Raw genomic sequence first — 69,883 nt, 5'->3', positions numbered from 1 at the left:
TTGTTCAGAGAGCACAGGGGCCCCTACCTCCCCTCTCCAGGCCCCCTTCCCCATTTCCCCTCCCTGGGGATGCTCAGGGTACAAAGACATGTCCTTGGCCCCTTCCCCGCCCGACGCACCCCTTCACTCCCCTGCTCTATGGAGGGGAGGGGTGCAGGGAGGTGGAGTCTGGAAGAGTTGGATAAGAGCGGGACATGCGCTGTCGGTAGCGGCCACTGCTCCCTGCCTGGAGCTGAGACCTGGGAGAGGCGCGCAGTGGAGCGGGGTGGATTCATTGTGGGGTGGCAGGCTTTTGCCGTAGAAGGCTCCCCACCTCAGCCCTGGAGACCCCCTGGCCTCCTGCATACCCGTCCTTCTGAGGGTACAACTCTGAGGTAGATTTCACAGAGGAAATGTAGGTGGGTGGGTGGAGTGTGGGAAGGGGTTAGCTCTTTTGAAGTTGATCTCCACAGCACCCTGGGCCCGTTCTCAGGTTCTGGCCTGGGAGGCAGGGGCTGGTGACACCCACCCAGCTAACAGAGGCTGAGTCACACAAGGGCTCCAGGGCACCTGTGGTGTCAGGGGCTCCAGTGGAGGGTTGAAGGGGCATCTGCCTTCACAATCTGTGCCTCAGTACTAGGGGTGTCAGGAGGGCATGGGCCTGGGAGGCTGGCAGACAGTCCCCTGACCATAGGGGTGTCTGGCCCTGGCCCTCAGAGAAGACTCCTTATGCTAGATCTTCCCAGTCCTCCAGGATCCTCCCTCTCCTCTCCACCCCTCCCTATTCCTCAGAGTGGGCAGAACAGGGAAAGGAGGACAGGGCTGGCCTGTAGGGAACGTCAAGAAACAAGATATCTCCCTCCCACAATGGGGGCCCATGCCATGAGCCCTAGGCTGGCCACAGGATGGAGGAACTGGGGTCAGTGCTCAGAGCAGGCTCTGAGACCCCAAAGACAGCCTGTGGGTGCTCCCCAGACAGAGCCCCATCTGAAAAAGACGGACATTTGGGGAGGGGTGCAGGAGCTCCTGGAGTCCTCTAACACCTTCCCCCCACCCCAGGCCCAAGCACTGGACACCTTCCTGGATCCAACCCTGTTTAAGAACAGAAAGGCAGAAGGAGAGGCCTGGGAGGGGTATGCCATCCCCATCCCAGCCCAAGTCCCCACCTCCCAAGCAGAAACCAGGAGCATGGGGGGAGCCTCGACTGACCTCCCAGGAAGAGCCAGAGCTGAGTGGTGCCTGGACCAGGGAAGACGGCACGCACGTTGACTCGGTAGCAAGTGGAGGTATCTGGGGGTCGCAAGGGGCAGGGACCCCCCACGAAATTCATGCAGCATTCAAAGTGAGTGTTTGGGGGTGATAGGAGAGGACAGAGAAACAGCCAGTGGGTGGGGGTGGTGCCCTAGATCTTGCTGTTCTCCAGGTGGGAGTCAATGTGTTTGATGAGGGCATCATCCGGGTACCCGACAGGGAAACCCAGCTGGCAGAGGGGGCAGCTGCGGATGTCGGAGCCCACCGTCTCCATCAGCAACTGTGGGGAGAGAAGGAAGTCACTTATGTTCCCCAGCCCCCACCCATGATCCCCACATCCCAGCCTGCCCTGTCCCAGGACCCAGGGCAGGGAAGGCTGTGGCATGCAGGAGGGGTTCCGCCACCCTTTCTTCAGCACTGTCCTCCCCCACACCAGCTCAGTGTCCACCCACTTGCCCAGGGACAGGGTCCCCAGGAGGCAGGTATGAGAGAGTCACTGCTCAGCTTGCCAGGGCATCTGTGGTAATGAGGGAAACCAAGACCCAGACATGCCCCCAGCGTGACTAAGACACAGCTCCCAGATAACTCAAAGCAATGGACGATCCTAAACAAGGTACAACCCCAAAATAATTTTCTGTCTGGCTTTGGAGTATATTTTGGTCTTTCCAGGTTACAATGGGTGGCTTTGACATTCAGGGAACTCATTATTTCAGTGAAACGATTGAGCCCTGAGAATAGGCTTCTGTCTTTCAGGACTAACAGAAAAAGGCAAGCGCTCTGAGGCCTGAAGGAGGGAGCTGGATAAACAGGCCTGTTCCTGTGTTGGCTGGTGGCCTGCTATGGTCAGTAGCCACCATCACCATAGCCAATATAATAGCAAATGCTTGAGCCAGGCACTGTGCTGACTGCTTTAGGCTCACCTCCTGCTTCTTAAGAACCCTATAAGGTAATCAGACACTATAATCATTATCCCCGTTTTGGAGATGAGAATATTGAGGATCAGAGAGGATAAGTAACTTGCACAAGGTCCCACAGCTATTAAGTGCTGGTGTTTGGAATCAAAGGCAGAACTGTCACTCACTCCAAAGACCATATCCTTATCCAAGGAAATGAACGAAATCTTAATGGGGCAGGCCCCAATTTCTGCTGACAGATGACCTCGGGAAAGGGAGGTGAAGAGACCTAGACTGTGGCCCGGGCTTCAAGGAGGGTGAATAGTTTGTGCACTGACACCCAAAAGGGGCAGGGCCCCCAACGGAGGGTGAAGCTCTGGGGTCTCAATCTCAAGGCCCGGTCCAAGGTGGGCGGAACGCGGGCGCCCCACTCACGTTGATGGACGGCCAGGACTGCGCGTGCTCGGCGTGGACGTAGGCGGTGGCGGCTGGCGACTCCGGGATGGGGAAGCCCGCGCAGAAGGAGGCGCAGCGGATAGTGCCCACCTCCGGGCTGGGCGGGCTGGTGGGCACAGCCCACTCGTCCTCCTCCGACGGCTGCTTCTCGAAGCGCAGCCGGATGCCCTCGAAGGCGCGCCGAGGGCTGAGGGGCCTGCCGGGGCCGTAGAGCTCGCTGCCGTAGGCCCGGGGCTTGGGGAGCGTGGCCGCCTCGGCCTGCAGCCAGGGCGCGGAGGCGCCCATGTAGGCCGCGCCCTCCGCCAGCTCTGAGTAGCTGCGGCGGCCCTGGAAGCCGGCCTTCACGTGGTGGCTGGGCGGCTTGGCGTAGGGGCGCTCGGCCAGCGTCCTCTCGCCCGGCGGGGGCGGCGGCGGCGGCCGGGGCTGCGGGGCCGGGCAGCTGGGGGGCACCGGGGAACGGCGCTGCGGGCTGGGGGACTGGCACGGCGGCGGCACCGGCGAGCGGCGCTGCGGGACGGGCGACGGGCAGGAGGGCGAGGCCGGAGAGCGGCGCTGCTGCGGCGAGGGGCACGGGGGTACGGGAGAGCGGCGCTGGGGGACGGGGGATTGGCACGGGGGACAAGGGGGAGCCGCTCGGGCAGGCGGGGAGGGGGAGGGGCACTGGGGGGCCGGCGAGTGGCGCTGTGACAGCGGCGAATGCCTCTGGCCTGGAAAAGAAACGGGGACGGGGTCGGGGGACAAAGGTGCAGAGAGAAGACCTCAGAACTGGAGTGCCAGGGGCTTGCCCGGACCCATGCCCACCAACTCCAGGCCACAGGAAAGGAAATAAAGGGTGGTTCCCAGGACCAAGATGGTTGCCATGGCTACCGGCTCCTTCCCGGGTCCCGCCGCGGCCTCCCCTGCCCTGCCCCATCTCACCGCCACTCCGGGCCTGCTCCTGTAACAGAGTCCTCAAGATTCTCCCCTGTAGGGAACTCAACTCCCGAAGCCGGCCCAGCTCCTCTGTCAGCTCGGTGTAGGCCAGCGCCAAATTCACCCTGAAGTCAGAGGGCAGTGGGGAAGACAAGAAGGGCAGTGAGTCTACCGTCCCACCTGTGGAGGAGGAAGAACTGGCTCTGCCCCAGCATCTGGCCCCACCATGCTCCCTCCCACCCGCAGGGTGCTCCTACCCCAACTGCAGAAATCCTCCCCACCTTTAAGGTCCAGCTCAAAAGCCACCTCTTCCAGGGAGCCTCCCTCTGCATGCTGAGACCCATTCCCTGGGCTAGGGCAGTGGTTCCCAGCCTAAGTGCAGGGACAGGGAGCAGAGAGATTCCAAATCCCTGAATCCCTGCATGCATCAGGCACTGTCCGTGGCCTGAACACAGCTCATACAGGTATGTGTGAATGTTTTTCTAATCTGTGCAAAAGCTGTGATGATGAATTAAAGCATGGATTCATTAAAAAGCTGTACTGAATTTATAGTAGCTTTTGTCACTGTGAATTTTCTCAAACAGTGCATACTGAAAGTGTTGTAAGTATAATCAGTGTACTGGGAGTGGGATCCATGAAGAGTCCTCACCTTTGAAAAGGTTGGGGACCCTGCTGCATAGAATAGCTCGTTCCATAAGTGAAGATGGTTTCCTGGCTGGTGGAGGTGCTAATTGATAAACTTAACCCCAAGCCAACCCAATTCCATGTCCACTGCACCTGGCTCGACCTCAAAGCTGCCTCTGGGCTCTTTTCAGCCTTGCCCCTCCCAGGACCTCCTTGCTGTACAACTCCACCAGGGCCTTAACACTGAGATCTTTGTGAACAGTTGCTGTACACTGCACACTTGCAGGGAGTGCCAGTCACACCGGGCACTTCTCAAAGGCTGCCTTGTTCTAGAACTTTATGGGGAGTTCCTTGATGGTGAGGATTATGTCATTGTATTTATATTCCCAGCACCTTGTCCAGGGCGTGGAAACCAGCAGATGTTCAGTAAGTGGATAAGGCATTTGAGCCTCTCCCTCTATTTTTCTCTCTCTCCCTTTCTTCCTCCCTGCTTCCTGTTCAGGCATCTTGGGCGCCCACCCTCATGGAGCTGGAACAGACTTGGCAAGGAACCTCACCCACTTCCTTTTCCCCTCCTTTCTAGGTCATTTGCAACCCAGAAGCATGGAAGGTCATCACTCCACTGCTCTCTGCCTTCTCCCCCTGTGGCCTGCGCGGCCCCAGGAGCCCTCCCTGACCTTATGGGAGGCTCTGCCATGCCCTTGGGCCCTGCCTTCATCACTGTTCTGAGTGTGGACAGAGCTTTGAATCTCCCTGAAGGCAGAGATTTGGGTTTCTTTGGCTCTCCCCACCTCCAACTCCAGAAGGGACTCAGGAACTTAGTGGAAGCTAGAGCTGGGAGAAAATACCAGGTGTCACTCCACACAGATCTCCTCCCAGGGGAGGTCTTGTCCCAGGACAGAGAGGTCAAGGGGGCCCAAGTTCTAAAGCCTGGAGGGCCCTATCCCCATCCCATAGTGATGGACATGTGGATGAGAGAGTGTGAAGACATGTGTGAGGCCAGGCTGATGAATGAGGAAAGGGGTGAATGAGCGTAGGGGTGTGTGTGTGTGTGTGTGTGTGTGTGTGTCTAACCCTAAAGGAGAGGAGGGGAAGTCGTGAGGTTAGGGCTTCAGAGGGCAGGAAAAGAGAAGTGGAGAGGGCAGATGACTAGGCTCCCTGCTCCGCTCACTGGCTCTCTCTTACTAATCCTGGGGCCGAAACTGCCCCTCCCACAAGACTATTTTTAACCCATTTGGGCCAAAGCCAAATTACTGCAAATGGGCCAGGTCTCTGGGAGACAGCCCTCTTCTTAGGGAGGGAGAGTCCTCGCCACCCATCTGATGGTGAGCAGGGCTGGACAGGCAGAGAGTCCTAGAAGCTGCTGCTGAGACCCTGCGGCCTCCATCTCATCACATCTCAGCCCTTGTTTTTGTTAAATGTGTCCTGTGCCCCCTCACCCTCAGCTCATGGGTCTGTGGGAAGAAATGGCGTCTCCCCCATCAGACTGGGAGGTCCAGGTGTGTCCCACATCAAATTGGGGACTCTCCAAGGGAAGGCTCCCCCTCCAGACCGAGGACATCTGTGGGCAGGAGCTCTGTGTCCCCCATCAGACTAGGGGCTTTCGGAGGGCAGGATCATGCTATCTCCTTGACAGCAGGGGCAGGAGAGGGCTCTGGGCAGGGCACAGACAGTGTGTGGTCCTCTATCCACACAGCCAAAGCTTCTCTCTCCATCCACTTTCACTGCTGTATCTCAGGCGACAGATACAGGTCGTTGTCTTCACACCCCTTCTCAGAGATCTCACCTGCCACACTCATTTCCCAGGCCCCTGTCACTCCCCTGCTTGCCTCCCTCCCCTTGTCAGGAGCTACTCCAGTTTCTACCACCCAGCCCCTGGCATCCTTCTCACAGTGAAACAGACAGGGTGGCCAAAAATGGAAGGAAGAAGCCCCTGGCCCAGAATGCCCAGCCCCTCTCCCAGCTCTGCCCCCTGGGGCCTGAGGCAGGGAGGTTCTGTCCACTCAGAACTTCAGGCAACCCTCACAAAGACTGCTAAGTCCCATGCAAGGTGATTGACCTGACCTCCTCCTGATGCCCCATGGCCTTTTGGGACCTCCCCCTTCATTGAGTGTCTCCATCTCAAGATGCACAGGCCTGGGCCGCTGAAGATGCTAACGACCTGAATGACTCACTGAAAACACTGCCAATTCAGTGGAAAAAAAAATCTCAACTTCACAACACAACCAAGAGTCGCACACGTGCACCAAAATACACATCCATTTCCTGGCTTCCTGGCCCACACCTGAGCGCTTTTTCACCATCATGACTCTTTGGGAAGAATGGGTCAGGTAAATGGCAGCAGATGGCTGCATTTGGATGCTGCTTTATTGTTTACATGATAGGAGAAAGTTCTGAGTCTTTCAGAACCTAGGAGGCACCCAGAGAGAAAAGAATCAGATGATCTGTATGAGTGCTCACCCCAGGCCAGGCACTCTGCTGAAAACTTTATTCATCTCCACAACAACCCTACGACATTGCCACTGTTACCTTCATTTTAGGGATGAGAAAACTGAGGCTTACAGAGGTTAAGTTACTTGACCAAAATCACAAAGCCTACTAGTAATGGAGTTGCTGGGATGGGAGCTCTGCCCCCTAGACTCCAAAGTCCAGGCTACTGACCATTATGCTATACTGTCCCCCAAAGAATCGGGAAGGAGTGGAGAGGAAAGGCAAGGCAGCAGCAGAAGGGAAAGACAAAGAGGAGGCGGGGACTGGGGACGTTGGCAGTGGCCCGGAAGCCCTGAGAATCACCACCCATTCCCTGGGGGTGATAGGCACATGTGGAAATGGAAGATCAGAGCAATTAAGAGGCTGGCTCAAGGTCACAGAGTGGCAGTGGCACACAGCAGATTCAAACGCAGGTTCTTGGCACCTCAACCTGCCAAGCTGGCAACTTCAGAGGTGCCAGAGAGCAAATGGCAGAGCTGGCATGAAGGAGGGCCCCCTGGGCTGCGAATATTCCATCCTTCACATCCTTTCATTCAGTCTTTCCATGAACAATTCACGGATCTCACAAACTTTTCCGGAAACGATAATCATCATTGTACTGTTAAAGCAACTGAGATCAGTAAGGTCTGGGACCTAACCGACCTCCTCTGTGAAAGGCCTCTTTCTGCCCAAACCAGCTGCAAGACACTTGAGATCTCGCATGCTCTGTGCTGCCCTGGAGCCAGGTGAGGATGCCTCAGGGTCAGAATTCAGGTTAGTGCAGTGTCACGGTGTCACGGCATGAGAGCTGGGGACGGCCTTGAGGACAGGATTAAAGGAGCCAGCGTCAGACTACGAGTGGGGATGATGTAGCACATGGCCAAAATTATGGGCAGAGTTGAGGATCAGGATCAGGGATAGGGTTAGAGTCAGGGATGGGAGCAGTAAAAGGGTTAGTATTAGGGTTAGGTTTAGAGCTGTTCATCTGGTCAGCATCATCGTCTGATACAGAATTGGCAGGAAAACAGAAATCCAACCTTCCTGGACCCTTCCATCCTTGCTTGAAGCTGCCCCCAGCTGCCCCAGCCACCTCACCCCTGTGGGTGAATTTAGGGACCAAACTTTCCACCACCCACAGGCACACCCAGCATTAGTCTTCCCGCCCGACCCTCGGGGAGGGGACCACAGGCACCGGGCCGTGGAGCGGACTTGAGGTTGCGGGCCAGTGGGGAGGAGGAAGTTGCTTTGCAAAAACCCAGTGCTCCACCACTTCCTTTCGGGCGCCTTGAGTCCCTTCACTCTCCTCGACCAGCTATGACTGGTGGGGTCCCCAGAGCCTGGCTCTTCGTGGCAGCCCCTGCCACCAATCCACCAGAGCTGACATCCCGGGTCTAGAAAGCTTCCCAGACGCAGCTGATTGGAGCAGCTCAGGGGTAGGCCTGGAAACCAGAGTCCCCACATAGGTGGGGTGCCCAGAGATCCCAGTTGGCCTAGGACTGTCCCGGTTCACACTAGTTGCCCCAGCATAATTATTAATAGTGCCCCCTTTCACTTTCAAAAGTGATCCAGTCTGGTCAACAAATCACACAGTCATCCCTCATATAAGGGCCTTCTACCTGAAGAAGAACCTGAGCCAGAAACACACCACAGAGGCGCCATCAGCCCATCTGCTCAGGACCCACTTGGCATCTGCACTGAACTTCTTACTGAACTTCTCAGAGTACTTCACTTCTCTGCACCTCAGTTTGCTCATCTGTAAACGGGGGATGATACCTACATCGCGTTTGTGAGAATGAAATGAGATTTTGTAGGTAAATTGCTCACATAGTGTCTGGCATGGACAAAAAAAGTTCAAGGGAGTGCCTAGGAGACAGGTGGAGAAAGGGGGATACTTGTTTTGAGACTTTTCTTGGAGACACCAGCCTAGTGGCTTCAGTTTAAGGAGGGAAGATAGGCGTTTCCCATCGAGGGAGAGGGCGCGGGCACGAGCTGCCCCCCACCCTGCTGGCAGGCAAAGCACCAAGGACTAGGGCTGAAAGCCCACGCATCCCTCAGACCCACCTAGAGCCCTTCACCAGCCTCTGGGAGCCCCCGAGGCTGCAAGTGCTCAGGGGTTAACTCCGGTGAGTGCAGCGCGGGTGCCCTGGCCAAAGGAGACTTGAAAGAAAGGAAGTAGGGAGGGTGAGAAGCGTGAAGGGGGAGGCCCTGGGCCTGCTGGTTCTGGGGCATGAGGCTACGCTCAGGGTATGCGGGGGTCTCCGACTTCCGTCCTGACCCACCCCATGCTGCCCTTGACCTCCGTGCAGAGTTTCCATCCTCTCTCTCGAGTTCACACTTCTTCCCACCACTAACCGCAGCCCACGCAGAGGCTTGTGGGTGGAGAGAGGGGTTGGGGGGAGGTGGTGCGGAAAAGGGCCCGGGGTGCAGCGCTGAGCCCCCAACGTTGGGAAGAAAGAAAGGCCTATAGTTTTTTCCTCATTGCCCATACTGAGTCCCCATCTTCTCCCAGATGGACCCTGCACAGATGAGCCCACCCTTACTGGGCCCCCATTCCCCTCACAGACCCCCTGTCCCCTCAGAGCCCTTATCCCCCTCAAGGAGTCCCCTCCTAATTTCCCCTCCCCCTCAGCATGGCCACAGCCTCCAAAAGGTCCCACTCTGGAACCCCAGGCTGGGGAGCTGGGCCCAGAGAGAAAGGGGGTGTGGGTGCTGCACCTCCCACCTGGGCTGGGACCCCCCCAAGGGGTCTTTACCTCCCTGTGTATCCTCAGGAGCAGGGTGGGCTCTGCTCCCACTGCCTCCCTCATCACTGCCTTTGGCCTCTGCGTGACCCCCAGTGGCTCTTCCTCTGGGGCAATTTGCCTCCCTGGGCTCTGTCCCCAGGAGCTGGGCTCACCAAACCATGGGTTTCCCAGGGGGTCAGACCTGGAGGGGAGTAGTCTGGCTCAGTCTGGTCTGGGTGTCTGTTTGCATGGGAACGTTAATGGCCAGAACTTGTGGGCCAAGGGCTGGGAAGGAAGGGACTGGGAAACCCTGGGGCTGGGGCTAGGACCCAGGGAAGGGAATCAATAGAGAGGGGGATGGGGGTGGTTAACCTTGAGGACTCCCGCAATAAAACTGGCTGCCCTGGAGGTGTCTAGACCAAGACAGGGGGGCATACATACATACATACAGAATTCACCATACAGAAGACTCCGCCTGAGAGTGGGCTGAACTCAGGAATTGTATGTCCCCCTCCTCAGCCTTCACATCCTGGTCCTCCTCACCCCAATCACACCACCAACCTGGGTCACCCAGCCTTGACACTCACTCCACTCCCGGAAAAGCCTACTTGTAAAATTCCGACCAGCCTGGAAAGTCAGGCGGAAACAGAAGGAAGAGGGGCGCTAGTGGGGAAAGAGGAGCTGAAAGCAAGTGACTGAGGCTTCCTTGGGTGGGAGGACAGGGGAGGGAGCACTTGGGAAGCAGCCTATTACCAAAAGGAGCTGAGTTTATAAGAAAATAAAACTACCGGGGGAGTGAGGACTTCCTCTGAGAATTAACGCTTGCCAAACTAGGGCTGTCCAGAGATGCTCGCTCGGCCTGAAAGGAAGCGTGTGGCTGGGCAGCAGGGCCTGGCTGGCTCCAGATGCAGAGATCTGGGAGGCTGGAGGCAGAGCTGAATCAGAGGGAAGGAGGGGAGGAGCCATGAGGTGGCCTCTGGTAAGCCTGTGGGGCCAGTCCCCAAGCAGAGCCCAGCTCTCTCCAGCCAAAGGGCCTGAGAAGGGCAGGCGCCTTGGGAGAGAGAGAGGGAAGGGGATACTCTTGTCCGAATGGGCAGCGTGGATGGTACGGCCTCCTAGCCCCTTATGGGGTGGGCTTCCTTTCACTCATAAAATACAACCCTGGCCCCTGGGAGCCACTGCCCCTTCTCTGCCTCTACCCACCGCCTCTCCTATCTCCCAGCATTGACTGGCCCCTGAGCCTGTGGAATCCAGAGAGGTAGAGTCCAAGCCAGTAAAGAAACCCTGGGATTCAAAGCCTGGGATTCAAAGCGTGAAGTGCCAGACTCCAGCCCCACCAAAATGTCCTCCCTTGGAGTTCTACCAATTCAGGGAGATTCACTGCTGGTTTGATAAGAAGGGACTGGGTTCAGTGACCCACGAAGGGCCCTACAGCATGACTTCTGGGGCAAGCTAGGATTGGAGTGTGTGTATGTGTGTGTGTGTGTGTGTGTGTGTGTGTGTGTGTGTGTGTGTGTTCCAGGTCTGGGCACATGGGCTACGATGGGCCCCAAGCCCCAGCCACAAGCTAGGGTGGACCCTCTCCACAAAGGCCTAGCTGAGGGGTCCCACCCACCAGTCCCACAAACTGCGTTCTCACCACCTCCCCAGCTATCACAGCTCCACCCAAGCCCTCACCCTAAGGTGGAGAGGTAGGCAAGGGGTATCCCCAGTTGGCCAGAGGCTGGGAGGAAGATGAGGAAGAAGCCTGCTGGGCAGGAGACCTCTGGAGCCCCGGAGCTGGGTATGCTGTGCATTGGGGGGTTGGTTCCTGCCCCTCTCTGGGCCTCAGTCTTCTCCTCCAATTAGAGTAGGGAGTCTGTGCCACACAGCTCATCTTAGGGGAGAGGACTTAGGCGGAAAGAGGTTTGAGCTCTGTTTCTCAGAAAGTGGGAGACGGTGAGTTCAGTGCGGATGTGGAAGGCACCAGGTTCCACTGTTGCCGGGTGGCTGCTCACTCCTCCCTTGCTGCCCAGTGCCCCCCGGAGGCCCCAACACTGGGTCCCCCACCAACACAGCTCCCTTGCCACTCTCTGCTACCCCCTTCTTGGCAGGATTCCAAGGGAGCACCTCAGCAGAGCAGATTCACCCACCCCATGGCTGTGTGAGCCCAAGGAAGCCTCTCCTGTCTGTAAGCCTCAGGCTTCTCTCTCCTGAGATCAGCAGACAAGGCCTAACAAATCCCGAGAAACACCACCTTCCTCTTCCTCACTACGGAGGGGAGGGCGAACCCAACCGACTGGGCCTTGTCACTGCAATAGAAAAGGGGGCCCTACGGAGGCCCAAAAGCTCAGCAGGGGACGTTACACTGGACACAGCGACAAAGCAGCCGAGTGTCACTTAGCCCCAGCATCTCCAGAAGATACAGGCTTGGGCCCCAGAGGAAAGCAAAGGGAATGTCCCAGATCCCACTCAAGAACCACACCTCCCGGGAGTCGAGACTAGCCTGACCAACATGGAGAAACCCCATTCTCTACTAAAAATAAAATTTAAAAAATTAGTTAGGCGTGGTGGTGTATGCCTGTAATCCCAGCTACTCGGGAGGCTGAGGCAGGAGAGTTGCTTGAACCCGGGAGGCAGAGGTTGTGGCGAGCCAAGATCATACCATTGCACTCCAGCTTGGGCAACAAGAGCAAAATCTCCGTTTCAAAAAAAAAAAAAAAGAACCCCACCTCCTTCCTATGAAGGATGCACACAGAGCAACAGCAGCCCAGACACCACACCCCTGAGGGCTGGGTGGGGAGGTCTCCCAAATATCACGGAGGAACGAAAGGCAAACCTAGGGGGCCCAGGGTTACCAATGTGACTTACTGATCGTCCCCAACTCTTTTCACCCATGCCATGTCCCTCTCCGACTGGTTGGAGGCCAGATCCTAAGGAAGAAGATGGAGAGGTCAGAGCCCAAGCTCACCCCTGCCAGGGCCCTTCTCTACTGTTCCCTGGGCCAGTCTGCACACAGTGGGGAAGGTCCAGCCCTGGACCTCCAGAAGCTATTCCAGGCCCCTGCATTTACCTGGGCCCGGGTCTCCTGCAGCTGCTTCAGCTCCCCCTGCAGCCGCTCGCACTCTGCCTGGAGCTGCTCCTCCCGGAGCTGAGCCCCCCGGGCCTCTCCCTGCGCAGCCTCCAAAGCCTCTTCTAGCCGCCGCCGCTCCAGGTCACTCACACTGGGTGTGGGGCCCGGCCAGCCTGCTGTCGGTGGACAGGACAACGTCAGGTGGGCTCAGCTGCCTCCTCCAGCTCCCAGAGCCACACAGAATGAAACAGGGGAGGATGCAGCATGGGGGATTCAAGAGAGAAGCCAGGACAACTAGCCAAGGAGGGATGACCGCGACAAGGGCAGCAAGGAAAGATGGGCTGAGCCTCATTTCTAATCTTCCTGGAGGCCAGGAAAAAAATAAGATGGGCTCTTGAAGGCTTTACTGGCCAGACTCAAGTCTAGAGCTTCTGCAGGGGCCTCTCCTAGTCACAGCCAGAGACGGGGCAGGGGGGACTCTGGGTGGGGGCGCCCTCTGCTGGCAGGCACAGGAATTGCAATGAGGTGATCAGGAATACCCGAGTTAGAAGGGGAGAAATTAGGGTAACAGTGCGGTGAGGTGAGGGGACAGCAGGTAAGGGAGGATGGGGTGATTATGGAGAAATAGATTATATTACAAATGGGATGGTAAGTAAGCGGGAGGTGTCTAGGAATGTTGAAATGGGGGTTGGGGACTAGGAGGTGAGTAAGTCGGGGTCACTGAGATCTCACCATGACTCAAGCCAGATCCCCCTCTCAGTGCCAAGTAGTGCAGGTCTAAATCAGCGCAGGGCGGCGCGGGGGCTGGCGGCGGGCTCAGGTTGGAGAAGGCTGCATCCCGGAGGCCTTGCTGTTGCCGCAGCTGCTGCTCCAAACCACAGATCTGGCGCAGGTGTGTCTCCACCAGGGCCCTCTGGAGAGAGAGACAGAGGTGAGGGTTTGCACAGGCCCAGGACTTCCCCATGTCTGGAGAGTCATCACCCCAAACTACAGCAGAGGCCCCAGATCACATGTCCCAAGCCCACTCTCCAAGTGGCTGTGAGTGCGAAGTCTCGTCTCAGCCACCTCTATGCAGCTGTTGAGGGCTGTTGCCCCTGGCTAGGTCAAGTTAATGCCCCTGCTCTGTCATTAACACACAGGAACACTTAAAAGAACACTCAGCCCCCCCGTTTGGAGGCCAACCCCCCTCAGGAGCATCAGAACTTGCATTTGCATAAGTGACAAGAGCTTCTGGGCTTCACACACCTGTTCCATAAAATGTGGATAACAGTCCCACACTCATCTCTTAGGGTTGAGATTTAAAATGAGCTAGTGTATGCCAGGTGAAAAGAACAGTGCCTGGCACACCCTGAGTGCCACATAAATATCTGTGATTATGAAGGCAAAGCATCTATATATAAATGCCCCACTACCCTCACTACAGCCTGGTGAGGGTGTTAATATTTGCCCCACTTTTCAGAGGAGGGATGGAGGCTACATGACTTAACTGAGGTCATGGCTTGGGGTTGGCTGAGACCATGTCTCCTGATTTTTTTGTTTTGTTTTGTTTTGTTTTTGGAGACAGGGCCTGGCTCTGTCACCCCGGCTGGAGTGCAGTGGCTCGATCTTGGCTCACCAAAGCTTCCACCTCCTGGGCTAAAGCGATCCTTCCGCCTCAGCTCCCTGAGTAGCTGGGACCACAGGCGTGCACCACCACGCCTGGCTAACTTCTTTTTTGTATTTTTTGTAGAGATAGGGTTTTGCTATGTTGCCCAGGCTGGTCTCAAACTCCCTGACCTCTCAAAGTGCTGGGATTACAGCCACGAGCCACCATGCCTGGCCTGTCTCTTGATTTTGACCTGCTCATCGGCACAGCCACACCCTGACTCAGAAGCACACCCAAGCGCAGGCCCATTCTAGCAGTCACACGCTCCTGGTCACCTCTGCCCTCACCCTCACAGCCTCCCAGGGGCAGTGCTCATGGGCACAGGGTCACCCCAGCGTGACAGCCAGGCATACACACAGAGACAGAGGTTCCCACAGGGCCACTGCATGGCCAGGATGCACACAGTCACTGCAAAATGGATAGCACACGCAGTCTCCCTCACAAGGGCAAACGGGCGGGCACTCACAGATATACATGAACACAAGCAGGGCACATACAAGTGGTGTGTGACACATGGGATTGCACACTGTCACAGGCTGGAATCCTCACACACAGAACTAAATGCACACATGCACACACACAACCAGCACAATCCAACGCAACATCCTCAAGCACCCCTGGCTCCCCAGGCCTCACCATCTCCCCCAGCTCCGTCTCCAAGTCGCTCTTCTCCACGCAGAGTTTCTCATAGGCCTGGATCATCTCTCCAAGCTGTTCTTCCTGCTCCTTGTTCTTCTGTAACTGGATGAGGCCCAGAGGGCCCCACCACAGGGTCAGTCCCACACTGGACTTGGGGCTGGGAAGCTCACTGTACCTCCCCACTCCCACTCCCAGCACCCTAGGGAGGTGCAGGAGGAGCTGCAGCTGGTCTTAGGGAGGACCTGGCCATCTCTAATCAAAGGGGCAGAGGCTAGATCCTGGGGGGTATGGAGGGAAGGGTATCAGAAACAGACTGGAGCAAGATGCTCAGGGGGTGTGCCCAGCCTGGGAGGCTCACCTCGTGCTGGAACTGGTTGAGCCGTTGCTGCAGGCTGACCTTCTCCACCTCCAGCAGGGAGCCATCCTTGATTTCATACAGAGAAAAGCCATGCTCCTCTCCAAAGTCACTGATCAGTGGGTACTGCGGGTGGGGTAGGGCTTCAGGAGAGCGGGTTCCTGGGTGCCCAGCCCAGACCTCAGCCTGGCTGTGCCCCCAACCCCACAACCTGCCTCAGACCCTTGACCCTCCTTCTCCTTGGCTAGTGGGATCCCAGTTCCCATGGGCCTGCAGCCATCTCCCACCCACCAGATCTGTTTTAGATCCCAGATCCAGCCCTTCCGAAGCCGACAGGGGACAGTCCGCATCCAGAGCAGCCACGTCTCTCATGGGAGACCCTCAAGTTCCCAAGAGTCTGCACAGTTACCCCTCTTTTGAATCCCTGGTATCTGCCAGATTCCCAGTACCGCTCCCCACCCCACACACACTGTCAGGCGCGCCCTCCTCTCCAAGTTCTGACCTTGATCTCATAGACTTTGAGGCGGCGTCGGAGGGTGGCGTTCTCCCTCTCCAGGCCCCCCAGCCGTTCCTTGATGTCTCCGTAAGCCGTGATGAGCGCAAAGTGGGAGGCAGAGCACATGTCGTCCCCAAGCGAGGGGTCTCCGGGACCGTCTAGCCACACTTCACTGGGCCCCAGGGCCTCCTGCGTCAGTATGCTGATGTCGTCCTCGAACATGGACTCCATGGTGAGGGCCGGGCCACGGCCCACACGGGGCCTCCTGGGAGAGCAGGAGCAACCGTGGACAGGGCCGTCTGTCTAGGGTTTGTCCCTGGTACCCCTCTCCCTGGCTCTGCACGCCCTGGGGCCGGCTGAAATGCAACTCAAAAGCTTCCTGCCCCGAGCTCAGCGGGGACTCCCATGGCCTCTTCCCAGACTCCTCAGCCCCATCCTCTCTGCCGCCTTGGGGAAAACGGACTGGAACCAGGTGAAGACCCCGCTGCCAGGGTGTTGACAAGTAGGGACAAGTAAACCAGGCCGGCAGCAGGGACAGGCTCCTGCCAGAACCCAGGGAGACCTGTGGATGGGAGAGGGCTGCCTTCCCAGCCGGGCCCGGCCCAGTCCTCAGCGCTTCTCCACCCCAGGCCTTACTTCCCCAAATACCTCGCCGCCAAGCTCCTTAGCCTGGGCTTCTGGCACCCCAGCTCCTCCCCAAGGAAGGCCCAGAGCTGCGCGAGGGTCGGCCCCTCCACAGTCGGCACGCCCTCGGCTGCACCCCCGCCCAACTTCCCCACTTCCTCCCGCAGGATCCCAGAGTTCAGGAAAAGGAAGCGCCTCCCCCGGGCGCACCGGGGTTGTGGCAGCCGTCCAGGACCTCCTGGCCCCTGACCTGGGACCCACAGGAAGTCCTTGGCTGAGTGTCACGGGGCGCAAACTGGGGAAGGGGGCCCAGGTGGAGGGGGACGCGAACGAATTCCCAAGGCCGGCTCAGGGTGCCCGCGCGCCGGGAAATAGGGAACCCTACAAGGGGGGCAGGAATGACTCAGGCAGGAGTAGGCAGTGAGGGGGTGCGTGTGTACTTCTCGCAGGCCTGGTTATGAATGTGTGTCTGGGGTTGGCGTGTGGGGGGAGTGTGCGTCTGTGAATGAGTGTAGGTGTGTCAGTCAATGAGTGCCTTCAGGGTCGCAGGGGCGTCGGGACGGAGTGGGGCAGCGGTCGGGAGGCTGGTGTGTGTGCACGCGTGCGTGAGCGCGTGGGCAGGGTGGCACGTTGGGGCCGCGTGTCACGTGAGACGCGAGGGGACTGTCCGAGGTGTGTGCGCGCGCTGAAGCGTGTGTGCACCCCGGAGAGGGGGCTCGGCGGGGAGCTGTGAGTTCAGACAGCGGGGTCCCCAGATCCGACTGCAGGAGCTTGGGATGCAAAGGGCTCCGGCGCAAGCTCCAATTCAATCCCCCGCCATCCCCCGCCACCCACAGGCCCATCTAAGTGCCAGGGAAACGCGAGTGACTGGGTCTGAGTAAGGAGTGTGTGCGCGCGTTTGTAAGGCCGGCCCCATCTTTAACCCTCTCCTTCCCACCCCATCCCCTCCCCCCAGCTCCGCGCGCCAGCGCTCACACCCCCAGACCCCCGCCCGCCCCGCTGCGCCCACCCCCCTGGCGGGGCTCTGTCCCCGAGGCCGCCCCACAAATGCCTCTTTCCTCCGCATTCCTCTCTGGGCCCAGCGCCCGGATGAGCGCAATGGAAGGGGGCTGGCGAAGGGGTGCGTGCCTCGGTCGGCCCGGGCCCCTCCTGCGGCCCCTTTAAGAGCCGCCCTTTAAACCCCTTTCGCTCGGCCGACAGAAATTGTCGCCCCTCCCTCTCGGGCATCGAGACCACTTAGCCCCCTTCCCCACAGCCGGCCGAGCCCGGGGCCCCCCGGACACCCTCTCGGGGCCGGGGAAGGGGCTCCGGGGGTGGAGCGGCCTGAGAAGCGGCGGCGGAGGGGGACGCGAGGGGATGCGGAAGGCCGACGCCGGACCCCTTCCTTCCCAGCCATCCCGTGCGGCTGCCAGCCGCCCTCCCGCTGCCTCCTCCTGCCCACCCCGCGACCCCCGAGGCCCGACCCGAGCGCCGCTCCCCTCCCCCCGCCCTAGCCCCAGCCAGGGACTCACAGCTGCTGCCGGTTCCTGCTTGTAATCGCAGCTTACCCCCTCCGCCTGCTCCCTCCCCAAACGGGCACCAGTGCCCCCACCCCCCTGGCACCGCGCTCTGCTCCTCGCCCTGTCGCCGCCGCCGGGTCTCTCCCCACCCCCCACCCCTCCCCCCAACCCCCTCCCTCCCGCCCGCCCCGCTCCTCCTCCGCCGCCGCCGCCGCCGCCTCCGCCTCCTCCTCCCCGGCTGCTCCGGGTTTCTCCAGCTGGGAAGGCGCCCTGGACCCCGCCGCTGCCACCACCACGTGGTGACGGGCGGCGGCCCCCACGGTGCGGCCCCTCCTGGCAGCGCGCCCGGAGCCCACCGGCTCCCTGTGGCGCCCGCGGCCCGCGCTGGCGCCCCCTCCCCGACGCCTCCCGGCGCAGTGTGGCGTGGTGGCGTGTGTTGGGGGCGTCTGCGGTCAGTGCAGGGGCCGGGCTGGCGCTTTGGTTGTTTTGGTTGTTTAGTTATGGGCTGTATATTTGGGGAGGAAACGGGGCTGTTTATTTTGATTTTTTTTTTTTTTTTTTTATCTTTGCGCTTTTGAGAAGGAAATCATTAGACCTACTCTTCGTTGCTCTTGGAAAAAGGGGCATTGCTGGGATAAATACATTGAACATAGGGTACAGAGAGATTAGAGTTAAAGCTGTAACTTCTTTGGAAGTGAGAGTGAACTAAGGAGGTCAAAGGTTCATTCATGAAGAAGGACAGCCATCCCCCTTCCCACACACCACTCCCCGGCCACCCTCAAGTACCCATAGGTCAGGGAAATGAAGAAACAACAGATTTCACCCTGTCCACAAAGATTATTTGAGCACCTGCCAAACTCCTGGGCAAGAGAAACAAGTTTTTTGCTACTTTCCTGCTGTGTGACCTTGGGCAAGTTACCTTAACCTTTCTAAGCTGGAGATCATGCCCCACCTAAGCACTCTCATGGAGGAAGAATGGGAATCAGAACTAAATACAGCAGCCTGCGAATGCTCAGGAAGTGTTAGCGAGTCATTTTGAGTATTGCCTGGTGGATTAAACAATGTGGACAGAGGCATGGTCAGCCTAGCTGCAGGTAGGGCATGATCAGGGGAACCGTGGAGGACTCTGGCTAAAGAGCATCCTCTGTGGACAGGGAGGCAAAGCCCGGAAGCAGGGGATAAGCTGGGCGGGGGCTTTTGGCAGATTCAGACTTTAACTGTGAAGACTGCTGGGAACCTGAGCCTACCTTTTTGGATCCTGAGGGGGTGTGGGGGGTGGGAATCTCCGAGGGGAAGGATGGAAGGAAAAGGCTTCTTGCTCTCTCTGAGCTTTGAAAAGCAGCAGCTGCCATCTTTCCTCACTGCTGGGAGAAAATTGGACTGAGAGGTGAGCTTCTACCAGGAGAGCCAGCCAGAGCTCTAGACTTGTTCTCTTCATAGAGGGGGGGATTCTCAGTGGCTTCCTTCCTCCTCCTCCTGCTGGGTTCCCTTTCAGTCTTTCCCGCCAGCACCGGCTCCCTTTTGTAGTCCAGAACAGGAAGGCAGGTCAGCCACTTGTTCTCTGAGGCACTAGCTTTCTCTGAGCCATGTGGGATGACCCCTCTACCCTTTAGATATGAAGGCAAACCAGTGGGGACATCTGTCACCCCACTAATCCCAAGGGCTAGGCAGAGTTCCTTTCCCTAACACTCCCCAAGATCTCTTCTGAAGCAAGGGACCAGGCAAAAGATTGGCGGCTAGGCTAGGAGGTGTAGGGTTGTCTCTGGGACCCTCAGTGATCTTGGACTTGGCCACAAACAGGACCCATGAGACCAACTGGCAAGCTCTCCCTCACTGGAAAAGGTAATGGGTCCCAGGACCCTCTAAGCACACACACTCTGGGATGAGTGGTCAGCCCCTGCTGCTGCTTGGATGCTCAGGGCCTAATTGAGTCACCTGGCGGGCTGCAGCCAAATGGTTCTATCCTTGGTTCTAGGTGATTGGTAGCAAAAGTCCAACAGAGATTAGGCCTGGTTTAGGTGCCCTAAAATCCTCCCCCTCCTCCAATCTGGACCTGATCTCACTGCATTCTCCATTTCTAGTTCTGCTGCTCATACCAGGCAGTTCTGAGAGCAGGGATTACCATTCTTGTATTCTAACGTGCCCTGAGGGTCAGTACCTGCTCATTGTATATTTATTCCGCAAAGATTTCTTGAACATGTATTATGTGCTGCTGGGTACTGAAAATACAGTGCTGAACATGTCTCTGACAGGTATACATGTCTCTTGCTCTCGTGGAACTTGCAGTATGGTAGAGAAGTCAGAAAAATAAAAAGACGAATAAGTAAAACCACTAGAAATTGTGACAAAGCGCCAGGCACAGTGGCTCATGCCTGTAATCCCAGCACTTTGGGGGGCCGAGGCAGGCGGATCACCTGAGGTCAGGACTTTGAGACCAGCCTGACCAACATGGTGAAACCCGTCTCTACTAAAAATGCAAAAATTAGCTGGGCGTGATGGTGGGTCCCTGTAATCCCAGCTACTTGGAAGGCTGAGGCAGAAGAATTGCTTGAACCCAGGAGGCAGAGGTTGCAGTGAGCTGAGATGACCCCATTGCACTCCAGCCTGGGCAGCAAGAGTGAAACTCCGTCTCAAAAAAAAAAAAAAAAAGAAAAGAAAAAAAAAAAGAGATTGTGATAAAGGATAAAAAGAAACACCAAGGGGCAGCGCTAGAGAAGAATGGGAGGGTGGGATCTGCTTCACAGTATTCAGAGAAGGTCTCTTTGATGAGCTCTTATTTATTTTATTTTTTTTAAAAGACGGGGTCTTGCTCTGGCCCCCAGGCTGGAGTGCAGTGGTGCGATTTTGGCTCACTGCAGCTTCGCCTTCCTGGGCTCAGGTGATCCTCCCACCTCAGTCTCCAGGCGTGGTGGCTTGCGCCTCAGCTGGGACTACAGGCGCATGCCACACGCCCAGCTAATTTTTGTATTTTTTGTAGAGACAAGGTTTCACCATGTTGCCCAGGCTGTTCTTGAACTCCTGGGTTCAACCCATCCACCTGCCTTGGCCTCCCAAAGTGCTGTGATTATAGGCACGAGCCACCGCACCTGGCTAAGCTAAATCTTAAGAGTAAGAAAGTATATTCTTTGTTGAATGAGTAAATAAATGAGGCAGTGTGACTTAGGACTAACTACTTCACTTTTCTAGGCCTGTTTCCTCATCTGAGAAAGCTGAACATTGGTCTGAATCCCTTTTAAGAGCCCCTGATATTGGCAGGGCTCATCATGGTGGAGACAATAATAGGGGGTATGGTGAAGGGGATTGGAGCCACGGTGGGAGGAGAGTGGGGGAAGTGGTGGACAGTGATCAGGCGTGAGTTGTAAAACATTTCTAAATGGTCTTCACAGGCGTGGTAACAGAAGACCCACCTCCAATCGTTACGGTAGGAGAGACAGTGCAAAGGCAGGTCCCCAGAGCTGGCCCTGCCAGTGTTTCCTCCTTGGAAACCACCAGGGAGAGACTCTCCCACTCCCATGACTCTTGCTCTGGAGAAAGACTTTGTCTTTCTTGTCCCATTATTGCCTGAAAAGAGTAGGAGGAGGTGACATTAGCAGCCAGTTAAAGAGGCTGAATCAAAACAAAACCCAGATGACTCAAATGGAACCCTGGCGGGCAGGAAAATTGATTAGCCCCATGTGACAATGCAGGATCTGGGTGCCACCTTCGCCCTCCAGTTCCAGACCCTAGAAAATGGGCCATTGACCATGCAAGCATCCTAGTACTCCAACTGTAGCTGCAGGTGTTCCATCAGATTGGAGGGTAGGGCAGTGGTAGAAAGACATTCCTTCACCATGTCCCCAAATTCCTGTGGAGGTAATGCAGAGCCTCTAATTGAATTAGTAGGGTTTGGGAGGGAATAGAGTGTTTTGTTTTTGTTTTTGTTTTCTTTTTATTTGAGACGGAGTTTCGCTCTTGTTGCCCAGGCATAACCTCTGCCTCCCGGGTCCAAGCGACTCTCTTGCCTCAGCCTCCCGAGTAGCTGGGATTACAGGCATGTGCCACCACGCCTGGCTAATTTTGTATTTTTTGTAGAGACGGGGTTTCTCCATGTTGGTCAGGCTGGTCTCGAACTCCCAACCTCAGGTGATCTGCCCATCTCGGCCTCCCAAAGTGCTTGGATTACAGGCGTGAGCCACCACGCCCAGATTTTTTTTTTAATAATTCCATATTACTTCATTTTTATCCACAGCCATGTTCTTTTCTGCTATCTCCCAAACAATTTTTTAAAAGTTACATTGAATTATTGAATATTGACTATTTCTTATCCATCAGAATGTGAGCTCCACAGGAAGATTTTGTTTGCTTAGTTCACTGCTATATCCCCAATGTCTCCTGGCACGAAAACAGTTGTTTGGTAAGTGCAGTAGCGCAATCACATCTCACTGCAGACTTGATCACTTGGGCCCAAGTGATCCTCCTGCCTCATCCTCCCACCACACCTGGGTAATGTGTTTGTTTTCACTTTTGTTTTGAGACAGAGTTTCGCTCTCGTCGCCCAGGCTGGAGTACAATGGTGCGACCTCAGCTCACCACAACCTCCACCTCCCAGGTTCAAGTGATTCTCCTGCCTTGGCCTGCTGAGTAGCTGGGATTATAGGCACGCGCCATCACGCCCGGCTAATTTTGTATGTTTAGTAGAGAGGGGTTTCACCATGTTGGTCAGGCCTGTCTCAAACTCCTGACCTCAGGTGATCCACCTGCCTTGGCCTCCCAAAGCGCTGGGATTACAGGTGTGAGTCACCGTGCCGGACCTTTTTCTTTGAGACAGAGTCTCACTTTGTTGCCCAGGCTGGAGTGCAGTGGCACAATCCTGACTCACTGCAACCTCCGCCTCTCGGGTTCAAGTGATTTTTCTGCCTCAGCCTCCTGAGTAGCTGGGACTACAGGCATACACCACCATGTCCAGCTAATTTTTGTATTATTAGTAGAGGCAGGGTTTCACCATGTTGACCAGGCTGGTCTCAAACTCCTGATCTCAGGTGATCCACCCGCCTCGGCCTCCCAAAGTGCTGGGATTACAGGTGTGAGCCACCACACCCGGCCTAATGTTTTTTATTATTTGTAGAGACAAAGTCTCCCTATGTTGTCCAGGTTGATCTCCAACTCCTAGGCTCAAGCGATCCTCCAACCTTGGCCTCCCAAAGTGCTGAGATTACAAGCATACACGGTGCCTGGCCAGTAGTAGTTGACTGGTTAATCAATGTGAGTTCAAGGTCCTGTGCTAAAAACTTTATATGTATTATCTTTCATCGGGATCCCTGTTTTACAGGAGGAAATCGAGAATCAGAAGAGGTGGAGAATTTGCCCAAGGTCATACTCAAGACTGAAATATTTTGAAGGGCAATGCCCAGAACATAGCAGGCATTGCTCATTGCTATGAAGAGCTTATTCACACAGAGCCATTTGTGAACTCTTTCCTTTGGAAATGGTGACAGGCTGCCCCTCTGTATCCAGAGCTAATGCTATATGCCAAAGCTGAGATGTACTTTCCTTTCAGACAAAAAGGTACATTTCACACTGAGGACAGCTCAGCTTGGTAACCTGTGGCCAAGGAGCACCTGGGAGAGGGAACAGCTCAGGCTTTGGAGGCCTCCTGCCTGTGCTGTGCATGGGATCAGATGACGGAGCTGGGGTAATTCAGATGTGGAGCTTACTCAGCAGCCTAGTGGCCTTTTTGGCCACAGAGCACCAACAACCACCCCTCCCCCAGCCCTGGTTCCCAAAAGCTTCCAGCTTAGAGAAAACGGAGCAGAAGTGCAGGGAGATGGTTTGGTTCAAACTCCAATCAGGAGGGAAGCTGATCACACACATATTCAAACCCCAATTAGGAGAGAAGCTGATCTCACACTCATATACACTCAATTAAGTCTGGCAGTTGCCAAAGGTTAATAATGGAACTTATTGTAGAGTTAAGACAAAATGGCTTTGCTATTGAATTCCAAAATCTCTTCAACCAGGGTTTTCTCTGATTAATAACTGTAAGCTCATTTACAACACTGGCACACAACGTAGGCTAGAGGTATAAATCTGGAAGGTCAGCACTGCTTGCTAGCCTGCATGACTTTGGGCAAGGTTCTTAGCCTGTTCCCATTTCCTCCTGTAAAATGGGACTAAAATGGTGCCTTCCATACAGTGTTGATAAAGTTTATTACTCTATGAAAGATACTTATTATAGGCCTAGCATCTTGTAAGTACCTAAAAAGAACATCATGTAAATAATGACTAACTATTCACTAATCCTGTTCCCATTCCATCAGTTAATTCAAGGTTGAGAAGTCAGCCTGAAGTCATCCAACAGATAAGACCTAGAAGTCTTCTGTGGCCCTGCCATTCCGAGGTTTCTGGATGCTCTGCCCTTCAAAGGCTAAGTGATGCCATCACAGGAACTCTGTGAACTCTACTATGTCATTAGTTCAACAAATATTTGTCAAAAGTCTACTATATGTCAGGCGCTCTCTCAGCTGAACATACTAAAAGACAGCCAAGGTCACTGCATTAGGTAACTTATGTTATAGTGGGAGAAACTGGCAACAAATAACGAAATTAAAATATATTTTTAGGTAGCGTTGGGAAGGGAATGGATGGCATATCCTAAGTATGTGCAATATGGACCTTTGTTTTTTATCGCTAAGAGGCTCACAGCATCTGTCCAGGGCCAATGTGTAAAGCCTTGATTTGACAGACCTGGCTCTGAATTCTGGCTCTAAGTGACCTTGGTCTGATGAGTCAATCTTTCTGCCCTTCTTTCATGATCAGTAAAACAGGAATACTAAGGTTGTTGTACAAATTAAAACATAAAACCTCAGTGTTTACCATTTTTCACTTTAGGTGGGCCAAGCTGGGACCTTGGAGGCCAGGTGGAACTGCAGGCTTGCACTGTATGTTTCTGAATGTTTGTTTTGGGACCAGGTATATGGTAATGGGGTTTCTTGTGGGAGCAGTTGCTCCTTCTCTGCCATTTGATGAACTAATTGCATTCTTTTCTCAAATCTCACCTTCAGTGGAGAAATGTTCTCAGTGAATCATTGCTGTTCAGGACTTAATGCAGTCTGGTAAGAATTAGAAGTTACTCTCTATAACTCAGTAACCTCCAAATTGGATTTAGAAATACTAGAACTTCTATTTATCATATAATTGCTTTTTACTTTCTATTTTTGTGTCTTATGATTACACAGTATGTTGTTATAGTAGTCCAAGTATATAATTTATAAACACATGGGATATGCATGATCAAGTTTACTAACAGGTGTACAATCAGAAAAGGAGAAAGGCCACATGGAATCTACAGCCCTCATTTTGCTTAACTAAGAAAGGGTTATTTCCATGAACTAGCCTGCAGGCACCACTACGCTAATAAGCAGCAGGGTTAAGGAAAGGGCCCAGTCCCCTAAATCTCAAATTAGTGTTCTTTCCACGTTTCTTGGTGGGGGGCGGGGGGAAGGCAATGCAAGTAGAAATGAAATACGTGATGAAAACTAAGTGAAAGGCCAACTTTTAGATGATCCATTAGATGACACATCATTACCTTGAGAAACAGGCACAAAACAGAGGACAATCTCTGCTCCTGCTTCAAACTCTCCAAACACAAAACCTCCTCCATGCATACTTTTTCCTTATTTGTAGGACACAGTTTTATCTATATCACATTACACTATGTAGAGTCCATTTCAAGATGTGTGTCCCTCCTTCCCCCCACCCCCCACCCCCCCCCCACACAAACACCTCTCACCACACATTCCGACTTCTTTCAAACCATTTCACCTCCATGGAGGTGATACCATTTGGGACAAAAAAAAAAAAGCAGCAAGATGTTGAAAATAAAAATAAAGCGGACTTTATTTAGAAGATAAAGGTGGTGGTTATCGGTTTTGGTTAATCTAGTTGGGCTCAAGTGTTTTACAGGTCTTAAATGCCATCACAGACTGGCATGCCAAGGGCATTCTGAATGCCAATTACAGATTGAAGTTGTTTCAAAAACAAAGATGCTATCAAAAGCTGATGGAGTTTGGATTTTTCTTAAAGTCGGACTAACACACTTCTTAAATAGTAAGAGTAAATAGATTGCTTGGTTCTGAAAGTTAAAACACTACGCTGAGCAATTCCCATTTCTCCACAAGTCCCTAAGGCAATATTACAGTTGCCTCTGACAGCAAGAAGTCCAACGTTTCAACAGAGGGGGGCTGGGAAGAACTGGGAAAAATGAAAAGCAAAATTAATAAATGTAATTGATATAGGCAGCTGCCACTTGTGGTAAACCAAAGCCTAGTCTGATGCCCATTTTCTTCACATTTGCACTGGCATCTTCCCAAGCAGACGGTAACTACATTCTTGAAGGAATGTGCCAAGACTAGGGTGGGGAAGGCCCAGACAGTGAGTGGACAGAATGCATTTTGCATCCAGTTGCCTTAGGTGGTATAACTGATTTAAGAACAAATACCCAGACTATGGAAAATCCACTAGCAAAAGGTTAACTAGAAAAGAGGATTAAATGCATAACCAGTGCAGAGTAACTGCAAGGCACCAAGACCACGTCCAAACAGCCCATTTTCCTCCTCTCCACCACTGAATGGATCTGGGAGAAAGCATTAGTAACAGCACTCATCAACTGCTTCCCTGGAACAAAACATGACAAAACACACGGAAGGTTTTTTCATTATGGTTCTCGGTGTACTTTATTCTCCTGCTGTCTAGCTAAGCAGCCCACACAGGACAGAAATGGGTAGCACTGAGGAATGATCAGATTTTTTTTCTATCCCCAATATTTCTGCCCCCTCCCTAAGCCCTGCCCCAAGCCTATCTAATAATCAGGAATGGTTAGTACATCATTCTGTTTCTCAAAGAACAACTGAAATGGAAACAAGGCATTAGAGGACCAGGCCTCTTCTTAATAGGGCTTAGGAGCTGGTATGAGCTCTTTATTCACAATGGAGCGTCTCTCCTTCAAATACCTGGATTTTTTTTTTTTTTTTTGTACACTGGTTCATAGATCGGCACTTGACTTTGAACCTGGCACCAAAAGGCACAATATCTGATACCCTGTACAAGAGCTATTAGAGATGCTGCCATATGGATGGGCAAAACTGAGCCAATCCCACTTATGAATGGAAGGCTTGGACATGGAAGGGAGGATATAAATGAGGAGTTGGAGAAAAACACAAGACCATACTTTTTGCTAGAGTGGAAATGAAAGTGGGAATGAGGGTCTTGTTTTTAGTCCTCTAAGGACCAGGAAGCAATTTTAAAACTTCCTTGGTTTTTCTGAAAGCAGCATATTCAAAATGCCAGCAAAAACTCCTAACAACTGCAAAACCAAAAGAGGATCAAAGCTCACCAACATCCCTTCTTATTGCTGAAAGACTCTAAAATTCAGGATGCCCTGTTCCCTTGTAAAAGGGAAAATAATTAAGTCTGATTTATGGTAATCATACATCACACTTCTAAAAAAATATTAAAGTGTGTGACCAGGGGACGTTTGACACCATTTTATTAACCTTCAACTTCAGTGGAAAAATATAACCTTTTTCAAGTGCCATTTTCATCACAAGAGTTCTAGTTAGTGTGTTTGTGTATTCACATACACACTTTTTTTTTTGTTTTGTTGGTTTTGAAGTGCAGCAAGAGACCAATACCGCATTGTAGTCAATCAAATAAAAGAACAGAAGGCCAAGCAGTTTCCAAATGGTTATTTTATCAGATTGTTTGAACATTTAATTTATCCTGTTTGCAATCCAAAATAGTTACCTGAAGTTTGCTGTTCTGTGTGTACGTGTGTGTTTACTTTTATTGTATATTTATTTTTCTAAACTCTTTGGCACAATTTTCTGGGGGCGTTCAGACTGCCACAATACAAGTCAGGAGAGGGCGTTTTCTTTGTGCTGCCAATTCTGATCATTTAAATTTTGGTTTGTTTGGGTTGTGACTTTTTTTGTTTTTGAAATCTGCGTTATTTGTAACAATTGTACTTATATTTTTCTATATCCTCTAACGCCAGAGTTTTCTTTTTCTCCCCCCTCCCCCCCACTTCTACATTCACAGTTGAACCATATTATTAGGAAAGGCGCCTTGATGAAAAGATCAGGATAGGAGCTCTGACCATTCGTCAGTGTTTTCCCTAGAATAAAAAAAAAAAAAAACAAAAAAACGAAAAAACAAAACAAAACCTAAAGAGCGTCTTTCCTGTTTTTTTTTTTGTTTTTTTTTTGTGTTTTTGTTTTTTTTTTTTACATCTCTTGTGCTGCATCAGTAGACAGAACTTCGGTTAGTTTTATGAAATGCAACATCTAACCCCTTGTTTTCTGGGAAAAAGAAACTGCAATGACTTGAAGTTGAGAATGTGGATACCGCCTCACTCACACACACTCATTCTCAGACTGTAAAAAATCCCTCACCCTCCTTCTAGTCGGCAAGCATAGAGTACCATGTGGCAAAGGTACAGCGAAGGTGGGCTTGAGACCCAGACTCCATCTTTCTCCTCAGTAGCAAAGGCCAGGCTGCCTTTTACAACAAAGCACCACAGCTGAACCCAGTCCCTCCTCCTCCCCCAAACCAGGCATTCCATTCGGCACTAGCCAAAAGACAGAAAAGCTACTTCTAGCCTCTCCTGGGAAGAGACAGCTTTCTTTCTTTTTTAATAAGGAACTCCATTGTTTTTCTCTTTTCCAAGATGGCCGATGTTATGGTTTTCTACGAAGTCAGTGCTTACTTAGCTCACTAACAGCGCTGCTGTTGGCGGCTGCGGCTGCTGCTGTGGCAGGATTTTCAATGTGGTGTGTTTTCAAGCCTCACTCACTCATCCTCTCATTCCCAAACATTCAGCATCCGTGCACACTCCTCACTTCCAGGTTTTTCAAAAGATTGGAGATTTCCAGTGGGGGTCCTCAGGTTATCATCCCAATGGTAACAGATCTGAAAACAGATGGAAAAAAAGGTCAATCTTTGAGATCACATATACCCAACAGAGCCAATAATGCTGACTCCTACAATTACATGCTCCTAGGCCTGAATGGAATTTGTCAACTTTTCAAGGAATGACACTCTTCTTGTCCTATGTGCCATCCACCTGCTCTTATTAACACCTACATCAGAGGATTGGAGGGAAACTCAAAGAGCCAATTTTACTGAGATCTGTGGGGTAAGGTAACTAAGAGGGAAAGAAATTAAAACTATATTTCAGTCTGGGTGCAGTGGCTCAAGCCTATAATCTCAGCACTTTGGGAGGCCAAGGAGGGAGAACTGCTTGAGGCCAGGAGTTCAAAACCAGCCTGGGCAACTGGAGACCTTGTCAGTCATGGAGGCTCTTGCCTGCAGTCCCAACCACTTGGGAGGCTGAGACAGGAGGACCACTTAAGCCCAGGAGCTGGCGGCTTCTATGAGGTATGATTGTACCACTGCACTCCAGCCTGGGTGACAGAGGAGACTCTGTCTCCAAACAAAATTGCATTTCAAAGTAGGAGCCAAGGCCTGGCGTGGTGGTGCACACCTGGGAGGCCGAGAAAGGTGGATCATGTGAGATCAGGACCAGCCTGGCCAACATGGTGAAAACTTGTCTCTACTAAAAATACAAAAAAAAAAAAAAAAAAAAAAAAAAAGCCTGTAACTCCAGCAATTTGGGAGGCTGAGGGGTGGATCAACTAAAGTCAGGAGTTCAAGACCAGCCTGGCCAACGTGATGAAACCCCATATTTACTAAAAATACAAAAACTGGGCCAGGCTTGGTGGCTCACGCCTGTAATCCCAACACTTTGGGAGGCCAAGGAAGGTGGATAACGAGGTCAGGAGGTCAAGACCAGCCTGGCCAAGATGGTGAAACCCATTTCTACTAAAAATACAAAAAACTTAGCCGGGCGTGGTGGTGGTGGGGCACCTGTAATCCCAGCTACTCAGGAGGCTGAGGCAGAGAATTGCTTGAACCCAGGAGGCAGAGATTGCAATAAGCTGAGATCGTGCCACTGTACTCCAGCCTGGGCAACAGAGCGAGACTCTGTCTCAGGAAAAAAAAAAAAAAAAAAAAAAATTAGCTGGGTGTGGTGGCTTGCACTTGTAGTCCCAGCTACTTGGGAGACTGAGGGAAGAGAATCATTTGAACCCAGGAGGGCAGAGGTTGTAGTGAGCTGAGATCACGCCCCTGCACTCCAGCCTGGGCGATAGAGTGAGACTGTCTCAAAAAAAAAAAAAGAAAAAGAAAAAAGAAAATTAGTCAGGTGTAGTGGCATGTGACTGTAATCCCAGCTATTCAGGAGGCTGAGACAGGAGAATTGCTCAAACTCAGGAGGCAGTGGATACAGTGAACCAAGATTGTGCCATTGCACTCCAGCCTGGACGACAGTGAGACTCTGTCTCAAAAAGAAATAACACACACACACAAAAACAAAGTAGGAGCCAGACAACTTTGACTTTGGAAATCTTCTGTAGAGCTAGAAAACGTCTAAAAGCACTGCTGTAAAGAAAGAATAGAATGGAAAGGAATAGAAAACAGAAGAGAATTAGGGGGAAATGACATTACTGATGATTTTATTAGGACCCAAAATACTCTGGGAATTTCAGTGAATTCCAGTTATGAAAGTTCTGCTCTCCATCACTATGAGTAGTCAAACATTTGGCTCAAGGAAAAACTGAGGATGCCTGACTCAGAAGCACCTACATGGGAAACAGTACAAACAAAAAAAATGCCAGAAGGCAGTGCTTGCCAGAATGGCCTGAAGAAAATATACTTCCCTCCTCCAGGAAGTAGAAGAGGACAGTGGAGACAAGATCTTACCAAGCTTGGTTCTTCAGTTTCCTCAGTTCTTTTGTTGCCCATGTAGCAAGGGTTTTTGCTTTGTTAGTCTTCGATCTCCGCCCTTCAGTTAACAATTCATGGATCATTGGCCTAGCTTCTACTAATTTCAGTACATCCTTCCCAAATGCTGTACATAAGTCCCTGTGCAAAACAAACACAGCTGAGAATGAGCTCCTGGCCCCATACCAATATCATGTTTTGAGCCTTCCAAACCAGTGCTATGGGTTTCTTTGCATAATTCAAAGATAAATAAAACCCTCAGTAGAGTTCACTAAACAGAAGCAATTTGTTGACCAACATCAGAGTTTATTGGGGTGTAATACAGAGACCTTGAGGGTCTGGAATAAACTATCATGTGAACACTCAAAACAGGACATGAAGGGTTCTACAAAGAAATCTCTATGCCAAAGAAGTGAATTGTTGCCATCTGCGATACTCTCAAAACTCCTTACTCCATGTTTCTCATTTTCCATGAGAAGTTCTTAGAAGCAGGGTGTAACTTACCCTATTAGTCCAGCAGCACAAGCTACCACTCCATCTGTATGATCCTCATCTCCAGCAATGTGGTCAATGAAAGACAGAATAAATTCTACTCTGGGTTGTACCAGCATCACATCCGCTATAAAAGAGAGAAGGTATTGGTCGGGCACGGTGGCTCACACCTGTAATCCCAGCACTCTGGGAGGCTGAGGCGGGTGGATCATGAGGTCAGGAGATCGAGACTATCCTGGCTAACACGGTGAAACCCAGTCTCTACTAAAAATACAAAAAAATTAGCTGGGCGTGGTGGCGGGTGCCTATAGTCCCAGCTACTTGGGAGGCTGAGGCAGGAGAATGGCGTGAACCCAGGAGGCGAAGCTTGTAGTGAGCCAAGATTGCGCCATTACATTCCAGCCTGGGCGACAGAGCAAGACTCCATCTCAAAAAAAGAAAAAAAAAAGAGAAGGTCTGATGCACCTGTCCCTCATATGGCAGGACTACATCCTTTTTCAAAATTTCCAACTATTATACCCCTATCATACAAGGTACAAGCTGGATAACTAAATGCATATAGTTATATCAAATTATTCTTCCTTTGACTAATGTGTCATTCCTCAAGTCAACAGAAGAGACAAATATTCCTCTTCCTATAGGCAAATATAGAAGAAACAAATGTAACTTTTTCCTGAGCTAATGATACCAAAGGGGCGAAGTAAAAAAATTTCCCCAATCAGCAACAAGAACAAGTGACAGGAATTCTGACTCCCCAATCCTCCAATTTAGCTTGTGAGGATGGGAAGCGGGTAGGGGACCCACCACTAATGGTTGATACAGAAAGCACTTATGTTGGGTTTCTTCCCCCCAACACTTTTGCAGAATCCCATCCCTTGCAAAACTCAAGAAATATGAGAAAAAGAAGCAGAGGGCTAGGTGCAGTGGCTCACGCCTATAATCCCATCACTTTAGGAGCCCAAGGTAAGAGACTACCTGAGCTCAGGGGTTCGAGAGCAACCTGCACAACATGGTGAAATCCCATCTGTACTAAAATACAAAAAAAAAAAAAAAAAAAAAAAAACAACACATTAGCTGGCCATGGTGGTGCGTGCCTATAGTCCCACCTACTCAGGAGGCTGAGGCATAAGAATCGCTTGAACTTGGGAGGTGAAGATTGCAGTGAGCTGTGATTGCGCCACTGCACTCCAGCTTGGGTGAGAGTGAGACCGTCTCCAAAAAAATAAAAAGAATAAATAAAAAAAATTAAGGCCAGGCGCGGTGGCTCAAGCCTGTAATCCCAGCACTTTGGGAGGCCGAGACGGGCGGATCACGAGGTCAGGAGATCAAGACCATCCTGGCTAACCCAGTGAAACCCCGTCTCTACTAAAAAATAAAAAAAAAAACTAGCCGGGCGAGTTGGCGGGCGCCTGTAGTCCCAGCTACTCGGGAGGCTGAGGCAGGAGAATGGTGGGAACCCGGGAGGCGGAGCTTGCGTGAGCCGGGATCACGCCACTGCACTCCAGTCCGGGCGACAGAGCAAGACTCCGTCTCAAAAAAAAAAAAAAATTAAAAAGGCTGGGCACAGTGGCTCAAGCCCGTAATCCCAGCCCTTTGGGAGACCGAGGCAGACAGATCACTTGAGGTCAGGAGTTCAAGACCAGCCTGACCAAGAGGCAGGAGTTCAAAGCCTGCCTCTACTAAAAATGTAAAAATTAGCCAGGCATAGTGGCAGATGCCTATAGTTCCAGCTACTCAGGAGGCTGAGGCAGGAGAATTGCTTGAACCTGGGAGGTGGAGGATGCAGTAAGCCGAGATTGCACCACTGTACTCCAGCCTGGGCAAGAGTGAGACTCCATCTCAAAAAAAAAAAAAAAAAGAAAAAAAAAAGCAGCAGCAGAGCAAAAACAATACTGTACAGTCTTCCCTAAGCCACTCTCTTCATTAGGGCACTGCTCCCCCTTCTTCCTGCCTTTAAGCAACAGACACTAATTCACAAGCAAGCTACAGAATGACAGACATAGCCCATTTGGCTAAGTGCACACTGGCCAGTGGATGAAGGGAACTGGATTGTATACTCAACGGTGTACGTTCTCCTGATCCCCCTTCAATCCCTGGACGATTCCGGTATAGGCTTCCAAGCAGCTTTCCCTTAGCTCATTCAGATAATCCACCATGTCATAGTCTGACTGTAAGACACAAAGAACAGAACCTACATCATACCGAACACCTTTAGCTGCATGTTTGTCAACAGTCCCTCCAATTAGAGCTAGACTTAAAGAACAGCCAAGATAGCTTTAAGCTTACCTTGTCCACCTGGGCTTGGGAGGCCTGCTGAAGAGTATTCAATACAACCTCTAAGTATTTCTTAAACTCTCCACCAATAGCAAGAGCAATATCACCAAACACTGACAGAATCTGTGGCTTCACAGACCTGTGGACGTTCTCATTCTGACAAGGAACAAAATGAAAAGTCAATTAAGTCAAAACTTGTTTGGTCCAAAGATCCACAAAAATTTCATTTCTAACAAGCAACTACTGATTTTAAATATTTGGATGGTCCTTTATAGCTTACAAAACCTTTCCCATTTGCACCTCACATCAACTCTAAGAAGCTAGCCAGGTATTGTCACTCCCACTTTACACATGAGGAGACTGACTTAAGAGTCAAGTGACTTGTCTGAGAACACAGAAGCAAAGTAGCAAAGTTGGATATAGAGCTTAAAGACACATATAATAATTAACAATGGCTACCTCTGGAGAGAGGTATGATATACAAATGGTCCCCTGCTCGTGATGGTTTGATGATTTCTCTACTTTTTTTTTTTTTTTTTTTTGAGACGGAGTCTTGCTCTGTCGCCCAGGCTGGAGTGCAGTGGCCGGATCTCAGCTCACTGCAAGCTCCGCTTCCCAGGTTCACGCCATTCTCCTGCCTCAGCCTCCCGAGTAGCTGGGACTACAGGCGCCCGCCACTGCGCCCGGCTAGTTTTTTGTATTTTTTAGTAGAGACGGGGTTTCACCGTGTTAGCCAGGATGGTCTCGATTTCCTGACCTCATGATCCGCCCGTCTCGGCCTCCCAAAGTGCTGGGATTACAGGCTTGAGCCACCGCGCCCGGCCGATGATTTCTCTACTTTACAATGTGTTTATTGGGATCTAACTCCATCATAAGTCAAAGAACAACCGTATTTACTTTTCCTTTGCATTTTACTGTTTTGTTTTAAAAACCTCTAATAGAGCACACATTCCTTTAATTAACTTTACACTCTTTCTTTAGAATCATCCGTGAAATGAACAACTCCCGTTTATAATCCCAAAAGCCAATGTTCTAGAAACTCACAGCTCCCTGTCACTGATTTTTTTTTTTTGAGATGGAGTTTGGCTCTTCTTGCCCAGGCTGGAGTGCAATGGCGCGATCTTGGCTCACTGCAACCTCCACCTCCCAGGTACAAGCGATTCTCCTGCCTCAGCCTCCTGAGTAGCTGGGATTACAAGCCCCTGCCACCACGCCCGGCTAATTTTTTTTGTATTTATAATAGTGACGGGGTTTCACCATGTTGTCCAGGCTGGTCTCGAACTCCTGACCTCAGGTGATCCCGCCTACCTCAGCCTCCCAAAGTGCTGGGATTACAGGCCACTGTGCCCGGCCTGTCGATATTTAACTATCTTTCCAACTATTGATTTCTTCAAAGAAGACTGGTTAATTAGATTGTGTGTAGATACTCACCCCCAAATTTTCCAGAAGCAGCTGCATCACCTCGTCACAGAAAGGTATGATGTTGGATTGCAGGGCACGGCATAAGTCTCCCACTAAGCCCACAGCTGCCAAACAAACCTGCCAAGAATCAAGGAAATAATCTTCTAACAGAAAAGGCTGCCTGCTGGGGCAAGACATTATTTTTAACTAGCTGCTGGGCTTTTATCACTTGAACCTAGAGTCAAAGGAGAAAACATCTTCCCTCTGCCGAGATTAATTTTTCAGCAACCAACATGGCAGGAAGGGAACAAAGACCATCTGAGAGAGATCACTGATAAAGGTTTAAAAAAAAAAAAAAAAGCCTTGCTCTCCAGGGTGCTGATAGCTCAACTTTACAGCTGCTCCCGCATTAGTACTGTCTAGGCAAATAAACAGTCATCTTATCCACCTTTATCTGGTGCATCTAATATCCTGTTTTTCATGGACTACTTCCAGTTCAAATGTTCAGGCAATGAATAAAGCAGTTTGCCTTTTAGGACAATATAAAAGGAAAAACTACTTAAGCTATAAGAACCTGGTTTTGTCTGCACTACAGTGACTATCAGGTAAAAATGGGAATATACTATTTAGAAAAGCATATCCTACCTGGTACTCGGCATAATTTTTTAATCCAATGCCCAGGAATGGTTTAAAGGCCTCCATGTACTTGAGGAATTCACCACCCAACACTGTAATGAAATAAACTATTAGCCAATGACAGCACCACGGGTTAACACAGAGGCAGGTAAAAATAACCCATAACCTACCTCTCCCAAAATGTACTCACTCCACTCAACAGGTTGGGTGGAATGTACGTTAGTTACCGATTCCATCATGAAGACATTAAAGGCTTGCATAAGCCAAATTTATTACTGCTGGAAGGGCCCTAATTCTTACACCACAGAGACAATGCCCACTCTCCACAGAATAGGGCTTTACTCTGGCTAATACAACAAAGTGGTATGGCCCTCAAGGAATGCTGGGGTTAATTTTAAATGGGTTGAACCAGCAGTACTGACTCTTGTCCGCCCCCTCATCTGATAACAGCATGTCCTTTCTGCAGGCCAACTGCAAAACAGGGTCCTTAGGCAATCCCATCAAGGGCTAAACAAGCCACAGTCAGGAAAAGCAGCACTGGGCTTCAGATCCAAATCAGCCACTCCAGGAGCCAAAATTAACTTCTTTGCCCTTTCAGAGGAGTGGTCACATGTTGACAGACCAGTTGGACATAGGCTGTTTATTCCAAAAACAGGTCTGGTCCTCAGGAGAGTGGTCCTCAGGTAAACGGCCTTAGTAATGTACTTACAGGCCACCCATGAAGAGGCATTCCAGATTCCTAAAGTGGTTTGTAATGGCCCTTCAAAGAATCTTAAATCAGATATGGCTTCCCCAAACCAATTTTGCAGTCAGACATGTAAAAATCAGAAAATCAATTCCTAGAACTTGCTCAGTGCTTCATTTCATCCCATACCAGGCACCATGATGTGTCAACCTTAGTCCAAAAGCATTACGAAACAAATCAGGTGATGGCAAGTACCAGGAAAGAAAATAGAAACTTTTGGCAGGGCACAGTGGCTCATGCCTATAATCCCAGCTACTCAGAAGGCTGAGACAGAAGAATTGCTTGAACCTGGGAGGTGGAGGCTGTGGTGAGCCAAGATTGTGCCACTTCAATCCAGCCTGGGCAACAGAACGAGTCTCAAAAAAAAAAAGATAGAAAAAAAAAAAACCACCTCTGCCACTCTTAGCTGCAAACTGGCTCTCCATTTAAATGGACTGACAAGGCAGTTATACAAATTTAAGTGGTGTGCACTTAAGTTCAATCTAACTTTGAAGTGACTCATTCCCCAGTAAAAGGACTACGCTTTCTGTAGTCAAAAATTCTTTTAATGTCCTGGCAAGGAGGACTGCTTGGGCCCACAAGTTTGAGGCCAGCCTGAGCAATATAGTGAGACCCTATCTTCACACACACACAAAATTAAGCTGGGCCCAGTGGCTCACATCTATAATCCTACCACTTTGGGAGGCTGAGGCAGGAGGATCACTTAGGAGTTGAAGACCAGTCTGGGCAACATGACGAAACCCCGCCTCTACCAAAAATATAAAAATTAGCCGGGCATGGTGGTGTGCACCTGTAGTCCCAGCTACTTGGGGGGCACTGAGGTGGAAGGATCACTTAAGCCCAGGATTTCAAGGCTGCAGTGTGCCAAGATCGTGCCACTGCACTCCAGCCTGGGTGAGAATTACTTACGGCCACTGAAATGCCTACATTCCAAAGACATTCCCTGACCAGACAGTATTTCTCACTGACCTTCCACCAGTGTGCTAACTGCCATCAGGGCATCCTCTTGTACTCCCCCAGATCCAGCTGTGCTTTGGAACATCCTTAACAGGGAGGCCATAACCACATCAGAGATCTGCAAAGCATCTTGATGTTGCACTTTCCGAAGAACATTCTGTGAAATGAGTTAAGAGTTCAAGATCAGTTGATTCCAAATCTCCCATTCAGAACACTATACCTTTTCTTTTTAAAAATCAATTAAGTCCCTTGATATTTTTTAATTTTGGGAATGCCAAATGTACTTTTTATACTCAAAAACATTGACAGTACCAGTCATCAGCAATGCATTTTAACATTTCTCCTGTTTCTCATTTCAGAACAAACGTGAGCTGATCCTCCATTGTGCAGAAGGTCATTTCCTCTGAATTGCGTTTGTCTTACTGTCTGACAAATCCCTGCTGGTAGCCTCCATAGTCCAGTCTTACTAGAATGATAGTTAAATTACTTCAGCTTTAGAGAAGGCCCTATCACCTTAGAGCTCTTACTCATAAAACAAACAAAAAGCAACCCTTCCTATATCCTAACCATTTACAGATGATCTAGAAATAATCTTGATACAATCAAACCAACCTGACTTCTCCCATCAAACATTCCTTCCTCACTCTTGTTTGTTTCAACGAATGTCACTGACATTAGGTCAAACAGCAAATGTTCCAAAAGATGACGGTAAAAATTCAAGGCTTTATTTTTAGCCAAGTGAACTACAGCTGGGAACCAAATTTGACTGAGCAAGGCTTGAATAACCTAACAAAAAACCAAGAGTTTTTTGGTTTTCAAAATCAAAATACCAAAACCATTCAAGCTGCCAACACAAATGAACTATACAGCTGAGAGGAACCATCACACATCAAGTAGTTTCCTTCTCTACACAGTGATGTTAGTTGAAACAAACAAGAGTGAGGACGGGAGGTTTGATGAGTGTATATTGAATTGGGAGAAGTTAAGTTGGTTTGATTTTATCAAGATTACATCTAGACCATCTGTAAGTAAGCAGGATTTGAATCTTTCTAGACAGACAGGAAAGGCAGGTGGGAAATTCCTCTCCCAATCAATCAATCACAGATCAAAGCCTTCTGAGAACAGCTTCTGATCTGCATCATCTATACCATTTTTGAGTTCTGTGTGTACACGAACTTGTCATACCGAGGTATTAATTATCTTCCCTGGAGTTAAGAATTGATAAGGCACCATCATACCTGAAGAGTTGCACAGAGTAAAGACTGAAGGTCATTGAACTGGATTCTATCGGATGTGCTCTGGATATGTGACTACAATGAAAATAAGAAAACATACTTTACATAAAAACCTTCCACTTTTGCTGGGACCATTTAATAATCTTCCCTAATACTAACATAGGAAAGTAGACAACAACAACAACAAAACCCGTAATACATATAGTGGAACACATATATGAGTAAACCGTGACAAGTGATGCTAATGTTAAGGTGCAATGTTTTTTTGTATAAGCTTTATATCTTTCTGAGAAAATATATACTTAAATACTAAAAAGACAGAACAGTCTGGAAAACAGACCTAGGCGTCAAAAGTACTGCCCCATTCCCACCCATAGTCAGGGGTGCTCTTAGATCTCACCTCCATCTGAAGCACCTGTTGTAGTCGTTCCATGATGACCAAAGTCGTTTTCTGGACAGCAGGATAACAATCCTTGGCACTGTTTTTTACAATTTCCATCAGAGATTCATATGCAGAACTCCGCAGGTTGTTCTGGTGTCCATCAGGTCTGTAAAGAACACAGCAAAAATCTTTTTTTTTTTTTTTTTTTTTTTTTTTTTTTGAGACGGAGTCTTGCTCTGCCGCCCAGGCTGGAGTGCAGTGGCCGGATCTCAGCTCACTGCAAGCTCCGCCTCCCGGGTTCACGCCATTCTCCTGCCTCAGCCTCCCGAGTAGCTAGCTGGGACTACAGGCGCCCGCTACCTCGCCCGGCTAGTATTTTGTATTCTTTTAGTAGAGACGAGGTTTCACCGTGTTCGCCAGGATGGTCTCGATCTCCTGACCTCGTGATCCGCCCGTCTCGGCCTCCCAAAGTGCTGGGATTACAGGCTTGAGCCACCGCGCCCGGCCAGCAAAAATCTTAAAGTCCCAACTGAAAAGGACAGGGAAGAACATAGACAATGTCTTGCCAAAAATAAGAACTCAGGAACTGGTATTACTGCAGACCTGGTTTGAGTTTGGAAACACAATATCCAAGAACCAAATCTTCAAGTCCTTTGAGCCAATGGTTATGTTCATTATGGTCTCCAGACAGTTAAAATTTAGAATGGCCCTTTTAGGAAATGGGCTAAAATTATAGAGGAAAAAATGGTTTGAAATGGTAAAGAATCATGTGAACAATTTAACAGGTTGTCTGAAGAGCTATGAAGAAAATACCCCAATTTTCTTGCCTAGATGTGGTGGCTCATGCCTGTAATCCCAGCAATTTAGGAGGCTGAGGCAGGCGGATCACTTGAGGTCAGTTTGAAACCAGCCTGGTCAACATGGTGAAACCCCATCTCTACTAAAAATATAAAAATTAGCCAGGCGTAGGGGCGCATGCCTGTAATCCCAGCTACTCAGGAAGCTGAGGCACAAGAATTCCTTGAACCTGGGAGGTGGAGGTTGCAGTGAGCCGAGACTGCACTCTAGGGCAACAAGAGCAAAACTCTGTCTCAAAAACAAAAACAAAAACAAATAAAAAAAGGAAATACCCCAATTTTCTTCATTCCTTTAAAAAAGATGTCTTCATATACAATCTCAAAGAGGCATGGAGATGATGGGCACCGTGGCTCAGGCCTCTAATCCCAGCACTTTGGGAGGCCAAGGTGGGCAGATCACCTGAGGTGTCAGGAGTTTGTGACTAGCCTGGCCAACATGCAAAACCCCATCTCTACTATAAATACAAAAATTAGCCAGGCATGTTGGCGGGCACCTTTAGTACCAGCTACTCAGGAGGCCGAAGTATGAGAATCACTTGAACCCGGGAGGCTGCAGTGAGCCAGGATTGCACAATTGCACTCCAGCCTGGGTGACGAGCGAAACTCTGTCTCAAAAAAAAGGGAGATTTTTGTGCTTAACTCAGGTTTACTTTGCTCATGACTTTAGGTATAGCTCACACAAAACATGAACTGTTAAAGGTTGTCTCCAACTTAAAACACCTTTAAACAACATTTCAAAAGCTTTTTTCTAAGTCAACTGCATTTACCCCAAGTTCTTCATCCCATATAAAAATATGGTTAGTTGGCCGGGCACGGTGGCTCATGCCTGTAATCCCAGCACTTTGGGAGGCCAAGGCAGGTGGATCACGAGGTCAGGAGATCGAGACCATACTGGCCAACATGGTGAAACCCCATCTCTACTAAAAATACTAAAATTAGCTGGGCATGGTGGCATGTGCCTGTAGTCCCAGCTACTCAGGAGACTGAGGCAGAAGAATCGCTTGAGGAGGTTGCAGTGAGCCGAAATTGCACCATTGCACTCCAGCCTGGGCAACAAAGCAACACTCCGTCTCAAATAACAATAATAATAATAATAAAATAAAAATAAAAATGGTAGTTATTGATTTGGTGTGGCAATCAAATTCATAATGAATACTATCATTTCTCTTGTAACCAAATACTCCTGTTAACTGTCAATGCTGCAAAATGAAGGAACCTCTCTAGATCAATTACTGTCTACAAAGAAACTAGAGAAATTACACTATATTCAGATTTAAGCTGTAAACTGAACAATTTTAAAGCAGGTGGAATCTGCATCTCTTTCTCTATCTTTAAACAAACCAGTCAACCAATCATGGGATCCTTTTTTTTTTTCTTTGAGACGGAATTTCACTCTTGTTGCCCAGGCTGGAGTGCAGTGGCGCAATCTCAGCTCACTGCAACCTCCGCCTCCCAAGTTCAAGCAATTCTCCTGCCTCAGCCTCCCGAGTAGCTGGGACTACAGGCATGCGCCACCACACCCGGCTAATTTTTTGTATTTTTAGTAGAGACGGGGTTTCACCATGTTGGCCAGACTGCTTTCAAACTCCTGACCTCAGGTGATCCAGTTGCCTGAGCCTCCCAAAGTGTTGGCATTACAGGCATGAGCCACCGCGCCCAGTGGGATTCTTTTTTTTTTTTCCGAGACCAAGTCTCGCTCTGTCGCCCAGGATGGAGTGCAGTGGCGCGATCTCAAGCTCACTGCAAGCTCCGCCTCCCGGGTTCACGCCATTCTCCTGCCTCAGCCTCCTGAGTAGCTGGGACTATAGGCGCCCGCCACCACGCCTGGCTAATTTTTTGTATTTTTAGTAGAGACAGGGTTTTACCTTGTTAGCCAGGATGGTCTTGATCTCCTGACTTCGTGATCTGCCGGCCTCGGCCTCCCAAAGTGCTGGGATTATAGGCATGAGCCACTGCGTCAGGCCTCTGGCGGGATTCTTAATTCCTCTAGAGAAGGTAGAGTCTTGTCCTGTCTCACTATGCTTCTATGATTAAGCTAGGTATCCTCCACACAGAAGGCAATAGAACTTGGATGCAAAGACGTCACTGATTTCTGTGAAATATCAGTTACCTGTCTGTAGTCTCCAGGAGCTTCTGAACTATGAGTTCAAATGAAGAAGACAAGCAATAAGTAGCTGGTTCTTCCTGATCATCAGCAACATCTGCAGCTTCATAAGCAGCTTCAGCCAGACTGGAGAAAGCCTGAAATGCAGATAGGTTCAGTGTTAATCCTGAAAGAATCCCACACCTTAGGACCATCTTATTTTTCATTAAGATACTTTGGGCTATGTCAGTGAACTTCCAACTTTTTCTGCCAAGGTAATCTCTAAGATGGCATTTTACAGGTATCTTTTAAATTAACTATTTATTTATTTGATTTGTACTTTCTGTTCATCCTGTCTGATAATCTGACAACTCTCTAAGCAGCAGAGTACTTTCACCAACACCTGCCATTTCTTCTGTTTCCAATCACAGAAATCCTGTCTGATAATTTGACAACTCTCTAAGCAGCAGAGTATTTTCAACAATACCTCTCATTTCGTTTCTCCTGTTTCCTTTCACAGACTTTTAGCCCCATTCCTTATATTCCTTATTTGAACTTCCTCCCCTTAACCAATTACATTAGCCTACACTGACTCAGCATTTAGGCTGCCTACTTTCCTTTCCTCTTGCCCTCTTCTCAGCAATGATACTTCTTGTAGCCAACAACTCTCCACCTTAATCAAAATTTCTTGTCCCTAAGCAAGTCGAGAAAGCAACCCAAGTCCAGATAGTTTCCCCACTGGGTTACCATGACTGTTCTAAGTGGTTCAGGAACCAGTAACTATGAGTCAACTGTTCCCACTGGCTCTTGCAGTTGGAATCTCCCCCACATTTTAATTGAATAAATTAGGAAGAAAATGTTATTCAGAAAAAGGCTTCCAGTGAGGCAGATCCATTTCTCTCCCACACCTTCTACTTTCTTGCCAATGGCAAAGGCAAGCTCCTTTTCTCACTAGGAAGAAAATCCCTTACCCAGCACACATTTGAAGCCACTCTGGGTTCAGCACTGAGGCCCTCAATCAGACACTGCAGCAGGGGAGCCAAGTAGACATCATTGATGGCAGCTTCAGGAAGCAGCTCACAAATTCTGCCTACAGTCCATGCAGCTGTATCTCGAACAACTACACTGGGGTCTTTCATTAATTCTATTAAGGTGGGCATAGCCTGAAAATATAACAGTTATTAGCAAAGCAAAACAAAGATTAAAATTCATGTTAACTACTACTTCAGAAAAAGAAATACTAATGGATGGCTTAACTCAAAAAAGTCACCAAGATACTTTTGTAATTTTACAGGACATGGTGTGAAACATCTTTCAAAATATTTGAAAATATCTTTCAAAACTCCAGTTTAGAGTTTTACATTAAGAATTTGGTGTAAATGCTTTCAGTAGTCTGCAATAAATTACTCAGATAGAGGCCGGGCATGATGGCTCATGCCTGTAATCCCAGCACTCTGGTAGGCTGAGGCAGGCAGATCATTTGAGGTCAGGAGTTCAAGACCAGCCTGGTCAACATGATGAAATCCGGTCTCTCTACTAAAAATACAAAAATTAGCTGGGCATGGTGGCACATAGTCCCAACTACTCAGGGAGCTAAAGCACAAGAATTGCTTGAGCTGGGGAGCTGGAGGTTGCAGTGAGCCTAGATTGCACCACTGCACTTAAGCACTCCAGCACAGGTAACAGAGTAAGACTCCAGCCCCCAGCCTCCCCTCCTCAAAAAAAAATAATTACTCAGATACTTAGAATTCCCAGGATGCAGCTATGATGGCATCTGGCTATATCCAGAAAGACTGAATTCTTTAAGCACTAAACTCAAGTGTAACAAACTCCTTTTCTTTTTTTTGAGATGGAGTTTCACTCTTGTTGCCCAGGCTGGAGTGCAATGGCACGATTTTTAATAAAAAACAAGCACAACGTTTCCACAAGAACATTTTCATTACATAAAGGCCATTTTGTCCAAAGAATAGAATAATAATGCCATTATTAAAAATTATGGGGAATCAGTGCTAGGTACAAAAAAAAAATTATCAGGAAATGTTTACAACATAGTATTAAATGAAGAAACAAGTTATAAAACAATCTGCACAGAAAGCACCTGTTGCACACACATACACACAGGAAAAAGCTTCAAGAATACAGAGTTAAGCATGGCTATTTCTGGGCAATGAAATTAAAGGTGACTTCTCTTTTGGCTTTTTTCAAGTCTCTGAATCATGCTGACTAATTAGAAACCTAAGAAATATATTTTACTCTCATTAAAAGTAAATAGGTATCAGGCTGGGCGCGGTGGCTCTCGCCTGTAATCCTAGCACTTTGGGAGGCCGAGGTGGGCGGATCACCAGGTCAGGAGATTGAGACCATCCTGGTTAACACAGTGAAACCCTGTCTCTACTAAAAATACAAAAAATCAGCCGGGCATGTGGCGGGCGCCTGTAATCCCAGCTGCTCGGGAGGCTGAGGCAGGAGAATGGCGTGAACCCAGGAGGCGGAGCTTGCAGTGAGCCGAGATCGCGCCACTGCACTCCAGCCTGGGCGACAGAGCAAGACTCTGTCTCAAAAAAAAAAAAAAAAAACAGGTAAATAGGTATCTAGAAATAATCTTTGTAGATGACAATTTACAGTTTTGTTTTGAAAAACAGAGAGATGCTTTAAGTTTAAACAATAAATATTCTACTTTCTACTCCAAAAATCCCTCAGCTTCACCTGTATAACTAGTGGTTTGAGCTGACTGGGCTCTGGTCCTTCCAAGATACAACCAAAAGCCATCACTGCTGCATCCCGGTACCGCCAATCTGGGTTCTTGATGTGTTCTTTAATGAACGGGAGGACATGTGGGACAATGTCATCTTCACAGCAGGTGGCCAGAAGCATGAGGCACACCCCTGCTGCTTTGCAGGGGTTCCAGTCATCGTCATCATCATTTTCGTCCTGGTGAAAGAATATGGCACTAGTTAAGATTTTGTCCAAAGAATCATTTTAACTCTAAAGTCCTCTGACTACTTGAATGTCTTTAGAACTTAAACTTCAGGGAAATAAAATATAAGACCTTTATATTTTATCTCTTCCACAAACATTCATCACAGCATAGTCTTTGTTAAACAAGATTCAGAAGGAAGAAGATTCCATTTAGTACTGAACAACAAGAATGAAAAAATTTCAACTACATCCAAAAAGAATGAATCCCAAACATTTAGAACAAAATGCAGAACTAGAGTATATGCTGTATGATTCCAGTTATATAAAGTCCAAAATTGGCCAGGCGCAGTGGCTCACACCTGTAATCCTAGTACTTTGGGAAGCTAAGACAGGTGGATCACCTGAGGTCAGCCTGGTCAACGTGGCGAAATCCCGTCTCTACTAAAAATACCAAACTTAGCCAGGTGTGGTGGCACGTGCCTGTAGTCCCAGCTACTCAGGAGGCCAAAAAAAATTGCTTAAACCTGGAAGGCGGAGGATGCAGTGAGCCGAGATTGCACCACTGCACTCCAGCCTGTGTAACATAGTGAGACTGTCTCAGAAAAAATAAATAAATAAATAAAAAGAATAAATAACGTCCAAAATCAACAAAAATTAACCTATGGAATAACAGACCAGGAAAGTGAGGGAGTTTCATGACTGGAAAGAAGACATGATTCAATCATAAGTTCAAAAAAGAGGCAAGGCGCAGTGGCTCATGCCTGTAATCCCAGCACTTTAGGAGGCCAAGGCAGGCAGATCACTTGAGGTCAGGACTTCGACACCAGCCTGGTCAACATGGTGAAACCTGGTCTCTACTAAAAATACAAAGATTAGCTGGGTATAGTGGCACATGCCTGTTAATCCCAGCTACTCGGGAGGCTGAGGCAAGATTATCACATGAACCTGGGAGACGAAGGTTGTAGTGAGCCAAGACTGCCCCACCACACTCCAGCCTGGATGACAGAGTGAGACTCTGTATCCCCCATCCCCCCAAAAGACAAAAAACAAAAACACAAAAGTTCAAAAAAGAAAAGATTCCACTAATGTCTCCTCTTAAGTTAAAATCCAAGGTATAGCTTCCTAATTGTGGCCATTCACACCACATAGTAACTTAAGGCAGGTTGCCTATGCAGTTTCAGAAAATCACACAAAGAATAATCTGTTCTCAAAGAGGAAAAGCACAGTAAAAATATAAGAAAGTAGGCCGGGTGTGGTGGCTCATGCCTGTAATCCCAGCACTTTGGGAGGCCAAGGTGGGCGGATCACGAGGTCAAGAGATCGAGATCATCCTGGTCAACATGGTGAAACCCCATCTCTACTAAAAATACAAAAATTAGCTGGGAGTGGTGGTGCATGCCTGTAGTCCCAGCTACTCAGGAGGCTGAGGCAGGAGAATCGCTTGAACCCAGGAAGCAGAGGTTGCAGTGAGCCGAGGTCGCACCACTGCACTCCAGCCTGGCGACAGAGTGAGACTCCGTCTAAGGAATAAACAAACAAATAAAATATAAAATATATACATATACACACACACACACAAAAGACAAGACACAAAGTCGAAAGATAAAAATAGCAACAATAGGCGAGGCGCAGTGGCTCATGCCTGTAATCCCAGCACTTTGGGAGGCTGAGGCGGGCGGATCACCTGAGGTCAGGAGTTCGAGACCAGCCTGGCCAACATGGCAAAACCCCATTTCTACTGAAAATACAAAAATTAGCTGGTTGTGATGGTGCGCACCTATATTTCCAGCTACTTGGGAGGCTGAGGTGGGACACTGCTTGAACCCAGGAGGCAGAGGGTGCAGTGAGCCGAGATCATGCCATTGCACTCCAGCCTGGGCGACAGAGTATGACTCCATCTCAAAACAAAAGAAAAAAAAACAAAAACAAAAAACCTGAAAGGAGAGATTAAAATGTAAGGGAACACCCAGTTCATTTTAATCCAAACACATCCCTACTTAGCTTTTGAAACTACTATATTGAGAATCATACACATCCCTAAAAACAATTACATTTCTGTGTACAAAGAAATGATGCGGTGCTCAGTTACCAGCATTGTTTCCTCAGAGTACTAGCAGCTCTTTGGTAATAACTTCACATGCACCAAAAGAACCTTCCCAAACACCATATATCAAGAAACACCGGCCGGGCGCGGTGGCTCAAGCCTGTAATCCCAGCACTTTGGGAGGCCGAGACGGGCGGATCACGAGGTCAGGAGATGGAGACCATCCTGGCTAACATGGTGAAACCCCATCTCTACTAAAAAATACAAGAAACTAGCCGGGCGACGAGGCAGGCGCCTGTAGTCCCAGCTACTCGGGAGGCTGAGGCAGGAGAATGGCATAAACCCGGGAGGCAGAGCTTGCAGTGAGCTGAGATCCGGCCACTGCACTCCAGCCTGGGTGGCAGAGCAAGACTCCGTCTCAAAAAAAAAAAAAAAAAAAAAAAAAAAAAAGAAACATTGTGTTGCATAAAGTCAGGAGAACAAAAGCAACCAGGACACGGTCCTCATAAAAGAACTTCTATAGTTACTCATTAGACCCCAATCTTTATGAAGTCTTGTCACTTTACTTTCAGCCTGAATCTTAATAATTCAAGTTAATCATCTTAAAGGATTAGTAGAAGGGTTTCTTTCTTGGGTTGGGGTCCTTCATTAGGATCTGAATAACTCATATCCGACTTCTTTAGCATTTTAAAAGCATATACCCTGTGAACTCACAAAAGTATCCTAGACATTAGAACAGACAGGCAAGTGGCCTAACACCAGCATATCTTTGCTCCCAACCTTGCTTCACTGAAGCTTTGATAGAGCACCTCTCTTCTGTGAGTTTGGACAATGGAGCACTCAGGAAATCAGAGCAGCATGTGGCTCACTCCCAAGCAAGATGCATCTGAGATGTGAAGACCTAGTTCCCCTTCACAAAGAAGTCAAAGCCTAGGGGATCTTCTAGATCCAGCTTAGCTGTTCCTGAGCCATCAACAACAGAACATCAAATAGTTGATGGGTTGCCAAGTTCCTTCCATGGAAACTGTTCTACAGCAAACAGTTTACTCTTAGTAAGGTTTCACAGCTTACCTACCTATATTTGGAAGGTAACTCACCTGTTTAGTTAGTGTCTGTGTGAGGATTGGAACCAGATACTGTAGTGCTCCCTTGGCATAAAACTTGCTGGTGTGCTCAGGGGGCCGTCCTTGTTCTGCTGCCTGAAGAGAAACAAAGCAAATTCTAGACAAAAGCAACCAAGCTCTGTATACTAAAGGCATACAATGAGAGCTGACCAGGGATCTCTTAACAGAAACAGAAACATACAGGGACAAATGGTAACACACAATGTGATCTTGGAAAGTGCTCATTTTTTGGTCTACTTCAGTGAGAATCTTTTAGGCCCTTTTAGGCCATATATTACAGGTCCAAGGCAACATTAAGTTAACTTTTTTTCATAAGTTCAATTCGTATTGACAACCTGATATTTAAGTGTTCCTTGGATCAACACACACACCCAGTTTGCCTAAAGATGCCAAAAAAAAAATTTTTTATTTTTGTCCTGAAATAAGTATAAAGACAAAGCTGGAAACAAAACTTTGAATTCAAAGATTCCAAGTACAGAACTCCACCTTCTCCCCATATCTGACTCTTTCACCAGAGTTAGTAAAATATCAATTATACATCCCAGGCTTGCATTAGGACTTCCAAAAGGAAGTAATTCAGCAGCAGGTATCACCTTGGTAAACTGCGACAGCCTGCTGCCCCCTTGTGTTCACAGTGATAATACCACTATTTATGCTCAATCATGCCTGACTGCTTGGCAAAAACTGAGAGCCCTCATAAATTATCTGCCTTCTTCATGAAGGGCTCTGGCTAGCAGAAAAATCAAAATCTCTGCCAATGGAGATACCCTCTAAACCCAGACAGAATAAAGTTCTCCTAGAAGGGGAATGTCATCCACAAATGAGATATGTCCCAAAGTCTATTCAGAATAATAGTTCTCCCCAGCTCACCTCTGAAGCCTCAATGGCCAAATCCATTTCCTCATCACAGACATTGGACCAGAATTCTATCCCTTGTAGGGCCACCTCATCAATGTCACTTTTCATTGCTTCAATTGTGATCTTAAGAACAAAAACACCCCAGGCCCCAAATAAGTACTGATTCAAGTGAGTCCCCGCTCCAACCCGGCTTTAACCACAGACATGCAAATTTCAGAAATGTAACTTATAAAAAGCAAGCTAGGCTTGAAAGAAAAGATATAAAAAAGAAGATTTCTTTCTTTTTTTTGGAGATGGGGTCTCACTCTGTCACCCGGGCTGGAGTACAGTAGCACAATCTCAGCTCACTGCAACCTCCACCTCCTATGCTCAAGCAAACCTCCCACCCCAGCTTCCTGAGTAGGCGGGACCACAGGTGCACGCCACCTCACCCGGCTTATTTTTGTATTTTTTGTAGAGGCAGGGTTTCACCATGTTGCCCAGGCTGGTCTCAAACTCCTGGACTCAAGTGATCCATCATTCTCAGCCTCCCAAAGTGCTGGGATTACAGGCGTGAGTCACCAACCCAGCCTCAGATTTTCAAAATGCAGGTTTTTTCTTTTTTGTTTTTGAGACAGAGTCTCACTTTGTGGCCCAAGTTGGAGTGCAATGGCACGATCTTGGCTCACTGCAACCTCTGCCTCCTGGGTTGAAGCAATTCTCCAGCCTCAGCCTCCCAACTAGCTGGGATTACCGGCGCATGCCACCACGTTCAGCTAATTTTTGTATTTTCAGTAGAGATGGGATTTCACCATGTTGGCCAGGCTGGTCTTGAACTCCTGACCTCAGGTGATGTGCCCGCCTCAGTGTCCCAAAGTGCTCGGATTACAGGCGTTAGCCACCAGGCCCGGCCTCAAAATGAAGGTCTTTTACCCACACAAAGTAGCACCAGTTTTCTTGGCACACCACTGATAAGCTTAAACCTAACAGTCTCAGGGAATTTCCTTGATTCCATAATATTAAGTAAAATATTACAGAATTGGCAAACTAGCAACTAAGGATGATGGGCTCTGTAATTAGCTACAAGCGCAAATCATATAAATAGAAACACTTACTGCAAAAAGAGCAGGACCCATATATGTCTCCATGTACTGATAATATAAGGACATTATCTTCACCAGATTCTGTAAAGCAGCCACTCGTACCTTTTATGAAGAGCAGATCAGACAGTTTACTAAAATAACAATGCAATCTGACAAAGTTAGAGTCACTCAAATGGGCCAACAATCTTAAGGATTAATTGAGGTAAATATGGGATATGTTATCATTTCCCTAAAATTCGTTCTCTCCCTTCAATTCCCTCATTATCCGTTCCTATTTATTTTCCCTCAGTGCCCCCCGCCTTTTTTTTTTTTTTTTTTTTTTTTTTTTTTTTTGCATTAAAGGTGCATGTGGAACCCATGGTAGGGCTGAATTCACTAATACTATATTCTTTATTTTTTGGGGAGGGGACAGAGTTTCACTCTTGTTGCCCAGGCTGGAGTGCAGTGGCGTGATCTTGGCTCACTGCAAACTCTGCCTCCCAGATTCAAGCAATTCTCATGCCTCAGCCTCCCAAGTAGCTGGGAATACAGGTGCCTGCCACCATGCCTGGCTAATTTTTTGTATTTTTAGTAGAGACAGGGTTTTGCTATGTTGACCAGGCTCATCTTGAACTCCTGGAGCTCAGGCAATCCACTCGCCTCAGTCACCTAAAGTGCTAGGATTAAAGGTGTGAGCCACTGCGCCTGGCCATTTCTCTTTTTTGAGACAGTCTTCTTGCTCTGTCACCCTGGTGCAAGTATAGTAGCCATGATCATGGCTCACTGCAGCCTCAACCACCAGGCTCAAGCAATCCTCCCACTTCAGCCTCCCACATAGCTTGGACTACAGGCTCGCCCCATCACGCACAGCTAATTTTTGTGGACATGGAGTTTCGTCATGTTGCCCAGACTGGTCTCCAACTCCTTGGCTCAAGTGATCCTCTGGCCTCAGCCTCCCAAAGTGCTGGGATTACAGGCATAAGCCACAATACCCAGTCACCCAGTCCTTTTTTTTTTTTTTTTTGAGATGGACTCTCCCAGGCTGGAGTGCAGTGGTGTGATCTCAGCTCACTGCAACCTCCACCTCCCAGGTTCAAGTGATTCTCCTGCCTCAGCCTCCTGAGTGGCTGAGACTACAGACATGCGCCTGTGAAGTGTTGGGATTACAGGTGTAAGCCACTGCGCCTGGCCTCAGTCCTTTTTTTTTTTTTTTTTTTGTATTAAAGGTGTGTGTGGAACCCATGGTAGGGCTAAATTCACTAATACTATTCAGACTGAAGATGTTACTTCTACCTTCTTGAAGGGTCAGGTTTCGGGTATAGCAATAGCAAAGCTGCTTTAATGGCTAGAGTGGAAAACAATCACTTGAATAAGTGATTGTTGGCAATAAAGTAGCAAATCACTATGGCAATAAAGTAGCAAAGCCAATCAAAAACTTTTTCTCCCTTAACTGTTTGTGTATACATATATTTTTAGTAGAAACGGCTTGAATAACCTACGGCAATGAAGCAGCGAAGCTGATCAAAAATGTCTTCTCCCTTAACTGTTTATTTGTGTATATTTTTTAGTAGAGATGGTGTCACTATGTTGCCCAGGTTGTTCTCCAATGTCTGACCTCAGTGATCCTCCTGCTTTGGCCTCCCAAATTGCTGGGATTATAGTGTGAGCCACCACACTGGCCCCTTAAACCTTTTTTAAGAGGATGGCAACTTCCATTACAATTCTTCCCTCTGCTCCAATGTTTTTATTAATATTAATTATCATGATTACTTTTTGAGATGGAGTCTCACTCTGTTTGCAGTGGCATGATCTTGGCTCACTGCAACCTCCGCCTCCCAGGTTCAAGCAATTCTTGTACCTCAGCCGCCCTAGCAGCTGGGACTACAGGCACGTGCCACCACACCCAGCTAATTTTTTTGTATTTTTAGTAGAGACAGGGTTTCACCATGTTGGCCAAACTGGTATGAAACTCCTAACCTCAGATAATCTGGCTGCCATGGCCTCCCAAAGTGCTGGCATTACAGGTGTCAGCCACCATGCCCAGCCAGAATATTAATTATTAGTAACAATCAAACCTTATTGCTGAAGTCAACTGATTCCCAATATTTCAAACTTATATTAGATTTGACATTTCCTAGGAAAGATGTGAGACAATTTTTCATATAACCTTACACTTACCCTCGTATCTGGACACTGTGTGGCTTCACAGACCACCTGCATAATAAAGTGCCTTTCAGACTGTAGGAAGAACAAAAATAAAGAGAATTAGGAAAGCATAACCTGTACATAGGAAGATTTCCAGACTCCCTCTACAAGGAAAACCGCTCGCTCCCTCAGGGCCCCACACAGCCCTGCCTGGTACAATCAATCAAGCCACTCTCCCTTGAGATGGTACCGCACTATAAAGGCTATAAAGAGTTTACCTTCGGTGTCTGCTATGTGACTTGCCCTCCAATGAGGTCCCTAATCTTTTAATCTCCAAGATGACCTTCACTAACAAAGACTTCAGGGAGGAAACAGAAAAATGTAGGTCACAAGGTTTAAATAAAAATGGTTGGTTAAAAGATAAAAATCTACATGTAGGAAAATCAATTTCCTTATACTTAAAATATAAGAGAATTCAAAACATCTGCTTTATTTCAGAGACCAAATTTGTTTTCTGAGAGGTAGCAAATTCACATCAAATGTGGCGAGAAAAGGGAGAATAGAGTAATGAACTTTGTGTGCTACCCTCCTAAATCTTCCAAAATCTATTAAGGAAAAATCCAGTTTTTTAATCAATTAGAATTGCCATTTGCTCTGGGGTTTCAGACCTTTCCAAAGTCAAGAAATGGTAAAAAGCCAGCTAAAGTGTCAACAAACATATATACAGAAATACTTTCAGACCATGACCCCGACAATTTTACTTGTAGGTATTTACCCAAAAGGACTGAAAGCAAGAGTCTGAAAGATACACATGCATACCCATGTTCGTAGCAGCATTACCCACAATAGCCAAAAGGTGGAAGCAAGCCAAATGGCCATGGATGGACGACTAGATAAACAAAATGTGGCATATACAGACAATGGAATATTAATCACCCTTGAAAAGCAAATTTTGACAAATGCTACCCCTTAGATGAATCTCGAGGACATCATATTAAGTAAAACAAACCAGTTGCAAAAAGACAAATATTATATTATTCCACTTACGTAAGGTATTTTGTTAGAGTAGTAAAATACATAGAAACTGAAAGTAAAATGATGGTTACCAGTGGCTGAGAAAAGGGGAAATGAAGAGTTGTTGTTCAGTATGTACAGTTTCAGTTTTGCAAGATGAAAAAGTTGTGGAGTGTTTCCACAGCAATGTGAATCTACTTAACTGTACATTTAAAAACGATTTAAGATGGTAAGTTTTATGTTATTCATTGCATTTTCAGCCAAAAGTTTACATATATATTATATACACACACAAAACATTTACATATATATTATATACACACATACATATACGTACATATATATGTGTATATACACATATATCTATACACATACACACACATATATATGTATTTTTTTTTTGGAGACAGAGTCTTGCTCTGTTGCCCAGGCTGAAGTACAGTGGTGCAATCTTGAGCCTTGAACTCCCAGGCTCAAGTGATCCTCCCACCTCAGCTTCCCAAGTAGCTGGGATTACAGGCATGTGCCAGAACACCTGGCTATATCCTGTTTCTTAAAAACACCTTCCTAAGGTGGTATGAAACAGACCAACTGCCATAACTTTTATTTCATTTTTCATTCTTTTTCTTTCCATTATAAGCCCTGTAAATACAAGAGCTCATAAAGCTGGTTAAAAACTCAATTGTTCCTCTCCACAGAAATCTTTATTTTTTAGAGACAGGGTCTTGTTACATCGCCCAGGCTAGTCTCAAACTCCTGGCTTCAAGTGATCGTTTTGCCTTCATGGCCAAAGTGTTGGGATTACCGGATGTTGAGCCCCAGCATCCAGCCTCTCCAAAATCTTTAGTATAAGGCAAAAGATTTAAAAGATTTACACAACCTTAAATGAAACCAAAGTAAACCAAAGTATATAGTACATACCATAATTTCTTTCTTTCTTTCTTTTTTTTTTTTTTTTTGAGACAGTCTTGCTCTGTTGCTCAGGCTGGAATACAGTGGTGCAATCTCAGCTCACTGCAACCTCTGCCTCCCAGGTTCAAGTGATTCTCCTGCCTCGGCCTCCTGAGTAGCTGGGATTACAGGCGCATGCCACCACGCCCGGCTAATTTTTTTGTATTTTTAGTAGAGATGGGGTTTCACCATGTTGGTCAGGCTGGTCTCGAACTCGTGACCTGATGATCCACCCCCCCCCCCACCCCCCCGGCCTCCCAAAGTGCTGGGATTACAGGCTTGAGCCACTGTGCCCAGCCTATTTCTTTCTTTTTTTTTAAGAGACTACATCTGACTTTGTTGCCCAGGCTGACCTTGAACAACTGGCCTCAAGCAATCCTCCCGTCTCAGCCTCTGAAGTAGCTGGAGTACAAGTATGCACCACCATGCCCTATAATTTTAAAAAACCCAACAACATTCCACACTTCGGACTGCAAAAGGAAAAACCTAAGCTCAGAAACACTTTATTTCCAAAAGCATGATGAGAAATGGCAAACACTCCATGGGCATATCTCACACAATACAAACTGGACTAAACTGGAAACAAATACTTTTAAGTAGGTGGTAGTTTCTAAATCATAAACTTAAGAAAACAAAACAAAAAACTAACATTTAACTCTTTCATCCTTTACTGTCTGAATCTATACCTTATTGTGAAAAAACTTACCTCTTTATCAAAGTTTGCTTTGGTGAACTCCAATGAGTTCAGGAGTGCATTAGTTGCAGCTAGCTTCACATTATTACTAGGCTCTTCTTTCCTCATCCCCTGGATTATGGCAGTCAGAATCTCGTTAGATTTATCTTGTAGCTGCTCTGGGTCCTGTAACAAGCAGAGAAGTGCAATGAATATACAGTCGGCCCTCTACAGCCATGGGTTACACATCTGTGGACTCAAGCAACTATGGATTGAAAATATTTAGAGGAAAAAAAATGGATGGTTGCATTTGTACTGCACCAAAAGGTGCGTGTACACCTTTTTTTCTTGTCATCATTCCCTTAATATAGTATACCAACTATTAATATAGCGTTTACATTGAATTAGGTATTGTAAGTATTCTAGAGATGATTTAAAGTATAAAGTATATGGGAGGATGTGCATAGGTTATATGCAAATACTATACCATTTTATATAACAGACTTGAACATCTGAGGATTTTGGTACCTGAGGAGGGTGTTGGGATCAATCCACTCCAGAAGACTGCCATAAGGAGTTAACGACTAATCAGCAGTCCTTTCTCTGTTAAGAGACAGGGTCTATACTGCCCAGACTGAAGTGCAGTGGCTATTCATAGGCACTACCACAGTGCACTGCACCCTCAAATTCCTGGGTTCAAGTTATCCTCCCACCTCCGCTTCCCAAGCAGCTGGGACTACAGGTGTAAGCTACTGCGCCTGGCTTAATTGGCAGTCCTTTTAACTGTAAAATTCACTCAAGAAAGAATCATGACTTGGTGATCCTTCCCCACTCATTTCCATTTGGGAATAAAACTGCAAACCACCTGCAAAGTATCTCATGGTACTGGCAGTCCAAAACTGAATGAAAGCAAGTCAAATTCATCAACTTCATCTTTGACTTCTTAGTATAATGACTCTGGGTATGAGGTAATATTAGCTTTTTTCCCCCTTCTGTGCAAATGGAGATGGCAGTCTGTTCGTGTTTTCCAGGCCATCTGTACTCTACAGTAAAGCTTCAGGACATTTAAGGGCCAAGGCCAAGAATCAACACCTGGGCACATCGAGGGAGTCTAAGTCCAGGTCAAGTGCTGTGGGCTCCTGTGTTTCATAAAGTCTATATATTAAAATAGACACCAAGAGTGGTAACCTCATCAGGAACAATAGTGCTGGGAGGGCTGCATCTAAAATACCTTGTCTCCAGTGGCTAAACCAACTACATCAAGTGTTGGCAAAACTTTCCGTAATGTAGTAAATTAAAATGCACCCAACAATCATGGTACATTCAGGATCTTAAGAAAAAGGATTGGTCAGGGATGCTCCAAATGAGAATATCCTCATTATGTAAGTCTAGAATCTAAGACTCTTCAAACAGGGACTTTTGTTTTCAGTTTGCGATCCTCAAGTTTCTTAACTTTAGGGCATGATTAGTAATGTGAAGACAGAGGCCTAAGGGAAATAAATCAGTCTTACTTTCAAAACACTGTGCAATTTAGCTTGGCTTTCTTCGTGATTCAATAAGGTAGTACCAATATCATTCATGTCACAGCTAGAGGCAATCAGAGGTATATAAACCAAATACATTAGGCAAGCACTTACTATATCTTGGCAAATATAACCGATAGCTTCCAATGTCGACTCCTTCATGTGCTCTGTGCTGTTGGGGTTTGTGACATTGGCCACCAGCTGAGGAATGAGTTCTGGCCACTGGTTTACTGGGATCTCTGCACAAGCAATACCAGCCACACACTGTGAGGCAGAACTAGGCCGGTAAGTTTCTGTGCCCAATGTCTGCAAAACCTGCACCAAAAAAGACAAAAGATACAAATTTCTTTTTTTTTCTTTTTTTTTTTTTTTGAGACGGAGTCTCGCTCTGTCGCCCAGGCTGAAGTGCAGTAGCTGGATCTCAGCTCACTGCAAGCTCCGCCTCCCAGGTTTATGCCATTCTCCTGCCTCAGCCTCCTAAGTAGCTGGGACTACAGGCGCCCGCCACCTCACCCTGCTAGTGTTTTTTTTTGTATTTTTTGGTAGAGACGGGGTTTCACCGTGTTAGCAGGGATGGTCTCGATCTCCTGACCTCGTGATCTGCCCGTCTCGGCCTCCCAAAGTGCTGGGATTACAGGCTTGAGCAACCGCGCCCGGCCCAAGATACAAATTTCTAACACTATTTGACCACATTTTGCCCACCACCACACTTCTTATATTAGTGTCTCTGAATTCTTTTTTTTTTTTTCTTTCTTAAGACAGGGTTCTCACTCTGTTGCCCGGACTGGAGTGCAGTGGCACCATCCCAGCTCACTGTAGCCTCACCTCTATGGTGCAATCTATCCTCCCGCCTCAGCCTCCTGAGTACGTGAACTACAGGGGTGGATATGCCGACACACCCAACTATTTTTTGTAGAGACAGGGCATCACCATGTTGTCCAGGCTCTTAAAAAAAAAAAAAAAAAAAAAAAAAAAGGAAAATACAAGGCCTTACTCTGTTGTCCATGGTGGAGTGCAGTAGCATAACCATAGTGCAGTGGCACAATGATACTGCAGCCTCGACCTCCCAGGCCTCCCCAAGTAGCTTAGACTTACAGGCACGTGCCATCCCACCTAGCTAACATTTTTGGATTTTTTGTAGAGATGGGGGTCTCCCTATGTTGCCAAGGCTGGTCTCAAATTCCTGGCTTCCCAAAGTGCTAGGATTACAGGTATGAGCCACTGCGCCCAGGCAGCTGCCTCAGAATTATTATTATTATTTTTTTTGAGACAAAGTCTCGCTCTTGTCCCCCAGGCTAGAACGTGATGGTGCAATCTCGGCTCACTGCAACCTCTGCCTCCCAGGTTCAAGAGATTCTCCTGCCTTAGCACCTCCCCCCAAGTAGCTGGGGTTACAGGCGCCTGCCACCACGCTCAGTTAGTTTTTGTATTTTTAGTAGACGGGGTTTCACCATGTTGGCCAGGCTAGTCTCCAACTCCTGACCTCAGGTGATCCACCCACCTCGGCCTACCAAAGTGCTGGGATTACAGGCATGAGCCACCGTGCCTGGCCTCAGAATTCTTATCTATAATATGGAGAAGTAGAAAAGGCTGTCAGAAAAATCCAGCACAGTAGCAACATCAGCATAATCAACACTGCCCCAGAACCTAGAAATAAAACCAGTCATCCCCTGCTTCCAAAAGGAATTCTCCAAAACAACACACCTCACTTCAACCTTCAACACGAGATGGGAAACCAGAAGTTACAAGGGGAGGTAGCAATAAATGGCAAAGGAGAGAGATGGGGACAAAACTCATCTTCTAGGCTCATTGTTGCTGTTATAACAATAACAACCTCGTTTTGTGGACAGACATGGACACTAAAATGAAGCTAGTTCTGGGGCATTCAGGTGGGTCTGATTCACAGTAAATCACTGTCTAACCTGATCCAAGGAGATCTCACTCATGAGACGTGGGCTGAAACAAAACGTTTTCCTTCTAATTACTGACAACCCAGCACTCTGGGTGACTTACATAGAAAAGCCTTGGTCAAGTAACAACATCACTAAATACAAAAACAAAGTTGCTGATGTTAATAACACCCATGAACTTATCTTTATATAACTTCCAATTTGAAAGGATTTGTTCTGTTTGCCCAAGAATCAAAGAACTGTTCTCTCTACCACTGACAGAATCTAGCCAGATGTGAAAACAAGATCCAATTGTCAAACATGTCTCGCTTGACATGGTAACCACACCACCACTTATGTAAAGGGTAATGGCACAGGTATGATAAAAGATGAAGTCACAATTGACCTCGAGTTAATCATTACCATGATCAGCTAATTCAGTCAATGAACTCACTAAGAATCACCAGTCCACTCAAAGGCAAACAGTTAACTGTTCTGGCATGAATACAGGACAAAGAATAGCTGCCAGATATTCAGACCAGCTCTGCTGACTGGGTCGGATCACTTAGTATCCTGCTTTGCAGCTAGTACCAATAATGAACTCCCCCTTTCCTTCTTATATGGTATATCATCATCCCTGGCCCCCACCCCCATCAGCTCTACCAACACCAAACAGTCCTGATTGATGTTGAATGAAAGGCTTTGCTCTGGAGGACCAGCAGAGCTAGAATGGACAAAAACTGTATGTCAAAGACATGAGGGAACAAGGGGGAAAAACAAGGTGAATTGTCCAAAATGCCAGAGGCTGAATGGATATTATTAACCCAAGTCCAGGGTGCCTTCACAGCGCACTACATCATATCCTAGTACAAATGTGGAGTGCACTGAATCCCATTCTACCTTTACCTTTTTCCTTTAGATTGCTTTCTGAAGACTCCATATTACTTGAGGTGATTAAGAAACTACAAATGTCCAACTCCTGGATACTAAAAGTTTTCTGTTTAAACTAGAGGTAACCTTAATAGTAATATTCAATTATCAAAAAAGAGAAACTGGCTCAATTGTGCCCCAGTACCCAGATTTCAAAAAAGATCACCGACAGTGAAACGTAGTATTAATTATCAGTTGTGCTATGAAAGAGAAAAAGGCCAAGGTAACTGTTAGCTTTTTTTTCCCCCATGCCCAAGAGCTTAACCATGACTATACAAATTATCTAATATTTATTTATTTATTTTTAAGAAACAGAGTCTCTCACTCTGTCACCCAGCCTGGAATGCAATGGCACAAACTTAGCTCACCGCAATCTCTGTCTCCCAGGGTCAAGCAATTCTCCTGTCTAAGCCCCCTGAGTAGCTGGGACTACGGGTACCCCCCACCACAGCTAGCTAATTTTTGTATTTTTAGTAGAGACAGGGTTTTGCCATGCTGGCCAGGCTGGTCTCGAACTCCTGACCTCAGGTGATCCACTTGCCTCAGCCTCTCAAAATGCTGGGATAACAGGCATGAGCCACTGCGCCCACTTGTTTTTTCTAAAGGTTGGTGTTAAGAGTGATGTGCCAAAAAATAAGCCAATTCCAATTCCAATTACATTTTATCCCATTTACTAGCGTGTAATTTAAGAAGATGAGAAACTGAATGGGCACTATCAGTATCGAGATTTCCAGTGATAAAATATACTTCCATTTATGTCACTTAGCTGAGAGAGAAGGAATTAAAATGTTGTTATTACACAAGCAGACCCAACATGAATAGAAACAGCTCTACATATTCCAAAAAGATTTGAAACCAAGTTGGATTTAATAAGCTGGCTCCCTATCATGGGTATGCAAAATTGGTGACAGAAGGAGGTACACAACTAGATAGAGAAGTTGTTGCCTTACAGGGCACTACTTTACCTAACGCTGATATCTAGAACCAGTAATTAGCAAGTATGATGTGCATAACCATGACCTGCACAAGTACATATGTAAGAATTCCCTACTAGTTTCCACTCAGATACCAAGTACAAAATGATGATTGCACAGATATTTAACTCACTCCTCTTTGTGCCTTACCCATGTAACACAGATCACTAAAGAACTTAATTTAAAAACAACAGCCAGGCGAAGTAGCTCACGCCTGTAATCCCAGTACTTTGGGAAGACAGGCAGGCAGATCATCAGAGGTCAGGAGTTCAAGACTAGCCTGGCCAACATGGTGAAACCCCGTCTCTACTAAAAATACAAAAATTAATTAGCCAGCCTAGTGGCGTGCGCCTGTAATCCCGGCTACTCAGAAGGCTGGAGCAGGAGAATCACTTGAACCCAGGAGGTGGAGGTTGCAGTGAGCCGAGATTGCGCCATTGCACTCCAGCCTGGGCAACAAAGCAAGACTCCCTCTCAAAAAATACAAACAAACAAGCAAAAATACAAAACCAAACACCAGTCCATATATTCTGAATCCTTTGCTTCATTTAGAACTATGAATTTCTAATTTAACAAGATAGTAACAAGAATGTCATGATTCAAAATTCATCACCTTTTCTCCCCAGAATTCATCCCACTCTAAATGCCCTGGGAAAAATGTCAAGTGTTTCTGAAGAAAGTTTTTTTTATAATTTGCTAAGTAGATAAAACGCCATTAATGTCACACTCCTATTTCACAAACTCTTTGGGCCTCCAAGGCCCAAGAGATCATGTAACTTTCCTTCTGACTCCACATAGTGCCATGCTAAACCACCAAAGATTGAGATTTAAACAGAAGTTCAACAAGAGCCAGATGCTGGTTGATTGGATAATCACTTGGGGAGACAGTTTAAAACACATCCCTTGGCCAGGCGCAGTGCCTCATGCCTGTAATCCCAGCACTTTGGGAGGCAGAGGCAGATGGATCATGAGGTCAGGAGTTCAAGATCACTCTAGCCAAGATGGTGAACCCCCGTCTCTACTAAAAATACAAAAATTAGCTGGGCGTGGTAACGGGTGCCTGTAATCCCAGCTACTTGGGAGGCTGAGGCAGAGAACTTCTTGAACCCGGGAGGTGGAGGTTGCAGTGAGCCAAGATCATGCCATTGCACTCCAGCCTGGGCAACAGAGCAAGACTCCGTCCCCCCCCAAAAAAAAAAGTCCCTGAGCTGTACTCCAGAAGTACCAAATCAGAATTTCTGGAGAGCTTGGAAATACATATTAACAAATTCCCTAAGTGATATGGGTATGCAGCACCAATGTATACACTACTCCCATTTGCCAAACAGATTTTTACAAATTATGACACACAAAAGTTTCCCAAGCTGCTGCAGCCTACCTCAATCATCTAAACAGAATTCCAATCCATTAGTGGGAATGGACAAGCTGTGTTGAGAAAGATTTAAGACAAAGACAATTTTTATCTTTAGGTGAAGTTCAGGTCCCAGAAACCTATCACACTGTCAGCTCTATCCCATGCAAATAGCAAAAGATCTGAGAAAGCAATTTCTTGTTCTCTAGGCAATATAACCAAACAGATGAGTGTTACTCACATAGTTCTTGACTTCTCGTCGAGCATTAGCATCAATAGCAAGCCACCTCTGCTGATATTGTGCCTTGATATCTGGATCTTTAGATGTCAAAGAGTTCTTGATTTGTAGACCAGCTGCAACTCTGGCAACCTGACTATTTCCTGGATTTGCCAGCACTCTGGACAGTTCCACAAGGAAAGTGGGCTGTTAAGGGAAGATAAATTTGTAAATGAAATTATCTTAGGAATTTCCACAACTGAGGATAATTTATGGAGCACTGAACCACCGGAGGAGGGGCGGGGGGGGAACTGATGTCTAATTTTTTTTTGGTATATCATAAGCATCTCAGGAAACCACAAAATACTTGCTACAAGACTTCTATAAAAATATTACTTAGTATATAACAGGAAGTCTTCCACTTTTCTCATGGAGCCTAGCACTTAATGAGGAATTGCAGATTTTCCTATCAAAATCATTCCTAGTACCCAAATTGTCACGTTATACTCCCTGAATTGCAAGGTTTTAGAGTATGGTAGTCAGTCTTCTATGTATACTGAGGTGTCCCAAGAATTCTTAATAATGTCTGGTACTTGAATGAATGGCTGTTACGACGTGAGTAGAAAATAAAACTGTTTATCTAAATTTCAAAAACCTTGGTCCCAAAAGAATGATCCAACTTTCCATCTCATGGCAGCAGCAGGGTAGCTTTTCATCCCATGGAAGGAGGTGTCTTTTATGAGAGAGGGAAGTACAGATAAGCCTAAACAAACTTAGGAGCCTCATCCTCCGTTTTATTTATGGGCACTCAGCAAAAAGGTAACAATGAATAAAGCGGATTTATAAGGAAAAGTGATAAGATATTTAGAAATAGGGAAAAATGAAAGAAAAAAATGTTCAGGCAAGCTGTTCAAGAAAAATAACTTTGTATCTAATAATCAACAATTACTTGCTCCTATACATTTGGACTTTAGTTGAGGAATACAGTGGATCCCTGAAAAGCATGTTCTTTTGTAACCTTTTGTAATCCACAGCCCTCAAAAACTACTCCCTTTGTTTAAAACTTTCACACACACACCTCTCTCTCCAGCAAAAAAACCGTGCCCAAACAGCAAAGTTAGCAGGAAAAGCCAAAAGCAGATACATTTTTCTTACTGCTAACAAGTTCTGCAATCACAGCAGAAGATAATTCTTAAAAGCTTTATTAATTATGTACCACTAAAGAATGTTAAGAATGTTAGGAATAAGATAAAAAGCTTCTTGCAAAATTAGCAGAAGCAGAAACATGAATAATAACCCTAAAATGGAATTATCAGCCTATACTAGTGGAAAAATCTCTTCTAGGAAAGGATAAACAGGTTAGTTGTAAAAATTGGCACATATGAAGAACAACAACAAAAAAAATCATTCAAAGACAGTCTGTATAAGCCTTGTCACTTTGTTGATGTTGACATTTTGCCTATATAACACAAAGAAACACATATGGTTACAATGTTATTCAGACTTATTTCCTATTACCTTTCTCAAAGATGTCAAGTATCATCCAATCCTTCCCTCCGACCCCATCTCCCAATAGGAGATGGACACCAAAGAGAAACTTAACTGGCATCTAGGCTGTTTCAACCAATCCATCCCACATTTTTGTACAAAGGACCAGTCTCTAGCGGACTTAGCTTCATTTTCTCCGGACCCCTTACATTTTAAAATATGAAAAACGAGTAACTTTCCTCTGTGATTTCATCAGGAAACAGGCCTGATCTCAAAGCTGAGCCTCAGACTGTTGTCTGGGTACAGATCCCTAGTGATTAGGTCTCTATTCATCCAGGTCAGAAGGAAAAAAAGGAAGAAAAAGAAACACCCCGAGAGGAATAACCGGGCAGAAGAGGGAAAAATATTAGTGAAAATGGATTAAGAGGCAGTCGGGTGCCAGGCCTGGCCATGAGCACAGACCAAGGTAGCGAGGAAAGGGCAGAGCTCTAGGTGGAGAGAGCCACAGGGGCCACGGGACAGGAAGGATAAGCCGGCCGGGGTCAGACAGGGAGGGCAACCGGGCGCAGAGCTTCCACATGGCCCCTAGGCCCGACTCCCCCACCCCCACCCCTGCTGAACACGCAGCGCCGCGCAACCTAACTTCCCTTCCCTCCCTCTTTCTCCCTCCCGCTGCACCGCCGCCCTCAGGCCGCGCAATGATTGGGCGGCAGGCAGCCCGGCGCACCGCGCCATTGGCCAGTCGCGGGGCCCGGGGCGGGACACACCCACCGGCTTCCCGATGGCGGGGTTAGGTTGGACCGGGTTGGGGGGAGGGGGACGGGATGGGGCGGGGTAGGTTCCCGAGGCCTGGGCCTCCCGAAGGGCGGGAAGGCCCCGCACGCAGGGGATGGGGACGCGGCGGGATGGGCGCGGCGGGGTAGCACGCACCAGGTTCTCCACGGCCGCACGCTCCAGGAACTTCTGCGCCGCTTCCAGCTCCAGCCGATCTGGGGGGAGAAAAGTGGGAAACGGAGCGGGGTCAGAGGGGCCGGGCCTCCCCTCCCCCACCCCAATCACCTCAGCCCGACCCCCGGCTCCTGCGTCCTACCGGGAGACACGGTCTTCTCGAGGATGGTGATCAGCTCCATGGCGGAGGTGGCGGCGGCGGCGACTGCTCCTAAGACGATGGCCCAGCCTTTCGGGCGGCGGCTCGAACTGGGGATGGGGGTTGGGGGTCGGGTGGGAAGGGAGGGTGGGGTGGGGGGCGGGGGTCACCACAAGCCCATTCACCGGCTCTTTCCGGGTAGTCGCTCCGGCTCCCCTTCGTTTCCTCTTCCCTTACTTCCTCCCTCTGAATGGGCTGCAGGCAGCGGGGGAGGGACCCCGGGGGCAGCTCAGAGCGCGCTGGTGCTCGGGAGGCGGAGGGAGAAAGAAGGAAGAGAGGCTGTGAGTGAGAGGCGGCGCGCAGGGAGGGAGCAAGGGCGGGAGGAAGGCGGAGGGATATTCGGGCCGGACCTCGCCGCGGCGGCGCCGCGCTCCACGGCGATTGGCCGTTGTTCTGGCCACGCGGAATCCCCAATTGGCCAGGCGCTCAGCGTCGAAAGGCCGCCTTTCGCCCATTCGCCTGCTGGTTTCAAGGCCCGGGGTGGCTGGGCGGGCAGCGGAATGGAGCGCGCTAATTGGCCGAGGGGAGGGAGATTGGGATAGGGCCGGAGAGAGCCCGCCGCTGATTGGGTGGGCTTGGTAAAGGCCTTGAGCTCAGACCGGCTGAGGGCCGAGGAGGGTGGATCGAAGGCACGACTCGGAGCCTGCGCGATTGGCTGGGATAGTGGGCGTTGATAGGATAGGGTGCCTGGCAGAACTGGGGAGAGGAGTTCGGGGTCGGGGCGCGGGAAGGCGGGAGGCGCCCGGCTGCCCTAGGAGCCCGGCGCGGGGCACGATGGGACGCCTCCGGGAGGAGGCGGAGCTGGGTTCGACTGCTGGGGCTGCGGTTGGGTAAGCGCCGTCGCCCCGAGGGGCGTGTTGAGCGAGGCTTTCGCGGGCGTGAGCGGGGGAGGGGGGACCGTTGAAGTCCTGCGCCGCGCCCACAGGAAGCTGCTTTAATGGCTAGGTCGGCTTGGTAACCTGCTCTTGGCTGGGACGGATCCGTAAGGCCATGTGGCTCAACTTGAAATGTGTAGATGTGGAAACTGAAGCCCAGAGAGGGTATGGAACTTGCCCAAGGTTACACAGCCGGTTAGTGGCTTGGTAAGGAATGGGTTCTGGAGCCTAGAGGGTATGGAACTTGTCCAAGGTCATACAGCTGGTTAGTGGCTTGATAAGCTCAAGCTCTCCTGCTTGCCGTTGTCCCTACAAGCAGCTTCCTCTCCAAGGAGTCCCCTAGGCCTGCTTATATAGGGCTTGAGACCTGTACTAAGTCTGACTTGCTTAGGGGTGAGCTAAGGGAATCCTACACTTAGACACCCCATCCTTGACAGAATGGAAATGTTTCGCCCTGTAAAGGCTCAACCTCGAACCAGAAAGAATGTGTGTACAGGCTTATAAAGGATCGTGGTTCTTGACCTGTTCTAGTTCTGAACTGAAGAAACTCATGAATGCCTTTTCTTAGCAAAATGCATATACAGAAAATGTGGGCTGGGCCCTGTAATCCCAGCACTTTGGGAGGCCGAGGGGGGCGGATCACGAGTCAAGAGATCGAGACCATCCTGGCCAACATGGTGAAACCCCGTCTCTACTAAAATACAAAAAAGTAGCCCGGCGTGGTGGCGCATGCCTGTAGTCCCAGCTACTCCTGAGGCTGACGCAGGACAATCTCTTGAACCCTGGAGGCAGAGGTTGCAGTGAGCCGATATCGCGCCACTGCAGTCCAGCCTAGCAACAGAGCGAGACTCTGTCTCAAAGAAAAGAAAAAAAATGTGCATACAGTATCTTGACTTTCTTTGACATTGGTAAGTGGGCTCTAGGTTAAGAATTTCCTAGGCTGGGAGCAGTGGCTCAGGCCTGTAATCCCAGGACTTTGGGAGGATCGCTTGAGCCCAGGAGTTCAAGACTAAGCTGGACAACGTAGCGAGATCCTGTCTCTTTTAAAAAATAAAGATTTTTAAAATGATAAAGGAAAAGTGTAATAATGGGGCTGGGCGCAGTTGCTCATGCCTGTAATCCCAGCACTTTGGGAGGCCGAGGCGGGCAGACTTGAGGTCAGGAGTTTGAGACCAGTCTGGCCAACATGGTGAAACTCTGTCTCTACTACAAAATAAAAAAAAAAAAAAAAGCTAGCCGAGCGTGGTGGCGCACGCCTGTAATGCCAGCTCTTTGGGAGGCTGAGATGGGTGAATCTCTGGAACCCGGGAGGTGGAGGTTGCAGTGAGCCGAGACTTCACCACTACACTCCAGCCTGGGTGACAGTAAGACTCTCAAAAAAAAATTAAAAAAAATGAGAACAAAGAATTTCTTGAATTGTTTCTGTTTCGTTTTCACGGTACTGGTGTAAGGGTAATTGGATGTAGCAGTTCATAGAGCTCTTTACCATATGACTTGAGCTTGTGAGGTAATTGCCCTGCACTAGCCACACTGGGGAAAACCTTGGAGGAAGTCTGACTTTGCTGAAGGGTTTCACAAATAATTGAGAAAGCTTGGCGAACTCTTTTGTTAAAAGAGGAAGAAATGGTCTTTCTCTGCTAGAGATATCTTTGCAGTTTTGAAGCTAAAAATGTAGGGACACCATTCCTCATACCATACTGTGACTAGTGGATTTCCCATGGCTTAGCAGTTCCCTAACCCCAGCCTTTTGCTTCATCTATTAACTGGAAGAACTGCCCTGTGTAACTTTGTTATAAATCAGTGAAGACTGAGCGGGGAGTGGTGGGTCAGGCCTGTAATCCCAGCACTTTGGGAGGCTGAGGTGGGCGGATCACCTGAGGTCAGGAGTTAGAGACCAGCTTGGCCAACACTGTGAAACCCTGTCTCTACTAAAATACAAAATTAGCTGGGCGTGGTGGTGGGCACCTGTAATCAATCCCAGCTACTCAGTAGGCTGAGGCAGGAGAATTGCTTGAACCCGTGAGGCAGATGTTGTAGTGAGCCAAGATTGCATCACTGCACTCCAACCTTGGTGACAGAGCAAGACTCCATCTCAAAAAAAACAAAACAAAACAAAACAAAAACACTGCATTCCCACCTGGGTGCCAGGGCAAGACTCCATCTCAAAAAAAAAAAAAAAATCAATGAAGATTTGCCATGCATGGTGGTTCACGCCTGTAATCACAGTACTTTGGGAGGCTAAGGCTGGAGGATCACTTGAGCCCAGGAGTTTGAGGCCAGCCTGGCCAACATGGTGAAACCCTGTCTGTACTAAAAATACAAAAATTAGCCGGGTGTGGTGGCGGGAGCCTGTAATCCTAGCTACTCGGGAGGCTGAGGCAGGAGAATCACTTGAACCCAGAAGTCAGAGGTTGCAGTGAGCCGAGATTGTGCCACTGCACTCCAGCCTAGGCAACAGTGAGACTGTCCCCCCCTCCCCCCTGCAAAAATGTCAATGAAGATTAAGTAAGATGACATCTGTGAAAATCCTGGAATTGTCCTTACGTGAGTTACCTACACTACAAATTATCCATAATTTGTTTCACTCAGTCTAACTTTCCCCTGCTTTCCAGCAGTTTGCTGGGCTACCTCTGTCTCAACATCAGTCATCATGATACCAGTGAGGGCAAATGGATTTTTGAGACAGAGTCTCGCTCTGTCACACGGGCTGGAGTGCAGTGGCGCCATCTCAGCTCACTGCAACCTCCGCCTCCTGGGTTCAAGCAATTCTCCTTTGCTCTTAGGATATAGACAAAACCACTTGCATGGCAGGCAAAGTCTTGTATGGTCTTGCCTCCACTCAACACCAGCTTGACTCAATCCCTTGTTCTCCCAAGTAGCTGGGATTACAGGTGCCCACCACCACACCCAGCTAATTTTTTTTTTGTATTTCAGGTGGGATTTCACCATGTTGGCCAGGCCGACTTCAAACTCCTAACCTCAAGTGATCCACCCGCCTCGGCCTCCCAAAGTGCTGGGATTACAGGCGTGAGTCACCGCGCCCAACCTATACAATTTTGAAAAAGGCAGGCATGGTGGCATGTACTTCAGGAGGGTGAGGCAGGAGGATTACTTGAGGTCAGGAGTTCAAGGCTTCAGTGACCTATGATCCTACACTCCAGCCTGGGTGACAGCTGGACCCTGTGGCTGAAGTAAAATGCTGGGAAAATGAAAATTTTGCAGCAAAATTCCAGTCGAACATAAAATCCTTATCAAAATCAAAATGAACTGACTTTAGTTGAACTAAAGTTACTGATGATGCTGTTTAGTTCCCATCAAAAGTACTCACATTCAATAAATGCTGGTGAGGTACTGGAGCTTGAGTGATGAGCACAGACTCCAGAAATTGGGTGCCTGAGTTCCTATCCCAGCTCTACCACTTCTTAGTTTGTGAGTTAACTTTCCTCAATGTAAAATGGGACTATTAATTGTCCTTACTATGTAGGGACAAATGGGGAGGTCCTAAGTGAGTTAAGACATGGTGAATGGGCTGAGTGCAGTGGCTCATGCCTATAATCACAGCGCTTTGGGAGGCTGAGGCTGGAGGATCACTTGAGCCCAGGAGTTTGAGGCCAGCCTGGCCAACATGGTGAAACCCCATCTGTAATTAATACAAAAATTAGCTGGGAGTGGTGGCAAGAGCCTATAATCCCAGCTACTTGGGAGGCTAAGGCAGGAGAATCACTTGAACCCAGGAGGTGGAGATTGCAGCAAGCCGAGATCACACCACTGCACTCCAGACTGGGTAATGCAGCTCAAAAAAAAAAAAAAAAAAAAAAAGTATGGCAGCTTTAATTTTAATTTTTTAAAAAGAAAAAATAAAAGACTTGGTGAATGCCAGTCTAGCATGTTATGTATGCATTGGCTATTATCTACTTACCGTGTATTTTATGCTAAGTGAGTGGTCCTTGGTCTATTAGGGAAGATAGACTTTAATCATTTTATCTCTCAAACATGTAAAGTTGTAAAAGTAACACATGGCAAGGAAGGTTCCAGTCAGGGAGTTCAGGGAAAGCTTAGCTGAGGAAGGGAAGAGAGTCATTCAGATGAAGAAGAGAGGAATAGCGTGTATGGAGGCTCTGTGGTGGGAAGGAGCTTGGGGATTACAAATTACTGCAAGAATACCAGTGTCCCAAAAACAGAGAACAAAGGATTGAGTTGAGCTAGTGTTGAGCGGAAGCAAGACCACAAGACCTTCCCTGCCATGCAAGTGGTTTTGTCTGTATCCTAAGAGCAAAGGGGAGCTATTGAAAGGTTTTAAGAAGGATGGTCATCACAATGTAGAGACTGGATGGGAAGGGGAAAGAGTAGATGCAGGGAGACCAGTTAGGAGGCCATTGCAGTAATCACATAGGACATGATACTTGTGAAAAGGAGAAGGGTGGAAGTAGTGGTGGAAACACAGAGATAGCAAAATTAATTGAGCTTGGTGATTTTTGTTTGTTTGTTTGTTTTGACACAGGATCTCACTTTGTCAGCCAGGCTAGAATGCAGTGGCATGAAGAACTTTGTGACTGATTGAAAGAAGAGAGAAGTGTCCACTGGTCCCTACTGGGTTTCTGGCTTGCACCGTGGAATAGGTGGTGGTGCCACTTTGCAGTGTTTCCCAAGTGGGAGGAGATGGTGGCCACATGGTTTAGTTGGGTGAGGAGGATTACACCGAGACTTGAAGTTGCATTTCCTTGAACTATCTATGGATTACATCAGGTTTTTTTTTTAAACAGGGTCTTACACTGTCACCCAAGCCGGAGTGCAGTGGCGCAATCTCAGCTCACTACAGCCTCCAACACCTCTATTCAAGCTGGGACTACAGGCATGTGCCACCACACCCAGCTAATTTTTGTATTTTTTGTAGAGACATGGTCTTACCACATTGCCCAAGCTGTCTCGAACTCCTGAGCTCAAGCAGTTCACCTGACAGCCTCCCAAAGTGCTGAGATTACAGGTGTGAGTTACTGCGCCCGGACACTTTCTTCTTTCTCAGGTTATCAAAGTAATGTATGTTCCTCACTGTAGAAATTTTGAAAAGGAATTCAGCAGAAACCACCTGCAACCTCAAATTATATCCACCATTAAAATATTGGCATATTTTCCCCAAAATAGTTATATTTTAAATGGAAACCAAAATATTCCTATGTATCATTTCTTGTTAACTCCAAAAAATGT

General features: G+C 48.2%; 3 protein-coding genes across 6 annotated transcripts in view; 1 reads left to right on the top strand and 2 right to left on the bottom strand.

Moving 5' to 3' along the window:
• The window catches only part of TBKBP1 (TBK1 binding protein 1), a 17,820-nt gene extending 37 nt beyond the window's left edge, over nt 1-17,783 (bottom strand). The window contains exons 1-10 of one of the 3 annotated variants that reach the window (XM_030923876.1): nt 17,630-17,783; nt 15,501-15,759; nt 15,002-15,124; nt 14,641-14,745; nt 13,092-13,272; nt 12,360-12,535; nt 12,158-12,219; nt 3,498-3,616; nt 2,559-3,286; nt 1-1,510 (exon numbers count right to left, since the gene is read on the bottom strand). The exon at nt 1-1,510 is cut by the window's left edge and continues 37 nt beyond it. In XM_030923876.1, coding sequence (XP_030779736.1) covers nt 1,382-1,510; nt 2,559-3,286; nt 3,498-3,616; nt 12,158-12,219; nt 12,360-12,535; nt 13,092-13,272; nt 14,641-14,745; nt 15,002-15,124; nt 15,501-15,725 — 1,848 coding nt within the window. In that variant the 5' untranslated portion in view covers nt 15,726-15,759; nt 17,630-17,783 and the 3' untranslated portion in view covers nt 1-1,381. The remainder of the gene's footprint in view (nt 1,511-2,558; nt 3,287-3,497; nt 3,617-12,157; nt 12,220-12,359; nt 12,536-13,091; nt 13,273-14,640; nt 14,746-15,001; nt 15,125-15,500; nt 15,760-17,629) is intronic. The other 2 variants (XM_030923877.1, XM_030923878.1) reach the window with 2 other exon arrangements.
• Nucleotides 17,784-25,469: 7,686 nt separating this feature from the next.
• KPNB1 (karyopherin subunit beta 1) lies at nt 25,470-64,120 on the bottom strand. Its single transcript, XM_030923089.1, has 22 exons — nt 63,747-64,120; nt 63,587-63,645; nt 61,193-61,375; nt 55,922-56,122; nt 54,318-54,470; nt 51,680-51,739; nt 49,535-49,624; nt 48,453-48,563; nt 47,556-47,657; nt 44,202-44,426; nt 42,467-42,658; nt 41,523-41,653; nt 38,574-38,721; nt 38,177-38,248; nt 36,951-37,095; nt 35,246-35,328; nt 34,631-34,738; nt 33,212-33,355; nt 32,988-33,093; nt 30,938-31,052; nt 30,413-30,574; nt 25,470-28,561 (listed from the first exon to the last, which is right to left on the bottom strand). Coding segments are annotated over exons 1-22 (2,631 nt in total). The 5' UTR covers nt 63,787-64,120; the 3' UTR covers nt 25,470-28,560.
• LOC115894787 lies at nt 63,798-69,473 on the top strand. 2 transcript variants are annotated; one of them, XM_030923091.1, is made up of 2 exons: nt 63,798-64,633; nt 69,180-69,473. In XM_030923091.1, the coding sequence occupies exon 1, from the start codon at nt 63,824-63,826 to the stop codon at nt 64,343-64,345; it is 522 nt and encodes a 173-aa protein (XP_030778951.1). In that variant the 5' UTR covers nt 63,798-63,823; the 3' UTR covers nt 64,346-64,633; nt 69,180-69,473. The 2 variants fall into 2 exon arrangements, with proteins under 2 accessions (XP_030778951.1, XP_030778950.1); XM_030923090.1 differs by lacking the exon at nt 69,180-69,473 and adding an exon at nt 64,749-65,359.
• Nucleotides 69,474-69,883: the final 410 nt, after the last annotated feature.

Source organism: Rhinopithecus roxellana, chromosome 19 (genome assembly GCF_007565055.1).
Source record: "Rhinopithecus roxellana isolate Shanxi Qingling chromosome 19, ASM756505v1, whole genome shotgun sequence".
In the NCBI taxonomy this organism is placed as follows: Eukaryota; Metazoa; Chordata; class Mammalia; order Primates; family Cercopithecidae; genus Rhinopithecus; species Rhinopithecus roxellana.
This window is presented reverse-complemented; position numbering and strand designations above follow the sequence as displayed.

What these genes read in the sequence shown, in the direction of transcription:
- KPNB1 (XM_030923089.1), bottom strand. Translation starts at nt 63,786, where the DNA reads ATGGAGCTGATCACCATCCTCGAGAAGACCGTGTCTCCCG. An exon ending in CGAGAAGACCGTGTCTCCCG is followed by an intron (nt 63,646 to 63,746) that starts GTAGGACGCAGG and finishes TTCTCCCCCCAG; the next exon opens with ATCGGCTGGAGCTGGAAGCG. An exon ending in TGGCTTCAAATGTGTGCTGG is followed by an intron (nt 41,654 to 42,466) that starts GTAAGGGATTTT and finishes TCTGCATTTCAG; the next exon opens with GCTTTCTCCAGTCTGGCTGA.
- LOC115894787 (XM_030923091.1), top strand. Translation starts at nt 63,824, where the DNA reads ATGGCCCAGCCTTTCGGGCGGCGGCTCGAACTGGGGATGGGGGTTGGG.